Here is a 59124-nt window from a genome sequence, read left to right as displayed (position 1 = left end):
CTCACGCCTTAATCCTAGCCCTCTGGGAGGCCGAGGCGGTGGATTCCTTGAGCTCAGGAGTTCAGGACCAGACTGAGCAAGAGCTAGACCTCGTCTCTAAAAATAGCTGGGCGTTGTGGCGGGCTCCTGTAAATCCCAGCTACTTGGAAGGCTGAGGCAAGAGGATCACTTGAGCTCAAGAGTCTGAGGTTGCTTGAACTATGACTCCACAGCACTCTACTGAAGGTGACAAAATGAGACTGTGTCTCAAAAAAGAAAAAAAAAATTCTTGAGAGTTGTAAACAGATAGAAAAAAAAAAACACCAAAACCCCCAGAACACAGTCACTCCATGTCCCACCTGCTGGATGGTCACACTCCTTACAGTAATGATTTGACCAGTGCACTGTTAGCTTCAGGATCAGAAAGTGGTTTTTTTGTTTTGTTTTTTTTGTGGCAGTTTTTGGCTGGGGGCCGGGTTTGAACCCGCCACCTCTGGTATATGGGACTGGCGCCCTACTCCTTGAGCCACAGGTGCTGCCCCAGAAAGTTGTGAGCCTGATGTTCTTGTTTTATTGGTCTGTCACTGAGAGGAGCTCAGCAGTATGTGTAATCAATCCACAGAGTCCATTGTTCCCTCCCACTGTTTCTGTCCACAGCATAGTTATAACCTTCCTACTACTGCTCACTCCTTACAATGGCTTTTGTTTTGTTTCCTTTTCCTGTTGAAAGCCTGACACCCCAGGAGGGCAGAGTAGCCATTTAGCAGTTGACATCATTATTACAGTTCTGTCAGCCACACTTCCTGCTGGGGTCACCTGAGACTGACTGCAGGGACTGGTCAGCAGCTTCAGAAGCACCTGCAGGAGACACACCCACCCAACTTGGGTAGAATGCTCCAGGACTGGTAGCCTCTAAGAGTAGGGGGGCGGGGGGCGGGGGGCATGAATCCTGCCCCCTGTGTCTGAGAAAGTTCTACTTCACAGGAAGGACAGAGAAGGTCAGGCCACAGCCCCACGTAGCCCCTCTACCGGGTTCTTTGGTGGAGAGGTTCACAGCAGTGAGAAGGGTCTCTGCTCTCCCGGTGTGTCCTTGCTCAGTGGCCGTGGCTTCTGTGAGAGTTGGCAGAGGATAGAAGGGTCACCCGCAAAAGTAGCTGCTTGTTTCTTGTGTGCTGGACCCACAAGGCTCTTCCATGGTCACCAGACAAGCCAGGTGCCATTCCTCAGGCCTCTCTGCTCAATTCTGCCTCCTTCTGTAGGCAGGTAATGGGGTATTGGCAAGTCTGACATCCTACCTGTTCTGGAAGAGGATAGCACCAGGTTCATGACCCTACGTAAGGTTTTAGCCTTTCCTAGGAGTTAGAAAGTGCACAGCTGGAAAGCAGGTTGGGCAGAGAGTGATAGGAGATTGACATTTCTCTCCAGGCTTGTGACAGCAGAGCCCCTTGGAGATGCTGCATTTGTCTGTGCCAGGAGCATGTTCTCCTTCCTCTCACTGGGGTTGGTCACAGTGGAGATATTGGTCCTTTGGAGGTGTGTCTGCATGTGTATGGCTTAACCACTCCACCTGGAGGAGACAAGGGGATCAAAAGACATGCCTGCTATATTTTGTTGCAGTTGTCATTTTGTTTAGCTGGCCCAGGCTGGGTTCAAACCCACCAGCCTGGGTGTGTGTGGCCGGTGCTGTAACCACTGTGCTATAGGTGCCGAGCCTCTTACCATTTCTTCTAAAAAGATGTTCATGTGGCTGTCACCATCCAACTTTCCTGGCCACAAATGAGATATCCATCTTTCATCTCTTTGCCAATTTTTTTTTGTTGTTATTTATTTATTTATTTTTTTGAGACAGAGTCTCACTGTGTCACTCTTGGTAGAGTGCTGTGGTGTCACAGTTCACAGCAACCTGCAACACACGGGCAGGCCCCTTCTCTTTTTTTTTTTTGTAGAGACAGAGTCTCACCTTATGGCCCTCGGCAGAGTGCCGTGGCCTCACACAGCCCACAGCAACCTCCAACTCCTGGGCTCAAGCGATTCTCTTGCCTCAGCCTCCCGAGTAGCTGGGACTACAGGCACCCGCCACAACGCCCGGCCATTTTTTGGTTGCAGTTTGGCTGGGGCCGGGTTTGAACCCGCCACCCTCGGTATATGGGGCCGGCGCCCCACCGACTGAGCCACAGGCGCCTCCCCGGGCAGGCCCCTTCTCTGAGACCCACCAAAGCCTTTCCCCCCTGGACAGTTTGACAGCCTCCTCCCACCCTCCAGGGCTCCGATCCAGACAGTAACTCAGATTTAGTGACATGGATTGTTGGCGGGAGACAGCTGCACCCAGAGCTTTGCTTCCTGTATGTAGAGCTGGGGTTTCTTGGCAAGTGCCTGGGGACTTGCATAGGAAGGTTAGAAGAAGGATCCTCTGGGTGAAAGATGTAAACAATAGCCCTGTAGACCCTGGCTAGGGAGATGCTGAGGGGTTCCCTTTGTAAGGGATTTTTTTTCTTCTTCTTCTTATTTTTTTTTATTAAATCATAGCTGTGTACATTAGTATGATCATGGGGCACCATACGCTTGGTGGGATTTTTTTTTTTTCTTGAGACAGAGTCTCACTCTGTGACCCTGGGTAGAATGCTGTGGCGTCATAGCTCACAGCAACCTCAAACTCTTGGGCTCGGGCAATCCTTCTCCTTCAGCCTCCTGAGTAGCTGGGGGTACAGGTACCTAGCACCATCCCCAGCTAGTTTTTCTCTTTTTAGTAGACATGAAGTCTCACTCTTTTTTTTTTTTTTTTTTGTAGAGACAGAGTCTCACTGTACTGCCCTCAGGTAGAGTGCCGTGGCGTCACACGGCTCACAGCAACCTCTAACTCTTGGGCTTAGGCGATTCTCTTGCCTCAGCCTCCCGAGCAGCTGGGACTACAGGCGCCTGCCACAACGCCCAGCTATTTGAAGTCTCACTCTTGCTTAGGCTGGTCTCGAACCCCTGAGCTCACAATCCCTTTGTAAAGAATTTGACTTGGCTGGTGTTTTGCCCTGGATTCTAGAAAGGTCATATCTTATACACAGCTTGGAGCTTTGTTCTTCTAATTCATAATTTCCTCAAGAGGGACAGGATGGAGAAGTTTAGAGTTTGGGTGGCTGAGTAACCAAGCAAGCAAAGAAACAAATGTGGGAAAATAAACATTGAAGGGTGAAGTCAATACACCCTCCAGCAGTGTAGCCCAGCAGGTGGACTCTTTGCTCCCAGCCTGACAGGGAGGACACACCTGGCCACTCCACTTACCTTAAAGTGGTGCTTAGAACAGAGGGCTCCCAAGCTCTGGGGCCTCCTGCAGTTTTGCTGTGTTCTCAGCAGAAATACTCAAAAGACTTCACTTTACATCAAGATCCAAAGCAAACTCGTGGGTTGATTGTAATTTTCTGTCCTGATGATTTTCATGCCTCTCTCTTAAGTGGTTACTAGGATTAAAGAGAAGGAAAGGAAATTCTATATCTCATCTTTTCATCTTCTGGATAAATGTGACAATGAAAGTCCTGTTGTGGACATGGGCTCCAGGGCAGGCAAAGGCTGAGGAGAGGCCCCATGGTGTGGCCAAGGCAGGGAGGGAAGAGGCCAGGGATGGCAGGTGCACAGATGTCTTGAGGAGACTTACAGAGGGGAGAAGGGGGAGAATAAGATGCCAGCTGGGCAGCAGGTGGAGAGGTGGCTTTCATCTGGCAGGCTAAGAAGGCCTGCTTTAGGAGGGTGTTTTTCTCAGGGCCTCCCCCGTTAGGTGAGGCTTTGATGGCACAGGGAACAGGTTTTCCAGAGCCCAGGCCTCCCCCTGAGGGGCATAACAGTGGGAACTCAAAGGCCCAGACACGTGCAAGGGGGTTGTCACAATAGGAAAGTGGGTGTGATGCTGAAATTTCCTTTGCATGATGTCACAATTTTGACATGATCCAACCCTAGAAATGAAGTTTCCTAACAAATGAAAACTTGTTCTCTGTCACAAAAGGTGCTGTCAGCATGAGGCGGGCCCTCTCTTCCCCCAGATAGCAAATGCAGCTTCTACTTGTAGTTGCAGGAATGGTTGGTTTTGTTCTTTCCATCATGGATGAGTATGCTATGAGTAGTTTTTCTTTATTTCTTTCTTTATTATTATTATTACTGTTTTTTGTAGAGACAGAGTCTCACTTTATTGCCCTCGGTAGAGTGCCGTGGCGTCACACAGCTCACAGCAACCTCCAACTCCTGGGCTTAGGCGATTCTCTTGACTCAGCCTCCCAAGTAGCTGGGACCACAGGCACCCACTACAATGCCTAGCTATTTTTTTGTTGCAATTTGGCTGGCAGGTTCGAACCCGCCACCCTCGGCATATGGGGCTGGCGCCCTACCCAGTAAGCCACAAGTGCCACCCAGTTTTTCTTTATTTATGGATCATGTTGTATTGTAACCGCGATTATCTGGCTGAGTAAATAGATTTTTTAAAATTTGGCCTACACATATACAGGGTCTGACAATAAGTTAGGTCATCTCAGAAAGGTGGTCCTGTGCTTGCTTCAGCAGCACATATACTAAAATTGGAATGATACAGAGAAGATTAGCATGGCCCCTGTGCAAGGATGACACGCAAATTCGTGAAGCGTTCCATATTTTTATGTTTTTTTAAACTGTTACAATAGGGAAAACCTCTATTTTTAGTTAGGCACTATATTTACATGGAAAAAGATCTCATTTAATCCTCACATGGTGGTGTGAATTATGTACTGTTATTAACCTCATTGTATAGATAAGAAAACTGATTCTCAGAGAAGATAAGCAACTTATTAACACCAATATTTTCCTCCCTAATTCTTACCACCTCCACCCTTGATAAGAACAGAAAAAGAGGAGGGCTACAGCTGGGACTGGATCTTAGTATTTGATTATTTAAAATGATGATTTCTGAGTCTCAAACCCAATTATTCTCTTGTATAATAAAATTTCTTCCCATAAAAAAAAAAAAGAAAGGTGGTCCTTTCCTTTGGGAGCTACGCACCCACAGCAGTGCCTAGTCCACCCTTTCAGAGCAATTTTGGGACTCTTTCTGCAGCTTCTTTTTTTTGGGGGGGTGGGGTGGGGTCTTTTAAAATCTAATATATCATGGTTTTGTAAATTCTGTTGAATTCCATGCTGGACAGTGGTGTTAGGGCTTTGTGCCACAGCACAGTGGAGGCAGGCATTCTAAGTTAAGATCAGATCAGTTTTGATCTTAACTTATAATTAAATTTGGTTGGTCTAAGATGCCATTCACACTTTGGCCTCCAGTCTTTGTGGCACTGGTTCTTCTTTTCCTTCTGTTGACATGCTGCAGCTCTGTCACACACGTATGAGTCAGCCAGCAGAAAGACAACCATTCATCCCTGTGAGGTCTGAGAGAGAGCAAACAACAACAATGACAACCTTAAAATAAAAACACAAACAAAAAGACAAAACCACTAATAAGTCCAGGATGAATGTATGGTTAAATGTATGAATAATTGTGAACTGGTGTCATTGTCATCGTCACTGCTCATGGGCTCTGTCTTACAGTAGGTAAGCATATCTGCTATCCATGTCAGTGAGCATCCCTTGTTGCCTTATTTCCTTCATTTCGTTTTGTTTCATTTCATTACTTTATTTTATCGAGACAGAATCTCATTTTGTTGTCCTGGGTAGAGTGTTGTGGTGTCATCATAGCTCATAGCAACCTCAAACTCCTGGGCTCAAATGATCCTCCTGCCTCAGCTTCCCGAGTAGCTGGAACTACAGGAGCCTGCCACAATACCTGCTGGTTTTTCTATTTTTAGTAGAGATGGGATCTCACTCTTGCTCAGGCGGTCTCGAATTCCCAAGCTTCAGGAATCTTGGGCTATTGCATGAATATTACATTCAATTGGCCAGGTACAGTGGCTCATGTCTGTAATACCAGCACTCTGGGAGGCAGAGGCAGGTGGATCGCCTGAGCTCAGGAGTTGGAGACCAGCCTGAGTGAAAATTAGACCCCCGTCTCTACTAAAAATAGAAAAACTTGAGGCAGGAAGATTGCTTGAATCCAGGAGTTTGGAGGTTGCTGTGAGCTATGGCACCACAGCATTCAACCTAGGGCGACAGACTCTGTCCCAAAAAAAAAAAAACAAAAAAAAAAACAAAAAAAAAAATTACATTTAATTACATTAAAGGCCCAGTGTTGCTTATTGCCCTTGGGAACCCACTGGACCCTTATTCTGAGGATACCTGAAAGGCAGAACAGCCAAAGGCCACTCTGCAAGTGTGTCCATCTTAAAAGAGACCAACCTGTTGTCTGCTGGGAAATATACTCCTCCTTACCCGATTTGCATCTGACAGTGTGGGGCTGTTTGCATTTGGCTCTTTCCATTCTCAAGGTCTTCATCCGGCTTCCTGTCTCTTATCTTTGCTCGTGTTTATGCAACCACTGTCTCTTTTTCTTGAGAGTGTTATTTGCTTTTCTTCTATGATGTCACGTGTGGGGAGACTGACGAGGAAACTGGTAGGGAGCAAGGAGCCAATGTCATTCCTGGGAGAGTCCAAGAGACTTAGGAGGGGCCAGCCCTGCTGTTACTCCCAATTCCCAGAATAGTCTCGAAGTCCACCATCTTACATGAGGTAATCAGTCTGGCTCAGATGTGAGTTTTGTTTGAACTGCAGTTGTTGACTGGCCTGAGTCATTGAAAACGTGATCCCATAGGCAAGTCTGGAACACAGCAGTTAGATCATTCAGGGTATCTGGCTTTTTGAGGCACACTGAGTGCATCTTTGTCACATCTGTGAGATCTACCTGCAGGATGCATTTAATTGCTAAGAAACCATGTTGAGAGAGCAGCACAGCCAGCTTCAAGGAGGGTGCACTGTTCACCTATGGTCAGGACGTCTGGCCTGCTTCATGCTTCCACTGGTTCCTGGCTCCTGTTCTCCACAACCAGGGTTGAAGGTAAGGGAAGAGTGTGGTGGTCACTTGCTAATGCACTTAGATACCCCACGACCTCCTGGCCCCTAGGGGTGTTGGGGCCGAGAGGCTCTCCGGTCCTCTCATTGTCTCAGAGCCTGGTTCCCCTTTTAGCTGCCCCTGGGTCTGGAGGTGAGTTAGAGCAATAAGCTCCTGGACAGAGGCCTGGGCAGGAAACAGGAACTTAGAAGGGGGTGTGTACATTTATTTCATATGATTTGTCGGCTAATAGCAACTTTTTAATGCAATCAGTGTCTTTAAGAGCATATTGAGAGTTTGGTGGAGAGAATGTTTTTAGTTTGTTGCAGTAACTGTCAGACTGTACCATCCTGAACATTAGGATGACTGTATATCACCACTAGATCTAGGAAGTGGTGAATTAGGAAATGTATGAGCTTCAGTATGATTTGCTTTTAATGTTACTGTAGAAAATTAGCCACATAATTTGTGCATTTTAGAATGGATTAGATGCAATACTTTGGACCAGTGAAACTGATATTGTGAATAAGTGGGAAAACCAAATCTAACACATACATTTTAATTTATTATAAAATAAACATGCCTGATTTGTCTAACAATTTAGGAACGTTGCATAATTTGCTGTGACAGTTCATTTATAAAATAACTAGCATGTCTGTCTTAAAAAAAAAAGAGCCATAAAACAAATTGGAGAGTGACTCTCATCCCATGGTTTATTGAAACATTAAACACGATGAAAGCATCTTCAGTGACAGGATTGCAGCATGGAAAAATACCAGCAACAATAACAATAAAATGAATTTTACATTTTTAATCAGTCTGAGGACTTTTTATGGACACAAAATAAGTGACTTTATATTTATCTGGTACAACATTAAAATTGTTTTGTTCTGCAAATTGCATTTAATGTCTACTGCCTACCTTTCCAAACTAGGGTTAAGAAAGACCCTGGAGGAGAAAGGACACATACCATGTGCATCCAGGTATTATCCTGCAGAGAAAGGTACTTGCTAAATGCCTATCAATGAAAATAGAAAACTCAGTGATTTACATAGTTTTTAAATAAACTGGTCAAATGAACTGTCTTTATTTATATAAATTTACCGTAATTACCAAGTGGAGTTTGCCATTTTGTTTTCGATAGGGTGTGCCACAGTTTGCATTTCCCTCCACAACTCACACTGACCTTTAGTTATCATTGTGAGGGTATTGAGAGGTGAAACTATTAAGAGGTGATCTGCCCTGGAATGGATTAACATTCTCACATGAGTGGGTTTGTTATAAAGGTGAGTTTGGCCCTGTCTTGCTCTTCTGCTGTGGGTTGATGCAACACACAGGCCCTCCCCAGATGCCAGTGTCCTGCCCCAGGTCCCTGTCTCCAGAACCATGAGCCAAACAGACTCTTTAAAGGTTACCCAGCCTGGGGTGGCACCTGTGGCTCAACGGAGTAGGGCGCCGGCCCCATATGCCTAAGGTGGTGGGTTCAAACCCAGCCCCAGCCAAAAACTGGGTTCTTTGAGACAGAGTCTCATTCTGTCACCCAGGCTAGAGTGCTGTGGCATCATAACTCACAGCAACCTCACTCCTGGACTCAAACGATCCCCCTGCCTCAGCCTCTCAAGTAGCTGGGACTATAGGCACCTGCCACCATGCCTGGCTAGTTTTTCTATTTTAGTAGAGATGGGGTCTCACCATTGCTCAGGCTGGTCTCAAACTCCTGAGCTAAGGGATCCACCTGCTTCAGCCTCCCATAGTGCTGGGATTACAGGTGTGAGCACCATGCCCGGCCTGAAAATTAACTTTACTATTTCTCTCTCTCCTTTTTTTTTTTGAGACAGAGTCTCACTTTGTCACCCTTGGTAGAGTTTCCTGGTGTCATAGCTCACAGCAACCTCATACTCTTGGGCTCCATTCTCTTGCCTTAGCCTCCTGAGTAGCTGGGACTATAGGTGCCCACCACAATGCCCAGCTATTTTTAGAAACAGGCTCTCACTCTTAATCAGGCTGGTCTCCAACCAGTGAGCTCAGGCAATGCACCCACCTCTGCCTCCCAGAGTGCTGGGATTATAGGTGTGAGCCACTGTGCCCAGCTCAAACTTTACTATTTCCCTAGGGTGAATGAAAACGTAAACATTTTAAAAATGAATAAGACTTTAGGAGTTTGTACCATACAAGTCTCAGATAGGAAGACAAAATATATATTCAGCTTAATTGCAAAATCAGTATTTAGATATATTTCCCACCATGACTTTGCCTAGTCTTCTTAGTCTGCCAAGACACATCTTGATGATGAGTTGACTTAATAACTACAAATATTGTTTGGTATTCTTCCAGGTAATTAACTGGATGAACAGGTTTAGTTAACATTGCCCTGAGGCAGGAGGATCTCTTGAACCCAGGAGTTTGAGGTTGCTGTGAGCTATGATGCCATGACACTTTACTCAGGGTGACAGAGTGAAACTGTCTCAAAAAACAAAAACAAAAACAAAAAACAAAAAACAAAACATTGCTCACAAAACTTCAGGTCATAGTTTGATTAAATAATATTGTATTTATAATTTCTTCTAAGTGTGAGTTATCTTACAACTCCACGTGAGGTTGGAACCAAACATCTCCAGTAGCCCTCCTGCTGGCGTTTAAAGACCAGTGTGGGGAGAGGCTGCCACCTGCAGGTCAACCCTTGCTGCTTTGCTTTCCATTTCTGATCACTGTGGTTTCCTGACAGCCTGGGGTGAGATGTGCTTTGGACAATCCATTATACCAACTCTGGAACTAGGTTGTCACAGATTGCTGAAGCTTGACCATCCTGACAACTGTCATTTCCACAAGGCTTCATTTCTGTTCTTACCCTCTGATGACTATTGGTGACTTTGTGGCTGCATATTTCCCAGCCTTGGGGTTGCCCAGGCTTACTTTCTCTGCAGCTGTGAGCCAGCCTGTCTACAAGTGAGAGCCTACATGTTGCTGAACCTGCTGCTTGGCCACATTCCTCTGCCCCTTCTTTCTCTGACCACTGCATCACAAGCATGCTGGTAATGTCCCTTTGACCCTTTCTCAGCCCTGGCCTGAAGCTGCCCCCCATTTTGTGGCCAGCCCTTTGCCTACCTAGTCTTGGGTCATGCATCACTCTGGTTATCCTTAGCTTGTCTGCAAAGTGACATAGACTTGAAGTATGACTCTAGGGGACAGACAACATGAGTTTGAGTCTTCCCTTTACTCCTGATCACCTGTGTTACAACCTCCCCAAACCTCAGTCTCATTTGTAAAATGGGACGCTTTTGCTTTCAGCCGTGTCATGGTTCCTGCATGCAAAGCACTTGGCTTCATTTTCTTGGTTTTGAGACAGAGTCTCTGTCACTCTGGCTAGAGTGCTGTGGTATCATAGCTCACAGCGACCTCAAACTCCTGCGCTCAAGTGATCCTCCTGCCTTAGCCTCCTGAGTAGCTGGGACTGCAGACACTGTCACTACACCCAGCTAACTCAGCTTCCCTCTTGTTACTCATAAGCCTCATGCATATATGACTCTACTACACACATCTGCCTTCAGTAGTTAGATTCACCAAGATAGATAGGACTTTCTCCCTTATCTTTATTGCCAAATTCATTTGTAATCTTCATTTTCTTCCTTCATGTATTTTGAAGACCTCCTTGATTGGAAAGTTGGGCTTTGCAACCTGGGGCTCAGAATCCAGTATCTGACCACTAGCATGACAGAAATTGTCTGCAGTCTGCAGAGAAATGCTCCTGAGTCCTCTGAACACTTGAAGTTTACCCAGCTTCACTTGTCTTTTACTGAGTCTGTGCTCTTTAAACTGGACTTTGTGTCTGCAGGAGAGGAGTAATAATTATGACTACTTCAGTAAGCAAGAGCAAGGAGGCAGTTAGTTCGGTAAGTGTGAATTGAGACTACAGGAGGGACCTTGAGAAGTACTGGGGATATAATACCCTGTTTCCCTGAAAATAAGACAGTGTCTTATTTTAAGGTGTGCTCCCAAAGATGCGCTAGGTCTTATTTTCAGGGGATGTCTTATCTTTCCTGTAAGTAGGTCTTATTTTCGGAGGATGTCTTATTTTCGAGGAAACAGGGTAACACCAGGAAAAGAGCTCGTGCCCAGAGGTAGTTCACAAAAATATCTCATGCGTTTTAATCCCAAGTGTCCTGGCTGTTTATTACCTAGTGTCACATTTGGATCTCTCAAGATTTCTTTTTTACCCTTCTTGGTCTTATGGGCTCTTTGAATTGTTGGAACTTCTCCTGTTTGCTTTTGCTGAGTTGACAGGAAGGCCCACTGGGTGGGTCTCTGGCCATCCTGAACAAGCTCTGTTCAGAGTGCAAATTATGCATTTGGGGAGCATGCTCATCTTTCTAAACACAGCAATTGGCAAGTTCTCGCTATGTGGGAGGTGTTCTATGAAGATGTATTTTCATCATGAAAAGAGTTTTCTATTCAGGTGCCATTTAATTTCAACATACTCAGTGAGATTAAGCGAGATGGTGGGCAAGAGGGAGACTCAGCCCACCAGCACTGACATCCCCCCTCTTTCCTAAACACTGGGGAAAGTAAAAACAAGAAGGATGAAGTAATGGGGCAAAGATTAGTTAAAAACAGGATTAGGCCTCTTTGGTGGCACCACTGGCACCTTAGGGTCCTGTTGACTCCATTGTTCTAAAAAAATATTTTTCTTGCTGAACTAGTTGACTAGTAACTGTTATTAACCGTAAGTGCCATAAATTTGCTTCTGTACATATCGATTGTATTGTTTTTTAGCCTGCATAAGTCACCCTATAAAAATTTTGTTCCCAAGCTGTTCATCACTGCTCTTCAGACCTTAGAAGGCAGTCAGGCTGGCCAGTCTTAAAAAAAGCTCCAAATTGGCTTCTTCGATTTGTCTGGTGGTCTCATCTCGCATACCATAACACTAAGTTTGGGAAGGGCAGAGACGATGTACGTAATTTGGTATTCTTGGGAGGAAGGTGGTGAATGAGGTCTGGAAACTAAGACTGACTCAGGAAATGGCATCTGTACTTCATGTTTTTTAGGCCTGGAACTCAGCATCAGCCTCAGGTCAGGCTGGCAGTTGAAGCACTTAGGGAAGGATGTTTGTAACAACTTATTTTTACTTACAGAAGAGCTGCATCCCCTTATCCACTATTCAGTAAAAATGTGTATGGGACAAACCTGGTCTATAACCTCATGGCCTAGAGAGATTTTTTTTTTTGAGACAGAGTCTCACTGTGTCACCTCAGTAGTGCCATTGCATCACAGCTCACAGCAACCTCAAACTCTTGGGCGTAAGTGATTCCCAGAGAGATATTAACATTTTTATATACAGCACCAGGTACTTTACAGTGAACACAGCCGTGTGAAATTCTTTCTCTCCATCCTAAATCCACTCCAAATTCATATAACCACCACAGACTGAGTCGCCAGCGACCTCTGCATTGCACAATCCATTGTGCCAACTCTGGATCCCTCCTGGCTTCCAGAGCTCCACACCCTAGCTCTTTCCACCTGCTGGTTCTTCCTCAACCTGCTTCCACTATCCTTTCCCACAAGGGCTACCCCAGCAGCTTTAGAAGGGGAGGTCTGGGCCTGGGCCGCTGTCCTGACTTGTGAGGCTGGTGTAGCTACTCCAGAACTTTAGTTGTTGGAAGAATTAACATTTCACCCAGCTGTCTAGGGAAACCACAGAACCATGACGGAGATATTTGCATGCCCAGGGGATAGTGTAAATGGCAGTGACATAAGCTTCCTAAGTCTTCCCAGGAACTTATAACTTTAATATTGCTGACTCTTAGACCATCATGGCAATTTGTTAGATGCTGACAGAAACAAAATACGACCTTGTGTGGGTATGAGTGTGCTCAGCACCTCACCAGGGCAGGAAGATGAATGTGGATGATGATTGGGGGGCAGGGGAGGGAGGAAGGTACTCAGTGCTTTTATGTTTTTTTTTTTTTTGCAGTTATTGGCTGAGGCCGGGTTTGCAACCGCCACCTCTGGTATATGGGGCCGGCGCCCTATTCCTTTGAGCCATAGGCGCTGCCCATCAGTGCTTTTATTTTATTCCTTATACTTTCTGGATTGCTTGAAAATTCTAGAATGAGCATATATTATTTTAGTAATGAGATGGGGAAAATATTAAAGATTTTAAAAAGAAAGAAAATAATTAAAAAAAACCCCTGAATACCCCAAAGGTTGCTGAACATTTAAATTACATAATTGATAAGAATGTGTTTTAAAAAATCATGTATTAGGAAAACATACGGTAGTAAATTTTCCTAAAAAACCCCCACAATCTCTCGTCCCTACTTAGAATTAACAGGTCTGATGCCGTTAGGTAAGTTTAGCTTCAGAATTTTATTTTAAAGGGATTTCTGTGGCATAACATAATGTCTATGGTATTCTTTATTTTTTTTTTTGAGACAGAGTCTCACTATGTCGCCCTCGGTTACAGTGCTGTAGCATCACAGCTCACAGCAACCTTAAACTCTTAGGCTTAAGTGATTCTCTTGCTTCAGCCTCCTGAGTAGCTGGGACTACAGGCGCCTGCCACAACACTTGGCTACTTTTTGGTTGGAATTGCCATTGTTGTTTAGCAGGTCCAGGCTGGGCTCGAACCCACCAGCCTCGGTGTATGTGGCTGGTACTCTACTCACTGAGCTACGGGCACCAAGCCATCTATGGTATTCTTAATAAAAATCATTTATAATGGTCAAATCACAACAGTTTTTGTTCTCATTAAATTTTTCTAAAAATAGAAAAAGTACCCATTATATACCATTTTGAACTTAATTATTTCCTTAAATTTTCAAAATAATATGGCATAAAATATTATTTTCAAAGAAAATTTATGGGAAATTATAAAGCAACTACAGAGTTCTTTACAATAAGATCCAAGATAAAAATAAATTTTGTAGATTGAAAATCAATCAAAATTCATAACAGACTCATATTTTGGCAATCTGATGATTTAAAGGCACTTTAAAAGTTGTCTCATTGAACTACTACAGATACGTATGAGGAAATCTGATCTGTAAGTCTAACACCAATGATCATGTCTTCCTGCAAAAACATTGAAATAATTTATTGGAAAAATCCATGAACAGTATGATCAGTTTGATTCTTTTTCATAAATATTCTTTTATAAGTTGGGCTAATATCTTGAAGGCCTAAAATAGAAAAAAGATAAGAATTACTTAAATTAGAATTTTACTTTGGAAAAGCCTGTTCTAACTTTTAACAATTCAAAGTGTCTGCTTGAGGTTGAGATGAGGCAATGAAAAGTAAAGTTTTTTTTTTTTTTTTTTTTTGTAGAGACAGAGTCTCACTTTACCGTCCTCAGTAGAGGGCCATGACGTCACAGGACTCACAGCAACCTCCAGCTCTTGGGCTTTCATGATTCTCCTGCCTCAGCCTCCCGAGCAGCTGGGACTACAAGCTCCTGCCACAACGCCTGGCTATTTTTTGGTTGCAGTTCAGCCAGGGCTGGGTTTGAACCTGCCACCCTCGGTATATGTGGCCGGCGCCCTACTCACTGAGCCACAGGTGCCACCCAAAAAAAGTAAAGTTTAACATCAGCTTTATGTGGGCAGGATGCTGTCAACGGCACTAAAATATCCAGATGGAAGTACGTCAGATTCCCAGAGTTTTCTTTTTGCTTTTATAGCCCTCAAGATGGTCATTTTCTATTTTACTCAAAATATAAATTATTTTAAATTTTCATAGAATCTCTCACTGCACATATATTCTCTGTAGTTTCAATAATCAACTCTATTTTTGTAAAAGCAGAGGATACTCATAAAAAGTGTATTTAGTTAAAGGTCAATAAAGATGACCCCACAAACGTCCACCTCCAAGGATGAACACCAACTCCACCCTTCTTGTTTGGTTTTCCAGATACACAGTCCTTAGGATGTTGTTGTGCATAAAGCTAGATTGTGCTTCATTTCAGAGAATCATTCTACTCGACCCTGCTGACACCTTCTTCTTCAGAAAGGGAGACTGAGGCTGTCTGGATTTGGCTCACGAAAATCCAAGGAGGGAAACAGTTTCCTTGTCACATGCTGGTAATCTCCCAGCATTCTTCTTAAATTCTGAGAGATTATTCAGCAAGACAAACTTTAATTCCACCGTAGACTCAACTGTCTACAGGAGTCTAGGAACAAAGTAAAATGGGCCTTAGAGTAGCAGTTCCTGACGGGTTAATCAGTACCTGACTTTTAGAAACTTAAGTTTCAAAGACATGAAGTGATGCTCTATTTCAGAGTGGACCAGGGCACTCTGGAGACTGTGTACTCACCATATCCATCTGTTCTGGAGAGGCTGAAGAGAAGGATACTCTCACATAAGGGCTGGGAGCTGAGCTATTGTTGTAGAAACCGTTTCCAGGAAGCAGTAATATCTAAGAGATTGTGTGGGAAATGAGTAATGTACTATTAAAGGAAAACTAAAAGAAAATACAAATAAACCTAATCTGAGTGACGAAGGATGAAAAATTGTGTATATGTGTATCATACAGTGACACAACTAAATACCTAGAAGCTGGAAAATATTTGCAATTACATGGCAAATGCCATCTCCTCCAAATATGTAAGGAAGCCCCAGAAACGCAGAAGAGAAACACTCAAATTCTAGCTGTAATGCACAAAAGAAACCTTACTAAAGACATAGAAATAATCACAAATGTTTAACCTAACTAGAACAGTAACATAAATTCAAATAATGAGATATCACTTTTAAGTCACTGACTTTGAAAGTGAGTTTTAAGCTGGGACCTGACAGGTAAGTAATTGTTAGCCAGGGGAAAGTGGGAGCAGTATCTGAGAGAGAAGGCCCCGAGATGGGAAGAAAACAGGTGCAAAGACCTGAAGGGAGGTAAATAATTCAATGCAAAAGGTCACGGAATAAAAACACCAATCTCTGAACTGGGTGCTGAGAACACAGACTTCAAGATCTGTTTCAAGACAGATCAGGGATGGCCCCGAGGCAGTGACAGCTCAGACAGCAAACTCTGCAGTCCTCTCCTGGGCATTCAAACACCTGGTTCCCCAGTTCCTCTACAGTTTAGACATGGCCACATGAGCACAAGCGCTATGTGCTGCTTCTGGGCCTGGCCCACAAAGATCTCCCCTGTGTGACACAGCAGCTCCCTCCATGCTGTAGCCACCCTGGTGTCCATATGTTGAAGATGAACAGCAACAAGAGGGGAGGGACGAGGCCTCTAAATCCGGTTAGGGTAGAGCTGTATGCAGGTCTCATCTTTGAATTTTACAAGAGTCAGAAACAAACTTGTACTGTGTTAAATCTCTTGAGATTTTGCAGTTCATCTTTCATGATGGTCACCACTGCCTGGTATAATCATGGTCATCAAATGCTTCTGCTTTTGATGGTAGCTGCTTGTTATATGGTCAGACCTGGCCACTGTCTAAATCAGCATGGAGTGGGAGTGAGATGCTCTGCGGTGCTCTGGGGACAAGATTCATAGGCAGGAGACAGGTTTCTTAGTCCTCACTGATAATGAATGAACACCATCACTTCTCCCACAACCATGGAAAAGTCTCAGGACGTACTAGAAGGAGCCATAAAAGGAGAGGCGTGGTCATAATCTCTTTGCAAGATGAACAATACCTGGGTTAAGGAAGTGGCTATGAAATTGGAGATCATTTAGAAAAAATAAAGGAACATACAACAGGATATTCAGAATAAATGGAGAGAGCAGGAAACAGTCAGCAGAAGGTGAAGTCTGTGTTCTCAGCACCCAGTTCAGAGATCTGGATGGGGAGCCACTCAACAAATGTCTTTGGTGAAAATGGTACTGATAGAAAAGCAAAGACTGTACCAAATTGACTTATACCAGGATTTATTTATTTATATATTTATTTTTGAGATAGAGTCTCACTCTGTTGCCCTGGATAGAGTGCTGTGGCATCATTATAGCTCACAGCAACCTCAAACTCCTGGCCTCAAGCAATCCTCCTGCCTCAGTTTTTCTATTTTTAGTAAAGACGGAGTCTCGCTCTTGCTCAGGCTGGTCTTGAACCCCTAAGCTCAAGTGATCCACCTGCCTCAGCCTTGCAGAGTATGCGCATCATACGCGTGAGCCACTGTGCCTGGCCTATCCTAGGATGTATTTATTTGTAATAAGTTAGATAACTATTTCTTAAGTGCCTACTGTGTAGTGGGACTAGGACTAGAACAACTGCGGAGTCAAGAGCCTTGCACTCAAGTAAGAAGCCAACAGAGGAAATAACCCCCAGGCTGCTAGGCCAGGGCTGCAGTGTGGGTGGCTGTCCCCAGATCTGACTCCCAGAGCACCTTGTCTCTGGGGCTGCAGTGATGGCGGCTGTCTTCAGCTTTGACTCCCAGAGCACCTTGTCTCCGGGACTGCAGTGACGGCGGCTTTCTTAGGTCTGACTCCCAGAGCACCTTGTCTCCAGACCTGACTTCAGAGCACCCACACTGGGCTGCAGTGAGGGTGGCTGTCTTCAGATCTGACTCCCAGAGCACCTTGTCTCCAGACCTGACTCCAGAGCACCCACACTGGGCTGCAGTGAGGGTGGCTGTCTTCAGATCTGACTCCCAGAGCACCTTGTCTTCAGACCTGATTCCAGAGCACCCACGCTGGGCTGCCGTGTGGGCGGCTGTCTTCAGATCTAACTCCCAGAGCACCTTGTCTTCAGACTTGACTCCAGAGCACTCACACTGGGCTGCAGTGAGGGTGGCTGTCTCCAGACCTGACTCCAGAGCACTCACACTGTGCTGCCGTGTTGGCGGCTGTCTCCAGACCTGACTCCAGAGCACCCACAGTGGGCTGCAGCGAGGGCGGCTGTCTTCAGATCTGACTCCCAGAGCACCTTGTCTTCAGACCTGACTCCAGAGCACCCACACTGGGCTGCCGTGTGGGCGGCTGTCTCCAGATTTGACTCTAGAGCACCTTGTCCCTGGGGCATCCACAGCACGTTGCCATCATCAGTTCAATCTGTTCTCTAGTATTTACTGCTTCAAACCAGTGATTCCAGAAAGAAACCTCAGTGTTTATAAAAGATTGACAAACAGAATGGAATTAATTACTGTAGAAGGTATAATTTATTTGGTAAACTGGAAAGCTATGCAGAAAAATATTCAAAGTTTTCAGCTTAATCAATGCCCCCAAATGAAATCTAGGTAGACTTATAATTTTATAAATACAAAAGGAGGAAGAGAGGAAACCTAGGAAACATTCTCATGAGCTAATTATCAGGACACAAACTTTTCCGGGTAATTTTAACTATGTAAAATAATTACATGCCAAAACACTAGAAGAACATATACAAGCATTTCTAGAAAATATACCTCTAATGGTCACAAACTAGGTGGTAAAATTATGGGCTATTTAAAAAATTTTCAATGTGCTTTTATGCATTTTCTGAGTTTCCTATCATCAGTATACTTTCATACCTAGGAAAAGAAAATCCCTCCATTTTAGGTAATAACAGCTAGTACTGCAGAGCATTTACTGAGAGCCAGGTTAGTCTAAGTGCTCTGCACAGTGGGCTCATGTGACCAGCACAGCACCCTATGTGGGAGGGATTCTTTCTGTGTCTGTATTTTAGGCAGAGCCCCAGGAGGGAAATTCAACCGAGGCTGCACCCCCAGTAGGGGCTGGAGTTAGTGTGGACTAACAGCTTTAGGAATGATTGCACTTCTACTGATTGATGGCAGCTGAATTATGTGACCCCAAAATGTATGAGATGATGTATCTAATCACTGGCACATTATGAGTTGGATGTTGTGCAACAGAAACATCCCTTGGCTTGGTGCCGTAACTCAGTGGTTAGGTCCACATATACTGGAGCTGATGGGTTTGAACCCGGCCCTGGTCTGCTAAACAACAATGACAACTATAACAAAAAAATAGCCAGGCATTGCGGCTGGGGCCTGTAGTCCCAGCTACTCGGGAGGCTGAGGCAAGAGAATCGCTTAAGCCCAGGAGTTGGAGGTTGCTGTGAGCTGTGTGAGGTCATGGCACTCTACCAAGGGCCATAAAGTGAGACTCTGTCTCTACAAAAAAAAAAAAAAAAAAAAAAAAGAGAACTGCTTAAGCCCAAGAGTTTGAGGTTGCTGTGAGCTATGACGCTAAAGCACTCTACCGAGGGCAACATAGTCAAACTCTGTCTCAAAAACAACAACAACAACAACAACAAAAAAACAAAAAAAATCTCTTTCCATGTTATTGGAGTAAAAAATTAAAGACAAAGTGTAACTTTTCTCAAGGCTTCACCATCCCACCTTTGGCTTTACCTCTTTCTTGATGGCTTTTTCTTCAATCAGTTCTGTTACATCAGAAATGCCTTTAATTTTAATCCACAAAAACATCCCGGCAGTAGGAACGTGCCATTCTGCCAAACCTGTGAACAAAAGCAGAGGACAGACATCGTCTGAAGGAAAGCATCTTGGATGCCAGCATGGATGCCATTAGATAACCCAAGCACAGTAATATCAGCCAGTGTTTCCAAAAAGTTCAAAAAGGGACAGCACTTTTACGAACAATTCTAGGAACCCCGAAAATTGATGTTCTGTGTTTTATTTCCAGGAGTCAGTGTGGGTGATGGAGGGGTGAGAGGTGGGGACATTGTCACTGTTGTGGCACACATGTGACGGGGCAAGCACATTTGTGATGGGGGTGGGAACATGTGTGATGAGGCCAGACAAACAAGGCTGTTTCAATTTTAGAAGAAGCTTCTTTAATTCTTTCTCGAATCTCTCAGTGTCTCAATAAATCTTATCAGTTACATAATAGTTTAGAAGTCACAAGGATTAGAATTTTTATCAGAATGCAATCAATTAAGCAAAGTTGTTATTCTTGCCTCAGGAATTCCAGAAGCATTTACAGGCTTTCTGTTTGGTTGAATATCAGAACAGAGAAATCAAGAAGAAAGCATAATTTGATTTCACTATCTTTTTTTTTTTTTCCACATGCAAAGACAAATCACTACTATCTTTTTTAAAAAATAAAATTTGTTCTTGTTTCAAACATTTTCCTTAGGACTACTCTCTCTGCAAGAGGTAGAATGGTACCTTTTAATTTTTTTTTATTTGGAGACTCTCATTCTGGAGTCCAGCTGCAATGGCATCATTTTAATTCACTGTAGTCTCAAACTCCTGGGCTCAAGTGATCCTGCTGCTGCAGCCGCCCAAATATCTGGGACTACAGGTGCATACCATCATGCCTGCCTAATTTTAAAAAAGTTTTCATAGAGACAGAGTTGCTCTGTTGCTTAAGCTGGTCTTGAGGATCCTCCTGGCTGGGCCTCCCACAGTGTCAGGGCTACAGGTATAAGTCACTTAGCCTAGGCTAGAATAGTACTCTTATCAAAAAGTAAGTCTATTCTGGCTAGGGACCCATAGCACAGTGGCTATGGCGCCAGCCACGAACACTGAAGTTGGTGGGTTTGAACCCAGCCTGGGCCAGCTAACTAACAAGGACAACTGCAACAAAAAATAGCTGGGCGTTGTGGCAGGCGCCTATAGTCCCAGCTACTTGGGAGGCTGAGGCAAGAGCATCACTTGCACCCAAGAGTTTGAGGTTGCTGTGACACCATGGCACTCTACCAAGGGTGACAGTAAAACTCTGTCTCCAAAAAAAAAAAAAGTAAGTCTATTCTACAAAGACTTTATAGGGAACAAGATATGACAGAAATAAGGAATTAGTATGTTTGGTTTACTATTATTTATAACAAAGGCAATTTAATAACATAATTAAAGCCATTTAATTAATTTGACCTTGTTCTCTAACAAAAAATAAATAAATAAATCCTACAATCAAATTAGCAATCAATACTATTAGATAGAAAAAGCAGGTCAGTAATTAGAAGGCAAATATGTTGAAAGGACAGAGACTATATCACCTTCACACAGTTTAGTCAGAAAAGGAGTATTGGCTTGTTTGATAAATCCTCTTCTATTCGAAGCAAATTTTGAAATGAGTCTAAAAGTTTTAGCTATGGATGTTATTTATGTCTAAGTAAGTTATTGCTAGTTGATTTTCAGATAATTTTTTTTTAAAACGGCCAATTCTTTGTAGCAGAGAAGGGTACACGAGAAATAGGCAGACTTGCACCAGGGTCTGCAGAATCTGATTTCTGGGATCATTCACAGGGTAGCATTTCCTAGGTAAGCACACTCCTGGAATGCAGACTGCTGGTAGCATGCAGTTCATCACCTACTCAAATGGGTGCTGTTCTTATTCAGGCAAGTGTGTGCCCCACTCACCACTGAGCCACCTGTCTGCAGCTGCCAACACTGCATCTCGCTGGCTCCTGTAGAAATCAATAACCCTGTAAGAGAAAACAGTGGAAAGGATGTGCTCAGTGTACTGATTGCAGAAAAAAAAAAAAAAGCTCTGGAGTCCAGGTTGTAAGAGTTTGTTTTCTGTCTTAATTGTAATAAAATGTTGACTGGAGATCAGAGTGTATTTGCTTGACTTGTGTGGTGACAAAACTTTTCTGTTTTTCTTCCTTCTTGTAGAATAACTTCAAAGTGAAAAATAATAAAGGAAAGTCCATTTCTATGCAAAATATGGAAGTAGGAGAAAGTAGCAGGATCAATCTTTGTGACTAGTTGTCTATGACAATGGTTATCATCTGCAGGGCAGGAGAACACTTAGAATCAAAGAAAATGCCACTGAAATGAGGAATTACTGAGCTGGGAATGAGGACATCCTGTCTCTCTGACTTATAAATGACTCAGGAGGCAACACATTTCACATAACTAAAGTAATGCATCCCTTGCACCAATATAATCTTTACTTAGGAAAATTATGTTTTCACTCATCTTTGCTTGAGTGAAATCCTATGCTACGTACATGCCCCTCACAGGTGATTATCAAATAGGTATGTGCATGTACAGTTTACCCTGTAAATCAATTAAATGGTGAGTTACATTGTGAACCCTAAGCTGGTGGGAATTTTGGATCACCTTAGGTGTGGGCAGACACTGCTTTCAAACCGTAACTTGGAAGCTCCTGAAAAGACTTTCTAGGTAAAGAACTAATAAAACTAATTGGCTTTTAGGGCGGTGCCTGTGGCTCAAAGGAGTAGGGCATTGGCCCCATATACTGAAGATGGTGGGTTCAAACCCAGCTCTGGCCAAAAATCTGCAAACCCCTCCTCCCCCCAAAAACAAAAAACTAATTGGCCTTTGACTTCTAAGAGACTGTTCCTACTGTCTTCCTCAGGATTAGGAAGGATGAATAAAAAACCAACATTCTGGGTCATCTGCACCATGTCCATGGAGCTCTTATTTTGTTCCTAAGTATTTTACTGAATGTTTCAGTACCTGTGCACATGAGCCAGGAAGCCTTCTTGTCCCCACCGGTGTAGAAGCTGGGATACCATAAGCTAAAGTAAATAAAACAATGACAGAAGTCATAGTTCATTCCCTAAAAATGTGATTTTTGCCAAATGTAAAAGCAAACCACTCTTGATCACACGTAAACCACTATAAGAAGATACAACAAGCTGAACCTAGCTTATATAGTTAGATTTATCATAATAATAATCATCATAATAATTATAACAGTAAAAATCATATAGTACTTGATATGTACCAATACTTACAGTATATTAAGATATACTTTAGCTAATTCACACTTCACAAATTTCTATTTTACTGATGAGAAAATCAGAGGGGTCAAGTCAACTTTCTGTAAGTCACACAGTCAAGTCTTAGAGCCTGGGTTCCATGTGCAAGCTGGCTCGGGACCCAGGCTGTCAATTATAACATTATATTGCCTCTCTCCATATAACAACACATGGTACCTATATAAAGTCATAAAATATATCTGGAGACATATCTAAAATAGAAGTTCTAGATGTTATTTATTGTTTATTCTAATCTGATTACAAAAAATCTATTTCCAAAATTGTTCTTACCTGGTTAAAAGTGCTGGGGTGTAATGATGACACTTCTGTGTGAAGAACAACTCTCTGTATCAAGGGTCTTGGACCAGTTAAAAACCCAATTCTCAGCCTACACACAGGCACAAGGCACAAGGCACATCAGCAATCGATACGTGTCACTTTCCTGTCTTTGTCAGGAAGTGGGCTGCAACCAAAAACCTAACACAGCTGACTAATTCTTATTTCAGATACAGATTTAAATCGCAGGGTACATTTATTCAAAACAAATGTGCTCTTTCATATACGATACCAAAATCCCGACCGGTCCTGCTACAACCTTTGACTAATGAATAATATCTTTGACTACTGGAGATGAATGAGAGAGAACAGGCCTATGTGAACATCAACCATTGTCATGAAAAGAACTGTGTGGACCAAAAGATGCTGGGGTGTGGTCTCTGGCTCTTTAGAGGCCAGCCTCATGTTAGGTGATTCTTACCCAGAAGAAAGGACTTTCGAAAAAGAGTCAGCTCTGATGACACGCCCATCGACATCCATGGACAGAAATGTTGGTACCCAGGACTTAAAATGGAAAACAAAAACAAAAACAAGAACCTTTGGAGTGAGAACTGTTAGTCAACACATGATCACATTGCACAGAGAGTGGGGGTGTCATTTGTGGGAAAGGCACAGGTATGCTCTTACCTTTCCTTCAGCCTGCAACACAGGACAAGAAACACATTCTCTGAAGGCATCCGCTTCTCTTCATGACTTTTCCACCAAGCACACACACAAAGTCTTCTTTATTTGCTCTAGATGCCATTATTATAAATTTAGAGAAACCTCAAAAAGGCCCACCTTGCTACGAAGGTTGAAATCCGGGATCAACAGATTTACAGGAAGAAGTCAAGAAAAACTAGTTTTTTTTTTTTTTTAATTGCAGTTTTTGGCGGGGCCAGGTTTGAACCCACCACCTCTGGTACATGGGGCCGGCACCCCACTCCTTGAGCCACAGGTGCTGCCCAAGAAAAACTAGTTTTGACGAGACCAAAATGAGAGGGGCTGGCAGCATTCACAGTTGTTCAGAGAGAAAGCACTGATCCTTGGGACCAACAGACACAAGAGGAGGAGGAAGGTGTGAAATGGAGTCAGTGTGAAATGCTGATGCTAATAGAGAACTTCAAAAGAAGGCACAAAGGAGATCAGGGCTTATGGGCGAGAGTGGGAGAGTGAGTGCAGAAGTGATGATGCTCTGGCAACCCAGACAGGGAAGTCAAGAGTTGAAAGCCGAGGTGGGTGGATTGCTTGAGCTCAGGTGTTTGAGACCAGCCTGACCAAGAGCAAGACCTTGTCTCTACTAAAAACAGAACAACTAGCCAGGTATGGTGGCAGGTGCCTGTAGTTCCAGCTACTAGGGAGGCTGAGGAAGGAGGATCACCTGAGCCCTGGAGTTTGAGGTTGTTGTGAGCTATGACGATGCCATGGCACTCTACCCAGGGTGACAGAGTGAGACTCTGCCTTAAAGAAAGGAAAAAAAAAAAAAATGCTTGTGTTTCTCAGTTATGTTTGAAGGGGGAACTGAATCCAAGCATATGTTCTTTGTGCCCTGAGAGAAAGAAAGTGATGAGTTTTGAGGAACTGGGCATTAGGTGTCTTATTGCTACTGTGTATTGTCTGTTTGAAAATAGTAATAGTGAGAAGTAGCACACACACGTATATATATGTATGTATACATGTGTGGGTGCACACAAGATGCAGGGAAAATGAACCTAAAAGTCTGTTATTTTGCAGGTAGGATCCAGCACATACAAGACAGGGTAGCAAACATGTGGCATGCTGCCTGGGATACCTTTGCCTGTATATAAAAGGGACATCACTCACTGAGCGCAGACCTCTTCTGCTTCAGCTCTTTCCCAAAAGTATTAAGGGGGCACAATGTTTTGTGTGCATGGATGCTGGCTATAATGCTTATGTCAGAGTTTTTGCTCTGCCTGTCACCAGAGTAATATTGATTGTATCCAACCAGTAAGTTTTTGTCCCCCCCCCAACATCTGCTTCTTGATTGTCCACGTCCTTTATATCCTGTTGTGCCTGTGCAACCCATCGATTAGCTCCCACTTATTAGTGAGAACATGTGGTGTTTGGTTTTCCATTCCTGAGATGCTTCACTCAGGATAATGGTCTTCAGTTCCATACAAGTTGATGTAGACGCAATTATTTCATACCTTTCTAGGGTTGAATAGTGCCCCATGGTGTATATAAATCCACTGTGGAACTGCTGGGCACTCAGATTGATTCCACAATGTTGCAGCTGTAAATTATGCTGTGATGAACTCTCAAGTACAAGTATCTTCTTCTATGAAATGACTTCTTTTCCTCTGGGTAAATACCCAGTAGTGGGATTGCTTGATTGAATAGTAGGTCTACAGTTCTTTGAGGAATGTCTATACTGTTTTCCATGGAGACTGTACTAATTTGCAGTACCACCAACAGTGTAAATGTTTCTTTCTCTCTGCACCCACATCAGCATCTGTTGTTTGTTGACTTATTAATAATGTCCGTCCTTATAGGGGTGAAGTGCTATCTCACTGTGATTTTAATTTGCATTTTCCGGAGGATCAGTGACATTGAGCATTTTTTTCATGTTACTTGTCCATTTGCCTATCATTTTAGGAAAAACTTCCGTTCTATTGTTTTTTTTTGACAGTCTCACTATGTTGCCCTTGGTAGAGTGCCATGGTGTCACAGCTCACAGCGACCTCAAACTCTTGGGCTTAAGTGATTCTCTTGGCTCAGCCTCCTGAGTAGCTGGGACTATAGGTACCTGCTACAACACCTGGCTATTTTTTGTTTGCAGTTGTCATTATGGTTTAGCAGGCGCTGGCCAGGCTCGAACCTGTGGTGTACATGGCCAGCGCCCTACTCACTGAGCTACAGGTGCCAAGACAAACTTTTGTTCTTGTCTCTGGCCTACTTTAAAAAAAAAAAAAGTTAGTTTTCTTCTTACTGATTTGATTTCATTGTAGATTCTTAATATTAGCCCTTTATCAGATATATAGTTTGTGAACATTTTCTATAAGTTGTCTATTTGCTGTTGATTATTCCCTTTGCTTATGCAGAAGCTTTGTAAGTTAATCAAGTTGCATTTATCTATTTTTGCTGTTGCTATAACTGCTTTTGGGGTCATAAATTCTTTGCTTATGTCTAGAACAGTTTTTCCTACATTTTCTTCCAGAAATTTTATGGTTTCATGACTTAACATTTAAATCTGTTATCCATCTTGAATTTGTTAAGTGTTGAGAAATCTTTTTTCATTCTTCTCAATGTGGCTATCCATTTTTCCCAGCACAATTTATTGAACAGAACTTCTTTTCCCCAGTGTATGCTGTTGTCTGTTTTGTTGAAAATTATTGGGTTGTAGGTAGATGGTTTGATATCTGGGCTCTCTGTCCTGATCCTTTGGTCTACATCTCTACTTTCATAGCAGTACCATGCTGTTTTGGTTACTGTAACCTTGTAGTATAATTTGAAGTCTAGGCAGGAGAGCAAGACCTTGTCTAAAAAAAAAAAAATGTCTATTTTATTTGATATGAGAAGGACTATACACTCGTTTGCTTTTTGTTTCCATTTGTATGAAATTCTTGTTCTCATATATTTTCCATGAGTCTGTGAGTCCTCGTGGTTTAGATGTGTTTCTTGAAGACAAAAAACACTCGGCTGTTTTCATCACCCATTCAATGTCTGTTACTTGGAGCATTCAGACTGTTCATGTTGACTGTTGGTAAATGCTGTTCCATTCATTCATCATGTTGGAATAACTGTTTGTCTTATTCTCCCTTTAGTGCTATTGCTTCATTAAAGTTATGAGCTGTAAGTTTTAGGTGTTTTCACACTGGTAGCATCTATTATGCTGTTGCATGTACAATGCACTGCTGCACATTTCTTATAAGCAGGTCTAGTAGTTACAAATTTCTTGGTGTTTGCTTATCTGGAAAAGACCTTATTTCTCCATCACTTATGAAACTTAGTTTTGCAGGTTACAAAACTCTTGGTTGGCAGATGTTCTACTTACGAAGATTAAAAATTCCCCTGGCCAGTAAGGTTCCCACTGAGCAGTCTGGTGTTACCCTGACAGCTTTCTCTTTGTACACTGGTTGCTGCTTTGGCCTTGCAGCTTATAGATTTCTGTCCCTCCTTTGACTTTGGCTGGGCTGATGAACTATTTGCTTTCAATCATCCTGGTGTTAGATGAACATGTTGTATCTGGATTTCTGAATCTCTGGCTACACCAGGGAAATTTCCCCCAGTAATCCTCCTGGATAAGTATTCCACTCTTTTCCATTTTTACCTCTGTGATATCTATACTTTATGTACTGCCTCATTTCACACATGTTCACATTTCTCTGTGTGATCAATCATGCTTCTTCATTCATTTTTCCAAATCTTTGACTGACTGGGTTAGTTTGAAAGTCCTATCTTCAAACTCTGAGGCTCTTTCTTCTGCTTGGTCTACCCTATTGTTCAAGCTTACTGCTGTATTTTGTAATTCTCTAAATGACTCTTTTACTTTCTTAAGTTCTGTTATATCCTTTTTCATGTTGTCTCTCTCTTTAGTGAGTTTTTATTCATGCTTTCAAATATTGTTTTGATTTGTGTTGGTTTTCAATCTTATCTTCAACTCCATTTATCTTGTTTGCCATCCATATTTTGAATTCTGACATTTTTGACAATTTCCTTTTCATTGAGATCCACTGCTGTGGATCTACTGTGATCATTTGGGTGTGCTGGATGGTCTTGTTTTTTCATGTTACCAAAATTTATTTTTAGTTTAGGGTGGCACCTGTGACTCAAAGGAGTAGGGTGCTGGCCCCATATACCAGAGGTGGTGGGTTCAAACCCAGCTCCAGAAAAAAAAATCCCCCAAAAAACTGCAAAAAAAAAAAAAAAAAAATTTTTTTTTTTTTTGTTGTTGTTTCTTCTCATCTGAGATCTTTTCTCTCAGCTCAGGGCTGACAGGTTTGCAGTACACCTGTTCTTCTCTGCTGGGAACTCTCCTACTTAGAGAGGAGAGGCTCCCTAGATGATGCTTTCATACCCTGCTTCAGAGGACAGACCTGCCGGGTGGGGGTGGATTCACTGAGTGCTTGCAATGCAGCTATCTCCTAGTACCCTCTTGATCCAACATGGTGCTGGGGTATGTTTGTATAGATAGCTGCCTGGTCCTCAGACAGGCACTGTGGGAGCTGCTCTGCCCAGGTCTCCCTGCGGTAGTGTTAAGTGGCCACTTGGTGAGGCTAACTAGGCTGCAGCCATAGGTGTCAAGGCTGCAGTAGTTGCTCCATCTAGTCTAGGTTTAAAGGTGGTACAGTGAGGGGCAGCTTGTCACTAGCAGCCTGTGGTGGTGAACTAGCCCGTAGCATGGCCCTGTGTGCTGGTGCAAGAGGTTGGCCTGCCTGCTGAAGTGTGGGCTTGTGGCTCATTCTGCTGGTTGGCTCTGGGGTTGGTGGGGGTGTAGCCAACATGCTGGCCAGCTCACATGATTAAGGTGTGTGGCCGATGGCCTTGCAGGGAGGTGGCACTCAGCTGGCCCACAGACTGGGAAGCATAATGACTGGGATCGTGGGGCATGGTCTGCCATCAGGCACATGACCTGCAGACACTTGGGTCTCCCCTGGAGAGCGAGTTTGCAGAGCAGAGTACCCCTCCAAGGCAGCATGTGCCAGGCTGGGCTTATTCTCCTGGCTTGGGGAGCTATGGGGCTGGGCCACTGGATGGCTAGTGCTCTCCCCTCACACAGGCTCCGCCAAGTCCACTACTAAGGGATCCCTTGAGCTTCTTCATTCAAATCCCCAGGTTGGGGTGCAGCTGGCTCCAGTCACAGGCCTGTGGAAACGTCGTCTCCCCCTGTTCCCTCCCACCTGGTAACTGATGATGTTGGGGTAGGCACAATGATCTCAGTCTCCACTAAGCTTGCTCTCCAATGCAACCCCACTATGTGGTTCCCCAGCAGTAAGCTAATCAATAGGAAGACTTGTGGCGGTGGGGGACCTCACAGCTCAAGTCACAGTGTCTGCGTGGGGAGCAGGGGCCCTGGGCTCTGTCCATCATCCCTGCCTAGATGCAGGGTGTCCCCAGGTACTTTCCCATCTTGGTGAGTACAACTCTCTGTGTCCACCTCCTTCGCTGAGAGCGGCCTGTACTTCAGCTAGAGCACAGCTTCCTAATCCTTCTCCATGCTCCAGATGCTGTAGTTGAATCCAAGATGAAACCCACTTCTCATGCTGGGTATAATACTGATAGAGCTATGAGCCAGGGTGTGTAGCTCAAGAAGCTCAAGAAGTCCTGCCTCTGTCTCTCCAATAGCACTGCCCAGAGACCCGCTACTATTTTGAAGCTAAGCAATGTCTAGAAAGAGCAATAACACATAAGTTGAAAGGCACTAATCCCTTGATAAAATTGGAAGACTAAAAATTGAAGTGGGAGCATATTGACCTTAATTCAACCAGTTTCAATGTAAAGGGATTAGCTCTGACTCAGCAGCCAGGCCAACATCCAGCACAGTGCAGGCTTTCAACAACTTACAGTGACATGAGCTCACACCATCACTTACCTTGTTATACTGGAGAAAATAGTAAGGATCATCTTCTATTATGAGGAAATCATATTTTCTTGCAAGCTAAAAAGAGTTAAAGTGATACATTTATTTCTTAAAGTAATGTATATCTTAAGAATTATACAAAATTGAAATCATTTGAAATTGTAATTCTTAAATAGTATCGTAACTGCATTCATTCATTCATTCATTAAAGAATTAAGCATTTGTTGTCCTAGTCCATGAAAATAAAGAGATAAACAAGGCATCAAAGGCTCCTGTTCTCATGGAACTTAGCAGGAGAGACAGAACAGACACAACCTGCAGAGGCAGAGCAGAAGACATTTGGTGGGCGTTTTAAAGTGCTGGGGACAGCACTCTAACAGGGGACACCTGGGAGAGAGGGAGATAGCAACTATTTCAGGCTGAATCATGGGGAAGCCCTTCCTGACCAGGCTACAGCAGAGTTCAAGATAACAGGAAGAATTCAGCTGTGCAAATACCAGGGAAGAAAAATCTGGACTGAATGGCCCCAGGTGAGCAAACATTTTGGCAGGTTTAAGGGCTACAATAACCAGTGTGGCTACCCCAAGAAGATTAAGATGTAAGTCTGAGAGTAGACTGACCAGTCTCACTGCTTTAAAAGGCAGAGGGAAACTCGACTTCACTGAACTACCAGGAAGAAGCCACTGGAGGGCTATACACAGGCTCCTAGCCTGCTGTCCACAGCCATGCCAGCAGAGGGTGCTACTGGCTTTATGAGGGGACTGATTAGAGACCAGCATGAAGGGGTAGGGAGATGGTGCTGTAGAAGCCCAGTGAGGGTGGGTGGTCGCTTGGAAGGTGGGGACAATGATGGGGTGGAGAAAGATGGAAGGATTTGGGCAACTTGGTGGCATGTCCCAGGATGAACTAGATGTAGGGGAGGGGAGGAGAAGGGATAGACAGCAATAAAGGAGAACCCCTCATGATCACACTGTTTGCAGGGCTGGAGAATGTGAGTGGGTGTGGATCAGAGGTTTGGGATGGGGAAAACTGTGTTGAGTGTGAAATGCCCATGAGACGTCTGCACGCAGCTACCAAGGAGAAAGTTTGGCACAGAAGTGTGGAGCTCAAGGAAGAGGCAGGGGTCAGGCAGCATGCTGCTCTTCATTTCCAGAGTGGGATTCATGGCCACAGAACTGGACTAGGCAGTGTAGGGCAGGTATGTAAACCCAGAAGAGAACTCAGGACAGTGCCAAGGAGAGTACAAAATAAGAATAAGACAACATTTTGAATCTTCACATTTTCCAAGTGAGTTTAAGTGGTTAGTATCTTTCTTACTGCACATGACTAAGTCCTATATAATTTAACAGGGATCCGTATTTAGAAAGTTGTTTGTAGGAAGATGTTAATGTGTACAGGCACATGAAAGAGGCTTTCCAAAAGCCACATTGCTCTTTTTTTTCAAAGATTTCTGTAGAGCTCAATATGTCTGTTACTTTACAATATGACATGTTTACAGTGAAAATGACATGTTTACAGTGAAAAACTAGGTATTGTAAATACCTCAAACAGATTTTACAAAAGAATATGCCTCTTATTTATAAAGAATTCTTTGTAACCTGAATGACATGGAGTAGGAAGCAGAAGAGACAAGTTAACAACACAAATATAAAATAATAAAATCAAACGTGGGGTCAAATATTAAATAATTTAATAAAATTTAATATCAGGCCAATAATTGCTTTTTTTAAATAAGTCATCAATTAAAAAAAAAAAAAGGAAAAAAACCCCTCATAATTAATGAAAGGGCAATGATTTATTATTATGTGTAAACTGGCAAACATTTCCCTGATAAGGAAGAGAATGTACACACTACACTTACAAAAGTCAGCGAGAAACAGAAACACAACTCCATTAACACACTTTTAAAATACCTCATAGATTTCCTTTTTACGGTCACTTGTTAATGAGTTTCCAGTAGGATTGTTGCCATTTGGGATAGTATAGAGAAATTTGGGGGTGTTTTTCTCAGGGCTCTTTGAATCTTCTGGTTTCCACTTGGAAAGTATTTCTCTGAGGGAGTCTGGGATCATTCCATGCTCGTCACTGGCGACACTGATGATGTTGCAGCCCAGTGGTTTCAGCTGTTAGGCAAAAAAAGCACCATGGTGACAAAATCCAAGTGCCACTCTTTTTTTTAAAAAAAATTACTAACAAAGAAAGTGACCATTTACACTCTTAAATATTTAACCTGCAAGGTCCTGAGGGCTGAGATTATACACACACTTTAATTCTATTGTTCCCTTGGGGTAGATTATGTTATTGATCAAAAATCACTCCTGCCCTCTCCACAGGGAGCATTACACTCCGTTTCCCATTACGTCAGGTCCAGCTGTGAGTCTGGCTGTAGCCAGTCAATTCTGGGCAGAAGTGTGATGCATGCTCCTTCCAAGCAGAAGCTCCAACATTCAGTCCATGCAGAGGGGCACAAGGGAGCTGTATGTGCAGTCTGGTTATTCTTGTATGACTGAGGCTTACAGAAAAAAATGTTTTTAAAATTAAAGAAATGCAAGCCAAAACCACAGTGAAATACTACTTCATATATGCTTGGAGGAATATAAGTAAAAAAGACAGAAAATAGTAAGTATTGCTGAACATGTAAACAAATTAGGGCCCCTATACTTTAAAAAAAGAAATGCATGAAGCAGAGGGTACAGTGCACATATTTTGCATGTATCATTTAAGATGCTCCTATTTACAGATGAATGATGCTATTTTATTTTTCAGTGGACAACTAATTCTAATGGTACAACGACTTCTTATCTATCATGAGAGATGCCTTTTATAAAAACCGTGTACTCACAATGTGAAGTGTTCCTCCATAAGTAGGTTCATTTAGGAGAATATTATCTCCGGGGTTAAGGATCATTTCAAAGACCTAACAAAAGAAGCACAGGTTAGCTTGCTACTAAACATAGGTTAGTATTGTTTTTATGCTCAGAACTCCTTTTTAAGGATTCACATAATTTTAGAGTAGGAGTTGGCAAGTTTTCAGTAAAGGGCCAAATAATAAATATTTTGTAGGTCACAGTGTCTCTTTTGCAACCACTCATCCCTGCCTCTGTAGTGAGCAAGCAGCCATGGACAACACATAAGTGAACGGTTGACCAGGTTCCAATAAAACTTTACTTACAAACTTAGGTGAAGAGGGGATCTGGCTTTCAAGCCATAGTTTTTCAACCTGTTTCTTGGGTAAGGTGAAAAAGAAATAATCAGTTTGGCTCCTAAAATTCATTTATTCCTTTTGTTGCTTCTTTCACAATTTATTAAATATATACCATAAGCCAGGGTTTTGGAAGGTACTAGAGATAAAATAATGAGTAAAATGACATGGCTCATACTCTCATAGGACTACCAGTCCATGGGAGAGTTAGACGCTAATCAAATAATTACCCAATAAATGTACCATTAAAAAATGTGAGTGATATTAAGTATAGAAGCATAAGGCTGTAAGAGCTCATTGTAGAAGATCTGGGCATTCAGGGACTTCAGGGAAGGCTTCCCTCAGGAAGTGATATTTTGGTGTCAGTGGTGACAATAGTTATATTTTGAAAAACTGATAGAATTCTGTGCCTTGAAGTAGAGTGCAAAGAGGAGAGTGGAGTGAAGTAAGACAGAGGTAGATAGAGGTAGCTAGGGTGCTTTAGCCATGTGGCAAGTAAGAATTTTAACAAGGGGATAGTTGAGGGAATCACATTGTCAGATATGCATTTTGAAAAGATCAATCTGGCTGCAGTGTGAAAAGAATAAAAGAAGGGCAAGAATGCGCATGGAAGGTTTGGGGAGTTATTGCATGATCCTGGGGACGTTTGACAAGGGTCATTTGAACAAGAATAGTGATGGGGGAATTGTAGAGAACTGACAAGTATTTAGGAAATGAAAGAAAACAGCCCATTATTATGGACTGAAGAGGAGTGAGGAAGAGGAGGTATCAGAAATGTGCCTTGATTTCTGGCCATTGAACTAGTTAGATGGTGCAGGCATCACTGCCAGTCACTGAAATTCAGAAACAAAAGGTGGTCCATATCCAAGAAAGGTGATGATCAGCTGTTCTGTGTGAAGAGCCTCTGAGACTTGTAGTGATAGTGTCACATGGCTAAGTGAGAGATGACTATATTCAGTAACATATTTGATACTACATGTTGGCTACCTTTCCCTTTCTGTCTTACCTTACAAAGACCATCTTGGCTGCCAATCGTGACACATATATCCATTTGTCCTTCACTGGGGGGATAATGGACGGTGGGAGGATTATGCAATTTTACTTGTAACTGTTTTAGCCAGGACAAAAGCTCTGGAATTCTAAAGCATAAAATGTACAGTAAAAATCATAGCAATAATAGGCAGAAAATAAGGGGTAGTTTTACACCAAGCACTTTATGCATCTGATTAAACAAATTCTCAAATGCTTTCTGCAAGTATTAATATTTCCATTTAAAAGACAGGCAAAAGATTCAGAGATTAGTAAATTTATATAAAGTCAGTCAGAGATTCTCATAGAGACCATCATTTAATCACTGAACTATGAATCTGTATCTTTTGCATTCCAAATCTGAAGTCTTTACCTTAGGTCATTCACTGCATTAATAATTCTTTGTTCCTTTTAGGATGATTTCTATGGCTACGTAGGAGCTCAGGCTCAGTAAAATCTTTTGTCACTGAAATAAGACTATGTACCTGTTACATATTATACAATTAACACATTTCTTTTCAAGTTTTTTTTTTTTTTTTGTAGAGACAGAGTCTCACTTTATAGCCCTCGGTAGAGTGCCGTGGCCTCACACAGCTCACAGCAACCTCCAACTCCTGGGCTTAAGCGATTCTCTTGACTCAGCCTCCCGAGTAGCTGGGACTACAGGTGCCTGCCACAACGCCCGGCTATTTTTTGGTTGCAGTTTGGCCGGGGCCGGGTTTGAACCCGCCACCCTCGGTATATGGGGCCGGCGCCTTACCGACTGAGCCACAGGCGCCGCCCACAATGAACACATTTCAATATCTTTTCCAATCTCAGAGTAAAGAAAGTTTTAAGCCCAAGATTTTGAGGTTGCTGTGAACCGTGATGCCGCAGCACTCTACTGAGGGCAACATAGTGAGACTGTGTCTCAGAAAAAAAAAAAAAAGAAAGTTTATAGTATATATTTCAATTTGCCTTTAAGAAATTAAAGACATTGGGGCTTGGCACCTGTAGCACAGTGGTTATGGCACCAGCCACATATACCAAAGTTGGCAGGTTTGAAGCCAGCCAGGGCCAGTGAAAACAATGACAATTGCAACAAAAAATAGCGGGGCATTGTGGCAGGTGCCTGTAGTCCCAGCTACTTGGGAGGCTGAGGCAAGAGAATCGTTTAAACCCAAGAGTTGGAGGTTGCTGGGAGCTGTGATGCCATGGCACTCTACTGAGGGCGACATAGTGAGATTCTGTCCCCCCTCAAAAAAAGGAAAAGAAAAAAAAGAAATTAAAGACATTGGAAAGTATGAAGGCAATGTATGTGCCTAGCTGTTTGTTTAGAAAAGGAACATAGACATTAAAAAATTGCCTGGGGATCCACTACTTCCTGGATCGCCCATTTCCTTTCTCCCAATTGTGCTTCTTCACCTAGCTATCTTCTTGTGTTTCAGGCTCTGTGCTCAAATGGGTCTTCCTTCCAGAAATCTTCTCTGACTCTTCCTGTCACTTAAAGTTGAGAAGCCATTATTGTGGAGTGTTAAGCAGTCAATATCCTTCCCTCTTGTGTTTAATTATTCTTGGAAAACTCTTTCCAAAACTTTCCTAGCCTTTGAACATCCAGTTAAAAAAGGTACAAGTCAACCTTATCAATGGGCCTTAGAATATTTCTTATGAAAATGAGCCAGTAAAATGAATGTTATCTATCAATACCTACCCAGCAGTCTGAGAATACTGAAGTGCTCTCTTCATAACCTCTTCTCCAAACTGGATGGTTGTTCCATCTTCCATAGTGATAATGGCAGTCTTAAAGGGGAACATTCTTGGATTTGGTAACCCACCAGCCAAAGAAATGATTGATTTTGGTGCCTTAACCAATTTATCAGCTACAATAAACACAGAAGAGAAGAAACATTTTCACTGAAGATTGCTATAAAGGAGATAGTTAAGTATGCATTAAAATTAATAAAACTATAAAGTTAAACAGTTTTTAGTGATAGAATACACTGTGGTCTAAATGTTAGTGCCCCTCCCCCAACTGATACCCTGGAACCTAATACCCAATATGGTAGTATTAAGAGGTGTGGCCTTCAGGAGGGAATTAGGTCATGAGGGTCTCTTCTTCATGAACAGCATTAGCCCTTATAAAGCAGATAGACATGAGGGATCACCCTTGACCCCTTTAGCCTGTGAGGACCCAAGTTTCTCCTACTACCCTGCCAGTAAGTGGCAAGAAGGCTCTGCCAACACCAAAGAATGTGCTTAGCTTTCTCAGCCTCCCCAACTGAGAAATAATTCTGATTCTGTATGAATTACCCGAATTCATGGTATTTTGTTATAAGCTATAGCAGCCAGAATGGACTAGGACAGAAGACTAGTCTAAAATAAACATATAGAAAAACTTTACTCTGAGCCTGCTCTCCGGCCAAGGCACTAAAGAATGGAGATGGGCCAGGCACAGTGGTGCAAGCCCAGCGGTCTGGGAGGCCGAGGCAGGGGGATCCCTTGAGAGTTCAGGAGTCTGAGACCAGCCTGAGCAAGAGTGAGACCTTGTCTCTAAAAATAGCCAGGCAGAGGACGGCGCCTGTGGCTCAAAGGAATAGGGCGCCGGCCCCATATGCTGGAGGTGGCGGGTTCAAACCCAGCCCCGGCCATAAACTGCAAAAAAAGAAAAAAGAAAAAAAATAGCCAGGCGACGGTAGCTCAGTGAGTAGGGCGCCAGCCACATAAACTGAGGCTGCCGGGTTCCAGCCCAGCCCTGCTAAACAACAATGACAACTGCAACAACAACAACAACAACAACAAAAAAATAGCCTGGGCTTGGAGCCTGTAGCTCAAGCGGCTAAGGCGCCAGCCACATACACCAGAGCTGGCGGGTTCGAATCCAGCCTGGGCCTGCTTACAACCAAAAAATAGCTGGGCATTGTGGCGGGCGCCTGTGGCCCCAGCTACTGGGGGGCTGAGGCAAGAGAATTGCTTAAGCCCAAGCGTTGGAGGTTGTTGTGAGCTGTGATGCCACAGCACCCTACCCAGGTGACAGGTTAAGATTCTGTCACCCTGAAAAAAAAAAAGTGTAAAACTAGCCTGGTGTTTTGTGGGTTCCTGTAGTCCCAGCAACTCGGGAGGTTGAGGCAGAAGGATCACTCGAGCTCAGGAGTTCGAGGTCGCTGTAAGCAAGGCTGCGGCCACTGCGCTCAGCCTGGGGCAAGAGAGTGCGGCTCTGTTTCCAAAAAAATCAAAGAATGGAGATGACCAAGGAGAAGACACAGGGCTCGGGACAACAGCGGACCCTCCTCTTCCCCGGCGTGTCCCCGGCACAGCCCGCCCAGGCTGCCCCGTCTCACCCATGGCCCGGATGGGAGAACACGTCCTGGCCGCGCTGGTCGCTGTGAGGAACCGCGAGTAGTTCATGTCTGCGGCCGCCCGGAGCGAAACTCCTTCAGCGTCTGCCTAGAAAAACACGACCGCCGGCCGGTCCGCAGCCTCAGAGCCCCGCCGCGCCCCGCCCCCGCCGCGCCGCGCCCCGCCCTCTGAGCGCTGGCTGAGTGCACTAGCCGTCCGGGTTCATCACCCTCACCGTAGGGGCCTGCGGGTGCGGCATGGCCGGGAGGACCTGGCAGTCAGTGGTCCTGGACCCCTGCCTAAACAAACTCGGCTGGATCCCGGACCTGGCGGCGAAGAGCAACCCCAGCGCCAAGTCCGTGTTGGGCGCCGGCGCTAACCCAGGAGGCGCTTCCGGTGCAGACAGGAAGTCGCAGCCCTCCTGGAGGCCCAAGGTTTTTCCCGCTTTGGGCGCTGTTGGGGGCAGACCCGCATCTTTGTACTGTAGAACTGCGGGGCCTCCCTCGGTGGGGGGCAGTGTAGCCCCGGCGGGCACAAGCCTCACCGCGTCACCTCCCGATCTGTGCTGTTCGGGCGTCGGTGGGAGTCTTCCCTGCCAGAGCACCTTCCGACCTTTTCTTATGAAAAATTGGGGTGAAGGTGCACCCCCAAACCTTTTTGCATCGCACACCTTGCCCTCTTTTCTTACCAAATCATGTCTTCCCCCTTTACCGCGGTTTAACGCCGCGTGCGGGGGGCTCTGTGTAAGCATTGAGGGGGAGAAGGCTCTAGACACCCAAATCTCTTTAAGTCTTTAAAGGAAATAGAGTCATTTATTATATGAAATTCCTAACTGGATTAAGTCACTCAGTAAAAATTGACTGAGTGTGGAAGTGGGTGAGATTTGACACACCCATTGCCAGGTGACTCAAACATAAAAATAGGCAAGTCTAGGGGGGCCTTTGCTCTTTTCTTGGTCCTGAAGCAAAAGGATGAGGTAACCTCTTTATGCCAGCAGCTAAATAACAAAAGGGAGTATCACTAGTAAAGCTGCAAGAAACCCAAGAGGGATTATAATTCTGGATTCAGACACTTCAGGTGGTTTAAATCCTACCTCTTGAGTTGATATGAAGCTGATAAGCAGTCATTTTCTTACATTTACTCATGCACAAGTACTTAATGGTAAAAAGTAAATATGGCATACCATTAATACAGTGAAAAAATAATATGTTCAGAGTGACCAAGCAGCGCTGGAATACTTGGATCACCTGTTAAACAAAAATGTTAAAACAGGGCGGCGCCTGTGGCTCAGTCGGTAAGGCGCCAGCCCCAGATACCGAGGGTGGCGGGTTCAAACCCGGCCCCGGCCAAACTGCAACCAAAAAACAGCCGGGCGTTGTGGCGGGCGCCTGTAGTCCCAGCTGCTCGCGAGGCTGAGGCAAGAGAATTGCTTAAGCCCAGGAGTTGGAGGTTTCTGTGAGCTGTGTGAGGCCACGGCACTCTACAGAGGGCCGTAAAGTGAGACTCTGTCTCTACAAAAAAAAAAAAAAAAAAAAAGTTAAAACAACAGACAACGGCAGGCGTTCAGTCTCTACTTAGGAAGGCGTTTTTGATTAAAAGGTTACTGTATACTGTATTTTTTTTTTTTTATGAAAATAAACAACAGAAGCAGATGAGGGATCAGGAAGTGAGCCTCTAGGAATGAAGAGGTATTCTGCTTGGTGGCTTTTTAAAATGTTGCCTCTAGGCTGGGCATGGTGGCTCACACCTGCAATCCTAGCACTCTGGGAGGCCTATGGTTGTCTGAGCTCAGGAGTTCTGGAACAACCTGAGCAAGAGATAGCAGGTGTCTGTAGTCTCAGCTACTTGAGAGGCTGAGGCAGGAGGATCACTTGAACCCAAGAGTTTGAGGTTGCTGTGAGCTATGATGACACCACTCTGTGCCTGGGCAACAGAGTAAGACTTGAGAGAAAAAAAAAAGGAATAAAATTCTGCACTCAATTATTCCTAACCCTTTCTTATAGAATCTATGGGCATGGTCTGTGGGAAGAGAGAGAACATATCTCTAGACTGAAGGACATGGGCTGCCCCATTAGACATTTAAAATGCAATGTTGTTTATCCAGTATAACACCATTCTTGTGCTATGTATATTGGTTATAGGATAATTTAATATCTTTGATAATTACTAAATCTATGGATTTTTTTTTTTACGTGTGTGTCTGTTCACGTGTAATTTTCCTATTTTACTTCCAGACACTGAGAAATAGTACCACTCAGCACTGTGTATCATGTATACAGTGTCTTCATTTGTCATGGCTTTTCTCAAGCATTTCTTTCTTTTTTTAAGTTCTTCTCTTAATAATTACTGTACTGCCCGCATCTTTTCACATGTGGCTTGATGATGCCTGTTGAGGCCAGTGAAGGGTAGTCTCTCTCAGCTTTGGGCCCCTGACTCCAGGATGCCAGCAAAGCATGGAGTCAGCAGATGCCTGGTTGCCAAGCCAGTCAGCCACGGAGATAACTGGACTCCACCCTAGTCTGTCCACATCAAGGGCTGTAATGGTTACACAGTGGCCCTGAAGAATAGTCTGTACTGTTCTAGGCAGTCTTTACTCTCATTCCTTTTTCACCTCCTCCCACCCTTCGCATTCTGAGTTTCTAAAGTCAACTGTATCACTCCATACAACCTATATAGTCATTGTTTATCTCCACATATTAAGTGAGTACACGAGGTAATTCTTTTTTCACTTCTCAATATGTGTACTTCACTCAGAATAACACACTCCAGTTCCATCCAAGGTTGCTGGAAATCACGTTGGTTCATTTTTTCATGCTTGCATAGTATGTCATGGTATATTTAAAACATTTATATCTTTGCAGTTGTGAATTATGCTACAATAAACATGTGAATGCAGGTGCCTTTTTATATAATGACTTGTTTTTCTGTAAGTAGATACAAAGTATTGGGATTACTGGATTGAATGGTAGATCTATTTATAGTTCTTTGAGGAATCTCCATACTGTTTTCTTTCTTTCTTTTTTGAAAACTATTAAAATTTGCTTTAATAAAATTTGGGGAAAAATAACACACTTTTAGTAAATGACAAGAAACATTTTTATAGTAGTAGTAGGCTTTTATTTTTAGTATCTATTATGCCATGAATTCACTGGGAAGATGTTCCAGTAGCTCAGGGAGGTGCCTTGCCATTGAATGTGACAAAGCGTTGCATTTATTATGCCATGAATTCATGGGGAACAGGTTCCAGCACCTTATAGCACTGTTACATGGGGTCTTTTGGTTATCCTGTGTGCTATGCTGGACACCTATTATGCCATGAATTCATGGGGAATAAATAGGTTCCAGCACCTACTATCATGGTTTCATTGGTTCTCCTGTGTGCTATGTTATATGCCTATTATGCCATGAATTCATAGGGAATGGGTTCCAGCAATTCAGGCTCCTTTCTGTTGGTTCTCACAAAATGTGCTTCTCTGGGTGGAGCAGGCCAGCACTTCATTTGAACCCAGGTACCTTTCTCTTTGGCTTCCTTCTTTTTCTGATCATTTTCTTTTTTTTTTTTTTTTTTTTTTAGAGACAGAGTCTCACTTTATGGCCCTCGGTAGAGTGCTGTGGCCTCACACAGCTCACAGCAACCTCCAACTCCTGGGCTTAAGCGATTCTCTTGCCTCAGCCTCCCGAGTAGCTGGGACTACAGGCGCCCGCCACAACGCCCGGCTATTTTTTGGTTGCAGTTTGGCCGGGGCTGGGTTTGAACCCGCCACCCTCGGTATATGGGGCCGGCGCCTTACCGACTGAGCCACAGGCGCCGCCCTTTCTGATCATTTTCCTTCACGCATTTCAGGAAGCTGTCTTGGCTCTTAGAGTGCTTAATATGCTCAATATGAACATTAATCTTCTTGGTGAGAATCTTGGCCTTGTTTGTTTACAACAATGCCAACAGCATGCTGGGTGACACTGTAGACTCTTCCAGTTTTGCCATGGTAATATCTGTGGGGCATGCATTTTTGAACAGTACCCATTCCCTTGATCTACAAGATCACCTTTCTTGTGATCGCATATATGTGGCCAAAGGAACAACTCCATGATTTCTAAAGGGCCTAGAGAACATGTATCAGGTGCCTCTCCTCTTTCCTTTGTGTTTGTCATTTTGGTGAATTATTGGAAGATGGCTTCTCCAGCCAAAAGGCTTTTTTTTTTCTTTGAGACAGTTTCACTCTATCACCCAAGGTAGAGTGCCCCTGGTGTCATCATAGCTCACAGCAACCTCAAACTTCTGGGCTCAAGAGCTCTCCTGCCTCAACCTCCCAAGTAGCTGGGACTATAGGCACCTGTCACCACACCTGGCTAATTTTTCTATTTTTAGTAGAGATGGGGTCTTACTCTTGCTCAGGCTGGTCTCAAACTCCTGAGCTCAAGGAATCCACCCACCTTGGCCTCCCAGAGTGCTAGAACCATACTGTTTTCTACAGAGGTTGTACTAGTTTACATTTCTACCAACAATGTATAAGTGTTCCCTTTTCACCACATCTTCCCACCACATTTATTGCTTTTTCACATTTTAGTAATGGCCATTCTGACAGGGGTAGGGTGGTATTTCATTGTGGTTTTGATTTGCAGTTCCCTGATGACTAGCAACGTTGAACATTTTTTCCTATATTTGTGGGCCATTTGTATATCTTCTGAAAAATGTCTGTTCATGTCTTCTGTCCCCTTCTTAATGAGAGTAAGATTAATGTTTTTTCTTGCTGATTTGTTTGAATTCTTTGTAGATTCTAGATAGATTGTTTGTAGTCCATTATTGGATAGATAGATAGTGAATATTTTCTCACATTCTGTAGGTTGTCTATTTACTCTATTAATAATTTCTTTTGTTGTGTAGAAACACTTTAGTTTGATTAAGTCCCATTTATTTATTTTTGTTTTTGTTGTATTTGCTTTTTGGGTCTTATTCATGTCTTCTTTGCCGAGGCCAATGTCCGGAAACTTTTTTTTTTTTAAGGTTTTCTTCTAGAATTTTCAAGATTTCAGGTCTTAATTTAAATCTGTAGTCCATCTTGATCAAGTTAATTTTTGTATATAGTGAGAGGTATGGATTCAGTTTCATTTTTTTGTATGTGGCTCTCTGATTTTTTCCAGCACCATTTATTGAATGAGTACACCTTTTGCCTTTCCTGTCTGCTTTGTCAAAGATCAGTTGGTTGTAGGTTTAAGCTTTTATTTCTGATTCTCTATGCTGTTCCATTGATCTATGTGTCTACTTCTATACCCATAGAAGTAACGCAATTTGGGTTACTTTAGACATACAGTATAATTTTAAGTTGGGAATGTGATGCCTCCAGCGGTTTTCTTTTTGCTTAGGATTACTTGGTCATTAAGGCTATTTTTAGATCACATATGAAATTTACTATCGTTTCTTCTAATTCTGTGAAATAGGACGTTGGTGTTTTGATGGGAATTGCACTGAATCTGCAAGTCATGTTGGACAATATGGATATTTTAATAATATCAATGCTTCCAATCCATGAGTATGGGATGTTTCTCCATTTGGTTGTATTATCTATAATTTCTTTCATAGTGTTTTATAGCTGTCTGGATAGAGCTCTTCCACATCTTCGTTGTGAATCAAATAAACATCCCATTCCATATTGCTAGGGATTATTCCATAATGTTAGTTATATTCCTAGGTATATTTTTTGCAGCAATTATAAATGTTATTGAGTACTTGATTTGATTCTCAGGTTGGATGTTATTAGTGTACAGAAATGTTACTAAAAAAAAACAAACAAAATAAAAAGAAATGGTACTAATTTACGTACACTAATTTTTAACCTGAGACTTTACTGAATTTATTTCTCAATTCTAGAAGTCTTTTGGAGGAATATTGAGGGTTTTCTAGGCATAAAATAATACCATTTGTAATAGGGAGAGTTTGACCTCTTCTTCTTTTTTTATTTGGATGCCTTTTATTTTTTTCTCTTACTTAATTGCTCTGGCTAGGACTTCCAATACTATGTTGAACAGAAGTGGTGTACACCATAAGTCCCAGCTAATTTTTCTATTTTGAGTACAGATGGGGGTATCACTCTTGTTCAGGCTGGTGTCAAACTCCTGAGCTCAAGGGATCCTCCCACCTTGGCCTCCCAGAGTGCTGGGATTACAGGCATGAGCCACTTCGCCTGGTCCTTATACTTGTATTCTTAAAAATTTTGGTCAAGGAAGCTAGGAATGGAATATTCACACTTCACTGATTTCCTTTTACTGCACATTTGCTTCCATTTGCTTTCAAACACTCACTCTCCCTCTTATCACCTTATTTGGCCTTAGTTTTAAAATGTGAAATCTTCAGAGAGGAAGTAGTGCATGAAAAGGTAATCCCTAGCAATATGGAATGGGATGAAAATTTAGTCCATCAGTTTCTATTACTTTTCTTTCTTTTTTTTTTTAGGTTTTAAAATCAATTATGTTCATAAATTTCTTTTTCTTTTTTTTTTTATTTATTGTTGGGGATTCATTGAGGGTACAATAAGCCAGGTTACACTGATTGCAATTGTTAGGTAAAGTCCCTCTTGCAATCATGTCTTGCCCCCATAAAGTGTGACACACACCAAGGCCCCACCCCCTCCCTCCGTTCCTCTTTCTGCTTCCCTCCCCATAACCTTAATTGTCATTAATTGTCCTCATATCAAAATTGAGTACATAGGATTCATGCTTCTCCATTCTTGTGATGCTTTACTAAGAATAATGTCTTCCACTTCCATCCAGGTTAATACGAAGGATGTAAAGTCTCCATTTTTTTTTAATGACTGAATAGTATTCCATGGTATACATATACCACAGCTTGTTAATCCATTCCTGGGTCGGTGGGCATTTAGGCTGTTTCCACATTTTGGCGATTGTAAATTGAGCTGCCATAAACAGTCTAGTACAAGTGTCCTTATGATAAAAGGATTCTTTTCCTTCTGGGTAGATGCCCAGTAATGGGATTGCAGGATCAAATGGGAGGTCTAGCTTGAGTGCTTTGAGGTTTCTCCACACTTCCTTCCAGAAAGGTTGTACTAGTTTGCAGTCCCACCAGCAGTGTAAAAGTGTTCCCTTCTCTCCACATCCACGCCAGCATCTGCAGTATTGAGATTTTGTGATGTGAGCCATTCTCACTGGGGTTAGATGATATCTCAGGGTTGTTTTGATTTGCATTTCTCTAATATATAGAGATGATGAACATTTTTTCATGTGTTTGCTAGCCATTTGTCTGTCATCTTTAGAGAAGGTTCTATTCATGTCTCTTGCCGATTGATATATGGGATTGTTGGCTTTTTTCATGTGGATTAATTTGAGTTCTCTATAGATCCTAGTTATCAAGCTTTCGTCTGATTGAAAATATGCAAATATCCTTTCCCATTGTGTAGATTGTCTCTTTGCTTCGGTTGTTGTCTCCTTAGCTGTACAGAAGCTTTTCAGTTTAATGAAGTCCCATTTGTTTATTTTTGTTGTTGTTGCAATTGCCATGGCAGTCTTCTTCATGAAGTCTTTCCCCAGGCCAATATCTTCCAATGTTTTTCCTATGCTTTCTTTGAGGATTTTTATTGTTTCATGCCTTAAATTTAAGTCCTTTATCCATCTTGAATCAATTTTTGTGAGTGGGGAAAGGTGTGGGTCCAGTTTCAGTCTTTTACATGTAGACATCCAGTTCTCCCAACACCATTTATTGAATAGGGAGTCTTTCCCCCAAGGTAAGTTCTTGTTTGGTTTATCGAAGATTAGGTGGTTGTAAGATGTTAGTTTAATTTCTTGGTTTTCAATTCGATTCCAAGTGTCTATGTCTCTGTTTTTGTGCCAGTACCATGCTGTCTTGAGCACTATGGCTTTGTAGTACAGACTAAAATCTGGTATGCTGATGCCCCCAGCTTTATTTTTATTACTAAGAACTGCCTTAGCTATACAGGGTTTTTTCTGGTTCCATACAAAACACAGAATCATTTTTTCCAAATCTTGAAAGTACGATGTTGGTATTTTGATAGGAATGGCATTGAATAGGTAGATTGCTTTGGGAAGTATAGACATTTTAACAATGTTGATTCTTCCCATCCATGAGCATGGTATGTTCTTCCATTTGTTAATATCCTCTGCTATTTCCTTTCTGAGGATTTCATAGTTTGCTTTATAGAGGTCCTTCACCTCCTTCATTAGGTATATTCCTAGGTATTTCATTTTCTTTGAAACTATGGTGAAGGGAGTTGTGTCCTTAATTAGCTTCTCATCTTGACTGTTATTGGTGTATACAAAGGCTACTGACTTGTGAACATTGATTTTATATCCTGAAATATTACTGTATTTTTTGATGACTTCTATGAGTCTTTTGGTTGAGTCTTTGGGGTTCTCTAAGTATAAGATCATGTCTTATAAAAGGAGGGAGAGTTTGACCTCCTCTGCTCCCATTTGGATTCCCTTTATTTCCTTGTCTTGCCTAATTGTATTGGCTAGAACTTCCAGCACTACGTTGAATAGTAAAGGTGACAGAGGACAACCTTGTCTGGTTCCAGTTCTAAGAGGAAAAGCTTTCAGTTTTACTCTATGCAGTAAAATATTGGCTGTGGGTTTGTCATAGATAGCTTCAATCAGTTTTAGAAATGTGCCACCTATGCCTATACTCTTCAGTGTTCTAATTAGAAAAGGATGCTGGATTTTATCAAATGCTTTTTCTGCATGTATTGAGAGGATCATGTGATCTTTATTTTTGCCTCTGTTAATATGGTGGATAACGTTTATGGACTTGCGTATGTTAAACCAGCCTTGCATCCGTGGGATGAAGCCTACTTGATCATGATGAATGACTTTTTTGATGATAAGCTGTAATCTATTGGCTAGGATTTTGTTGAGAATTTTTGCATCTATATTCATGAGTGAGATTGGTCTGAAATTCTCCTTTTTGTTTGGGTCTTTTCCTGGTTTTGGTATCAGGGTGATGTTTGCTTCATAGAATGTGTTGGGGAAGATTCCTTCTTCCTGAATTTTTTGGAATAATTTCTGCAGTACAGGAATAAGCTCTTCCTTGAAGGTTTGATAGAATTCTGGAGTGAAGCCATCTGGACCAGGGCATTTTTTGGTTGGAAGCTTTTTTATTGTTTCTTTGATCTCAGTGCTTGAAATTCAGGAGCTCTATTTCTTCTTGGCTGAGTCTAGGGAGAGGGTGTGATTCCAAACATTGATCCATTTCCTTCACATTGTCAAATTTCTGGGCATGCAGTTTCTGGTAGTATTCAGAGATGATCTCTTGTATCTCTGTGGGATCAGTTATTTCCCCTTTATCATTTCTGATTGAGGTTACTAGAGATTTTACTTTTCTATTCCTTGTTAGTCTGGCCAATGGTTTATCTATTTTATTTATTTTTTCAAAAAACCAACTGCTTGTTTCATTAATTTTCTGAATGATTCTTTTGTTTTCAATGTCATTGATCTCTGATTTGATTTTGGATATTTCTTTTCTTCTACTGAGTTTAGGCTTAGATTGTTCTTCTTTTTCCAATTCCATAAGATCTCTTGTGAGATTGTTGATGTGCTCTCTTTCTGTTTTTTGAATGTAGGCATCTAAAGCGATGAATTTTCCTCTCAAACCTGCTTTTGCAGTATCCCACAGGTTTTTGTAACTTGTGTCTTCATTGTTGTTATGCTCAAGGAAGTTAATGATTTCCTGTTTTATTTCTTCCTGCACCCATCTGTTATTCAACAGAAGATTGTTTAATTTCCATGCCTTTGTGTGGGGTTGAGCATTTTTGTTAGAGTTGAGTTCCACCTTTAGTGCCTTATGGTCTGAGAAGGTACAAGGTAAAATTTCAATTCTTTTGATTCTGTTGATATTTGTTTTGTGTCCCAGGATATGATCAATTTTGGAGAATGTTCCATGGGGTGATGAGAAGAATGTATATTCTTTATCTTTGGGGTGGAGTGTTCTATATGCGTCTATCAAGCACAGTTGTTCTAGGGTCTCATTTAAATCTCTTATATCTTTGTTTAATTTCTGTTTACAGGATCTGTCCAACTCTGTAAGAGGAGTGTTAAATTCCCCTGTTATTATGGTATTATCAGATATCATATTGCTCAGACTGAGTAAGGTCTGTTTCAAGAATCTGGGAGCATTTAAATTGGGTGCATAGATATTTAGAATTGAAACATCTTCTTGTTGTATTTTTCCCTTGACCAATATAAAGTGACCATCTTTGTCTTTTTTGACTTTAGTTGCTTTAAATCCACATGTATCTGAAAATAAGATTGCAACTCCTCTTTTCTTCTGAATTCCATTTGCCTGAAAAATTGTCTTCCAACCCTTGACTCATAGCTTTAATTTGTCTTTTGAAGCTAGGTGTGTTTCTTGCAGACAGCAAATGGATGGCTTGTGTTTTTTAATCCAGTATGTCTCTTCAGTGGGGAATTCAAGCCATTAACATTTATTGAGATAATTGATAAGTGTGGTAGTATTCTATTTGTCTTATTTTGTGAGAGTCCATTGCTTATTTTTATCTTTTGCATCAGTGTGGAGGTTAGGTTCTGTCCTTTAGTTTATGAGTTCTTACTTTGCTGCTGATCCATTGTGGTGGTCAGTGTGCAGAATAGGTTGAAGTATTTCCTGTAGAGCTGGTCTTGTTGTGGCGAATTTCCTCAATGTTTGTATATCCGTAAATGATTTGATTTCTCCGTCAATTTTGAAGCTTACCTTAGCAGGGTACAGAATTCTGGGCTGGAAATTGTTCTGTTTAAGTAGATTAAAGGTAGATGACCATTGTCTTCTTGCTTGGAAAGTTTCATTAGAGAAGTCTGCGGTCATTCTGATGGATTTGCCCCTGTAGGTCAACTGGCGCTTACTCCTGGCCGCTTGCAGAATCTTTTCTTTTGTCTTGACTTTGGACAGGTTCATCACAATGTGTCTTGGAGAAGCTCAGTTAGAGTTGCGGCGACCTGGGGTCTGATATCCCTCTGAAAGCAGTGTGTCAGAATCTTTGGTGGTATTTGGGAAATTTTGTTTTATAATATTCTCTAGTATGGCTTCCATTCCTCTGGGGCATTCTTCTTCCCCTTCTGGAATTCCTATAACTCGTATGTTGGAACACTTCATAAAGTCCCATAATTCTGACAGTGAACATTCTGCTTTCTCTGTCTTCTTTTCTGCCTCTTTTACTATCTGAGTTATCTCAAGAACTTTGTCTTCTACCTCTGAAATTCTTTCTTCTGCCTGGTGTAACCTGTTGCTGATACTTTCCATTGCATCTTTAAGTTCCCTAATTGACTGTTTCCGTTCCTTCAGCTCTGCTATATCCTTTTTATATTCTTCATATCGTTCACCTCTTATTTGATTCTGTTTTTGGATTTCCTTTTGGTTATTTTCCACTTTATTAGCAGTTTCCTTCATTGTTTCCATCATTTCTTTCATTGTTTTCAACATGTGTATTCTAAATTCCCTTTCTGTCATTCCTAACATTTCTGTATAGGTGGACTCCTCTGCAGTAGCTACCTCATGGTCCCTTGGCAAGGTTGTTCTGGACTGGTTCTTCATGTTGCCTGGAGTTTTCTGCTGATTCTTCCTCATGAGTGATTTCTTTTATCTGTTTCCTTGCCCTAATTTTTCTTTCACTTCCTCTTGCTCTTTAAGTTCTCATGCCTGTGGAAGTTGTGGGCGGGTTTAGACGGATTGAACACACGCGACCACTTGCTGTTTTCCCACTGTTTTCGTCCTCCTCTTGGGGTCCAGAAGTCTCTCGCTGACTCCCTGTATCCTCACAGGGGTGATGATAGGCAGATCCCACCAGCCAGAGATGCCTGGAGTCCTATCTCCCCAGACTCACGGTGCCCAGATGCAAGGTAGCTGTTACTTGGCCGCCATTGTGCTCCACCTCTTCAGTTTCTATTACTTTTCTATGAATTCTTCACATCCCTTGTGCCTCCTGGTCTAATTATAAAGTCATATGATGTTAATTATTCTCTGTATTCATCCTATTATCTTTCAGTCTTGCTAGTTTCCTGAGTTTAACGCTCTCATTACCCCTATTTGTAAACAGTGACAAGCAAAAATCCTGTTCTGACTCATTGGCACTTGAGTAACAAATCATTCCTAGGGTAATGTAAAAGACAGTTGAATATTACCAATTATTTTATATTCCTTGGTAAGGGAAAGCAGCAGAAGATCAACATATTTGTGCATATTAACAGAAAACTTTAGGGTGATTTTTCCAAAAGAAACTATGTGCTAAATTTCAGGCAGCATCAGAGACACTGCCTGATATAATCTCTGGAAGGGCATTATAAAAGCTTCAGACACTTCTGATCCAGTAATATCAGCATTAGTATCACAAGTACAGCATAGAGAGGTTGTGAGATCTGTTTGGAAATGAAACCTCAAATACTGGGAGGAAGTAAACCACAAACAATCTGGAAAATTTAATGGGAAAAACCACTCAATCTTAATTACAACTTTGCAAACATTCTATATTTAATGTAGAATATAATGATGACATGAACTTGATGTATATTGTATTTTCATGAGGAATCCATGAAATTAATGCAAAGGCAAGCAGATTGCTGTCTGTAATAGGATCATTTATCCTTAGAAACAGAATATAGTTGCTGAATATTATTTTCTGAAGAACAGATTAATGGTGTCATCTGAAGGCACCATACAACATTTAAGTATTTTCTGCATTTATCACTTAACATGCCTTTCCTTACCACTGTTGTCAAAGGATTAGGAAAGGAATAAACCCACGAAGACACTTGGTGAACACCTGAATCTCTCTAGTTTCCTCTAGATGGCAGCCAAGGCATAGAAATTTAAAAACTGTTTTTGCTAAAAGCCTCATCGGGATTTTTGGTTATGATCCTCAAATGATGGTGATGGGAATATTAAACCCAGGAAAATGAAGTAAGTGTGATGGGACAGGATAAATACTGTGTGAACTGTGCACATTTTAAGGCTGTCTATTGGCACACAAAGGCAAGGGACATGACCAGTCTGTAGAGAATGTTCTCTTCACAGGCATCATCTTATCTCTGAAGAGTATATATTGAGGAATTGAGGCCGATTGAGCTTATATGTGTGAATAATGAATGTTTAGGATCATACAGATGTAAATTTGGGGCAAGAAGAGTCCAGACACATTTTATGTCTCCTATATTTCATTCCTAGTCTTCTCTGTCCAGGGAACCTCCACTCATTTTAACAATATGATTTACTACTACTACTACTACTACTACTACTACTACTACTACTACTACTACTATTACTACTATTAATATTGTTTGAGACAGAGTCTCACTCTATCACCCAGGCTACAGTGCCATGGCATCATCACAGCTCACAGCAACCTTAAATTCCTGGGCTCCAGTGATCCTCCTGCCTCAGCCTCCTCAGTAGCTGGGACTACAGGCACCCCAAACCACGCCTGGCTAGTTTTTCTATTCTTAGTAGAGACGAGGTCCTGCTCAGCCCAGTCTCAAGCTCCCAAGCTCAATGGATCCTTTTGTCTTGGCCTCCCAGAGTTGTGAGCTGGTATTACAGTTGTGAGCCCCTTCACTTGACCTTAAAAATGTGATTAAAAGGAAAGTGTCATCAATGCCATGTCATTTTTGGAGCTCTAGTGCAAGCCTGGTTTGAGTCCAGGTAAACTTAAATGAATTTTGTATTTGGTGTTCCTTAAAAGCCAAAGTAATCAATGTTTTTGGACAATAGTCTTTAGTTTGCCCATTTAAAATAAGTTTTGATTGTGAATCTTGAGGAAAATTGATCACACAGTGCATATTCATTCAGTACTTGAAAAATATTTTTTTGACTGCTTGCTATGCATTGAACATTATGTGTGGGATTTAGCTAGACACTAATGACCTCATGAACATCCACTCTGCCAGGACAGATAAAGGTGGAGTGAAATAAGGACTCTGTTTTTTGCTTCATGATTCCAAGAGAGAATGGAGAGGAATTCAGTAGATGTAATAAGATTTTCCATTAAGGTCTTCATCCAGGAATAGGATTTTTTTTTCTTGAGATAAAGTCTTACTCTGTCACCCTGGGTAGAGTGCTGTGGTATCATAGCTCACAGCAACCTCAAACTCCTGGGCTCAAGCGATCCTCCTGCCTCAGCCTCCCAAGTAGCTGGGATCACAGGTGCCTGCCACCACGCCTGACTAGATTTTCTATTTTTAGTAGAGACAGGTTCTCTCAGCCTTTGTTACCCTCTACTCTGCAGTCTCTAACCTTTTAAGTTTATGGAGCCTTCTGGAGATCTGAGAAGGTTATGGGGGAAATGCATATTCCTCACATTTTGCTTGCAGTTTTGGTGGAAACACTGACCCTGAAATGTCTAAAATGAAACTGCTTGATGAATGAAATTATAAAAACAGTGTTACAGGCATCCCCTTGATGTGAGAACTGTGGGTCCTTTCACTCAGTCCCTCTCTCTTCAGTCTACTTCTTCCCTCTTTAAGCATCCTTGGTTTTCTCCTTTATCAACCTTAACCTCTTCCTCTCCCCTCCAGGTCTGTGTTTGAAAGGATTTTGGCCATAGTTCAACAGTTATGATGTCACAAGGTTTGTTTCTCTCAGGGTAGCAATAAACCTATGAAATATGCCTGGGTCAGTATTTCTCCAAATGAGTTGTTTTATCTGTAACTTACACCCAGCAATAGAAATTCAGTGAATGCAGAGACAAAGGTTATAATCTCTTGGGAGAATATTTGAATAGCCAGATGTCACCACTGTGAACCACCTTTGGGCTGTGCACAAGTATCACCCTGCCACCCGATTTCCTGCTCCTACCCAAACTACCTGGATTGGGTTTCTTGTCAGCCACAGCAAATATAGGAGAAACCATTATGTTCTGTAAATATGATTGCTGCATCCTGTAGGAGTTGAAACTTGCTCGGCATCCCAGCCTTGGGAATTTTTTCCAGAATCAATGAAGGGCTTCCTTAGCTTTGTCTTTTTACCTGGGCACTTTGGTGCTTTGCGTCCTGCTCACATGCTTTGTAATGTAATCTCAAGACACAGCTATTGTTTCAGAGATTTCATTCATGTCAGCAGCAATTAAAAAGTCCTTTGTTGTCCATACATGCTTCCCAGCTTGCCTGGAACAGGTTTTCAAACAATGATTCCCCCAGCTTGAGAAAAAGCATCTTTATTGTGCATGGCAGAAAGGGTGTGCTGTGTTCATTCTCAATTTTGCCCCATGATTTACAGCAGGCACACCTGTGCTTCTCCTTGACAATAATGTTTTAAATACAAAAAATCCTCAGTCATCATTTTGCCACGTAGAGATATGACCTCTTGTAGCAACAAGTTAGAGCAGAGTTAGTAAATGCAATGAAAAGCCAAACATCTGATTGGTATCACTGTGTTACTCTTGTTTTGCTTTTATATATTAAAGGAATACATCCTGGGACTTGTACCTCAATAGCCCGATTTGGCCTCTCTTTCAGGTGGAGATATGTACTACAGGACAGTGTCTCAAGGGCTCCCACTATGTGTTTCAGTTTACAGATACGTGAAGAATGAAGAATTGAAAGAGACACATGTGATCTGATTCTAGAGTAGTGATTTTCAACTTGTGTGCTGTGGCACAACAGTGTGCTGTGAGAGGAGCTTAGGTGTGCCATGAAAAATTTTAAAGACCATTACTTAAATTATTTTCAAAAGAAATTCAAAGCTCAGTAAGTATATTCTTTTTTTACTCTTTCTTTTTTTTTTGGATCAAAATAATTTAAGTGTGCTGTAGAAGTTAAAGTATAGATTCAAGTGTGCCGTGAGATTAAAAAAAGAGGTTGAAAAACTGCCCTAGAGCATATAAAAAGTAGTTTCTTCCTCCATCTCAAGAATGAATGATAATTGCCAAGACGTGGAAGCAAACCAAGTGCCCATCAACTCAGGAATGGGTTAACAGACTGTGGTCTATGTACACCATGGGATACTATTTAGCCATAAGAAAAGATGGAGACTTTACATCTTTTGTGTTTACCTGGATGGAGTTGAAACACACTCTTTTTAGTAAAGTATCACAAGAATAGAAAAACAAGTATCCAAGATACTCAATACTAATATGAAACCAATATATAAACAACTACATGTTCACATGAAAGAAAAACACAAGAGCAGTCTCATGAGGAGGAGGGGAGCAGAGGAGGAGGGAGGGTGACTGCTGGGATCTCACCTAACATGCACAGTGTAAGGGTGCTCAGCACACCCCCTGGGCAAAGGGCTCAACTACAACTTGAACTTTACCTTAGAAATGAAAACAATGTAACCTAAACATTTGTACTCTTCTGTTAACCTGAAATTAAAAGAATCTAATAAAAAAAAAAAAAGAGTGAATGAGTTTATTCCTTGTGGAGGATTAGAGAAAGTGTGAATTGCATGCATTATTTTATCTAACCTTTTCATCTGTACAGTAGCATTTCCTGTGTATTAAATGCCTGCCATGAACGCTTAACAATTTTGGTGTCATTAATACATCCTTGTATCTTTCAGATTGTTACACATACTTTATTTCCCATTTGTGTGTGTGAACGTTACTAGAAAGATATTCAAATAATAAGCTCTTTCTGCTTTTTTGCCTGCTTCCTAGACTTCTTTCTGCTTTCGTAAAAAAGGATGGGATGAAAGTGGGAACAAGGAGCTGAGGAAATTGCTAGTTTATGATAAGTTAAAATGCCAAGTCATTGTAAGGGCAAGGGGAACTGTCTTCTTTTTTAAATAATCAGAATGAGCAGCTGACATCCCAAATGAGATAGTAGCTTACCTACTTGACAAGGAGCTTTATATTTTAGCAAATGTATAAAAAAGGCTAGGTTTTGATAGCAGCTGTAGCTCAGTGGGTAGGGCGCTGGCCACATACACCCAAGCTGGTGGGTTCAAACCTGGCCCAGGCTTGCCAAACAATAATGACAATTACAAAAACAATAAAAAATAGCCAGATGTTGTGGCAGGCGCCTGTAGTCCCAGCTACTTGGGAAGCTGAGGCAAGAAAATTGCTATGCCCAAGGGATTGAGGTTGCTGTGAGCTGTGATGCCATGGCACTCTACTGAGGATGGCATAGTGAGGCTCTGTCTCAAAAAAAAAAAAAGTATAGAGTCTACCATCTAGGGAACACACAGATGTAGAACAGAATGAAATATTTCTAGCTCAAGTTCCATATTCTATAGATTCTATGAAGTCAAATTAGAAAACATGACCAAAGCATCCTAGGTATTGGCTTTGTTTTACAGATTTATTGCATATCATAAAATTCACCCACTTGATGTGTACAGGTTGGTGATTTTTTTTAGTTCATTTGCAGAGTTGTATAACTAACACCACACTTTAGAACGTGTCAGCACTCTGTAAAGGAATCCTGTGCATGTCAGCAGGAATCCTGTGCATGTGCCCTCCCCCACTCAACTGCCTGCCTCCACCCCCAGCCCAAGGTGGTACTGATTTATTCTCTGTCTTTATGGATTTGCTCACTCTGGATATTAATTTATAGTTAAACATAATGAAAATGCATATAAATGGAATAACTCAGCATGTGGTCTGTTGTGACTGGCTTCTTTCACTTGGCATAATGTTATAAAGTTCATCTGTGTTGTAGTGTTTATCAGTACTTCCTCCTTTTTATTGCCAAACAATATTCCATTGTATGGACGTACCACACTTTGTTTCTCTTTTTATCAGTGGATGGCCACTTAGGTTATTTCCATCTTTTTGGCTATTGAGAATAATGCTGCTAGCTGAGTGTGGTGGCTCACTCTTGTAATCCCAGCACTCTGGGAGGCCAAGGCAGGAGGATTCCTTGAGCTCAGGAGTTCAAGATCAGCCTGAGCAAGAGCAAGATCCAGGCTCTTCTAAACAGAGAAAAACTAGCCAGGCATGGTGGTGGGCACCTATAGTCCCAGCTACTCATGTGGCTGAGGCAGGAGGATTGCTCAAGCCAAGGATTTTGAGGTTGCTGGGAACTATAAGGCCACAGGACCTTACTCAGGATGACAGAATGAGACTCTGTCTCAAAAACAAAAACAAAACCAAAAAAGAATAATGCTGCTATAAGCATTATGTGCACATGCATTTTAATTTTTCATTGGTACATTCCTGGGAGTGAAATTGTTGAATCACATGTTTAATATTTTGAGGGACTGCTGAATTGTTTTCTACTAGTTTGTTTTTTAAAACAAGTCAGGATATTATACAAACAACTCACAAGAACCAGGGCAACTTTTAGTTGACTTTTAAATTATTTAATCATAGATTTGCACAAGTTGGAGTATATTAATTTATAGTTAAACATTATGAAGATGCATAAAAATTTTCTCATAGTCAAAATAAAATCATCAAAAGCAAAAACCATTCTTTTCTACCTTGTAAATAATTTGCCTGGTCTACATTTAAACAGGCTAGCACATAACACACTTTTGATTGGCAGTGTTAACAATTTGGCTGCGTTAATGTTAGTGGATGTTTTCACATTGCATTTCTAGACATAGAAAATGGCAACATGCTTCTGATAAAGATATTGGCAAGTAAGATATTGGTGTTAAGCTATTGGCAAAGTAAAAAAACAATCATCATGGCTTGGGGCCCGTAGCTCAGTGAGTAGGGCGCTAGCCACATATACTGAGGCTGGAAGGTTCGAGCCCTGCCTGGGCCTGCTAAACAACAATGACAACTTCAACCAAAAAACACCTGGGCGTTGTGGTGGGTGCTTATAGTCCTAGCTACTTGGGAGGCTGAGACAAAAGAATTGCTTAAAGCCAAGAGTTTGAGGTTGCTATGAGCTGTGACACCAGGGCACTCTACTGAGGGTGACAAAGTGAGACTCTGTCTCTAAAAAAAAAAAAAAAGAAAGAAATAAAAAGAACGAACAGCATGAGAGAACAGTGCCATTGAAAGAAAGGATTCATTTTTCTTTTTTTTGAGACAGAGTCTTATTCTGTCCCCTGGGTAGAATGCTGTGGGGTCATCATTGCAACCTCAAACTCTTGGGCTCAAGTGATCCTCCTGCCTTAGCTTTCTGAGTAGCCGGGACTATAGCATCCACTCCCACACCAGGGCAGTTTTTCTATTTTTAGTAGAGATGGGATCTTGCTCTTGCTCAAGGTGGCCTCCAACTCCTGAGTTCAAGGATTTTCCTGCATCAGCCTCCCAGAGTGCTGAGATTACAGGTGTGAGCCATGGCACCCTCCAAAGATTCATTCTAACGCTAAAATTGTCTAAATACCTGCTGTGTGAGGGTTTGGCATCAGGACACACATGTTTATGTGTAAACAAAGTGGAATGAAATTATTCGATTTTTCATATGTATTCATTTTTATTAAGGCATGTTGGAAACCATTCTTTCTAACTTTGTACTGTGTAAAATATCCAAAATGCCAACTTTAGGTCTGGGACCCACATCTTGTTCCAAGCTCTGCCACGATCAGTAAGATATTACTCTGCATCTTGGAACTCCACTTTCATCTATTATCTACCTACCTGCTTTAAGAGGATGGGGTTATGCAAGAACAAATGAGATGGTATGTAGGATGCAGTGTTTGGTAAGCTGTGAAGCTATAAGAGGTAAGGCATTTCTGTGGGCTTAGTAGGACTGTGCTCATTATAGTTGACCAAAGGGATATTTTATTTTAAGATTAATATGAGGGTATGAATGTTTAGGTTACATTGTTTTTGTTTCTAAGGTAAAGTTCAAATTGTAGTCAAGCCTTTCACCAGGGGTGGGAGGGTGGGTGGGTGCCGAACATCCTTACATTGTACACATTAGTTGAGATCCCACCAATCACCCTCCTCAAAGGGATAGTTTAAATGTTCGGACTGATATTTATTATTTTCTCCACTCCTACCTATGATTATCATGGTCGAAAGCACTAAAAAGCACATTTCTCAGCTAATAGGCACAAATAAAAATATAAAATTGGGAAGAAATGACAAAATTTCTTGGTTATTACATTAAATGTGAAAAGCTCACCCTGAAAGGATTTTTGGAGTATGTCTGGAAAACAGCATGAAGCATGGAAATTACAGACAAATTGAATTTATATTTTGCGTAATTTCAGATTGCAGTTCTTTCTTTTCTCACAAACACTTGAAGCCCACTGCATTCCTAACACAACCTCTTGGAGCTGTTTTTGGATTTTTGTGGGTAAAAATAACAGGTAAAGGAAGAGATCACCTGTATGTCTATTTTATTTTCTTATTATTTTTTTGAGACAGAGTCTCACTGTGTGCCCTGGGTAGAATGTTGTGGTGTCATAGCTCACAGGAACCTCAAACTCTTAGGCTCAAGCAATCCTCCTGCCTCAGCCTCCTGAGTAGCTGGGACTACAGGCACCTGCCATCACGCCTGGCTAGTTTTTCTATTTTTTAATACAGATAGGTCTCGCTCTTGCTCAGGCTGGTCTCAAACTCCTGAGCTAAGCAATCCTCCTGCCTTGGCCTCCCAGAGTGCTGAGATTATAGGTCTGAGCCACCTTGTCCAGCCCTGTGTGGTTATTTTAAGTAAAACACATGTAACACATTTCCTAGGCTAACCTCTTGTCCCATCAATACCAAAATATTCTGTGCCCTTAAAAACTGTTTTTCTGAATTCTGGGAAAATGACCGACTGGTAGCAACCCTCAGCAGAGGCTTCTGACCACAGGGAGAAAAACTGGATGGAATCAGACTCTGTGAAGCCAAAGGTGGGGAGCTGAGCCAAAAGTTTGGCAAGCTGTAACTCCAAGGAAGAGCATGCAAGAAAACAATTACAAGTACAAAGCCTATTGACTAGAGGATGGGAGACCCCTCCCCCAAGCAGGAGGCCAGCTGCAGGCTATCTGCAAATGAGCAGGGAACAAAAGACTTCTCATTTTACCTTGATGGAGAGAGCTGTTAAACACCAGGTCTCTTTTTCCAGGGAGGTCCCACTTGTGAACCTAGACTCCACTCCGCCAGGCATAAAATTGAACAAATATTTTCCCCAACAAGTCTAAACTCCCATTCCACCCTTCCCCTCTTGAATGGTGATCTAAAGTTCTGCCCCCTGCAGAGTGCAGAGTGTTTGGTCTTTTCCTGAGAGATCTGGGCATCGTGTGGACCACCAACCATCAGGATGGAATCTGTGACTACTAGGGAAGAAAGAGGGCGTGGGAAGAAAGGGATGCTTGGTGGGAGAAGGAGCAGTCCCCTGGTTGTGACTATGACTGGCCAGTGGTGCTGTTGACCCTCAGTTCAGGCTGTGTCTGTGAGATGGGGTGTAGAACCCCCAACTCTGATGGCACCCACAGCGGGAAAGTGTTGCCCCATGTGGACTGAGTTCATCAGGCAGGGCTGGTCTCCAGCCACTGCTGGGCCTGCCAGCAGAGGCTTACCAGGTGTGGACTGAGCCTTGAGGGCAAGGGCATGGTCCCATGACTCCAACAGAACTCTAAAGCAGAGGCTTGCTGGGTGTGAACCAAGACCTGAGGGCAAGGGCATGGTCCCTTGTCTCCAGCGGGGCTGGTGAGCAGAGGCTTACCGGGTGATGACTGAGACCTGTAGACATGGTGTGGTACCCTGACTCCAACAGAACCTTTGAGCAGATTCTTGCCAGGCAGTGGACTGAGACTGGCAGGTGGGGGCATGGTCCCCTGACTCCAACTGTTCTGGTAAGGAGAGACTAGTGGGGTATGGACTGAGACCTGTGGGTGGGGGCATGGCCCCTGGCTCCAACTGGGCCTGTGAGCAGAGAAGCAGACAACAGTGTGGACTGAGACTGGCGAGCAGGGGTATAGATCCCTAGCTCCAATTGTGCTTTTGGAGACTCTTGAATCCCTCTCTGTTGAGCAGGGTTTGCACTGCCTGAGACAATTTAATTGGAACTTGTGTCTGGGTCTGTCCACTTTGAAGTTCTGCAGTGGAAAAGAACTGAAGTGGGGGCTGGGCACCACAGCTGTTTGTATCTCTTCACCACTGAGATTTAAACCTAATGCCGTGGCTTCTTATGATAGGGTAGAGGTTGGCTGATATAAAACCAGAGCTAGCTTGCACTATCTTACCAAGTAGGTCCTCAGAGTCTCCAGCCAAAACTCTGAAAGGGACCTTTGTAAGGCTGTAGGAGATAAGCCACAATTACAAAGCCTAGCGCTTTGGTAAGGGGCTATCTCTATTACCTGGAAACCCCAATTCAATCTCAGTTCTAATAACCAAACAGTGGAAAA

The 59124-nt window shown here is 42.3% G+C and overlaps 1 protein-coding gene and 1 non-coding gene across 3 annotated transcripts; one reads left to right on the top strand and one right to left on the bottom strand.

The window, feature by feature from the left end:
- Nucleotides 1–4502: 4502 nt before the first annotated feature.
- LOC128592052 (U6 spliceosomal RNA) lies at nucleotides 4503–4609 on the top strand. The gene has a single exon (XR_008381753.1). It is a non-coding gene; the product is annotated as a U6 spliceosomal RNA (small nuclear RNA).
- An 8651-nt stretch (nucleotides 4610–13260) lies between these two features.
- AADAT (aminoadipate aminotransferase) lies at nucleotides 13261–37314 on the bottom strand. Of its 2 annotated transcripts, XM_053585573.1 has the most exons (13): nucleotides 36947–37314; nucleotides 35320–35488; nucleotides 33607–33739; nucleotides 32241–32315; nucleotides 31312–31521; nucleotides 29411–29476; nucleotides 23300–23382; nucleotides 22834–22930; nucleotides 22238–22299; nucleotides 21173–21237; nucleotides 19202–19308; nucleotides 15222–15323; nucleotides 13261–14091 (listed from the first exon to the last, which is right to left on the bottom strand). In XM_053585573.1, exons 1-13 carry the CDS (start codon nucleotides 37011–37013, stop codon nucleotides 14050–14052), a joined length of 1278 nt encoding a protein of 425 aa, XP_053441548.1. In that variant the 5' UTR covers nucleotides 37014–37314; the 3' UTR covers nucleotides 13261–14049. The 2 variants fall into 2 exon arrangements, with proteins under 2 accessions (XP_053441548.1, XP_053441555.1); XM_053585580.1 differs by lacking the exon at nucleotides 15222–15323.
- Between the last annotated feature and the right edge of the window lie 21810 nt (nucleotides 37315–59124).

Source organism: Nycticebus coucang, chromosome 1 (genome assembly GCF_027406575.1).
Source record: "Nycticebus coucang isolate mNycCou1 chromosome 1, mNycCou1.pri, whole genome shotgun sequence".
Lineage (NCBI taxonomy): Eukaryota > Metazoa > Chordata > Mammalia > Primates > Lorisidae > Nycticebus > Nycticebus coucang.
Note: the sequence above shows the minus strand (reverse complement) of the source record. Positions and strands in the feature narration are given on the sequence as shown.

Excerpts from the sequence above, each read along its gene's own strand:
- AADAT (XM_053585573.1), bottom strand. The coding sequence starts at position 37,013 with ATGAACTACTCGCGGTTCCTCACAGCGACCAGCGCGGCCAGGACGTGT. Across the intron at positions 31,522-32,240 it reads ATGGAGGAACACTTCACATT|CTGAAACCACTGGGCTGCAA; the intron begins GTGAGTACACGG and ends TTTGCCTAACAG. Across the intron at positions 14,092-15,221 it reads CTCCAGAACAGATGGATATG|GCCTTCAAGATATTAGCCCA; the intron begins GTGAGTACACAG and ends TTTCTATTTTAG.